Genomic DNA, 72,089 nt, shown 5'->3' with positions numbered 1-72,089 from the left:
GTTGTACACAGACATGTTTTCATTTCTAACATCATTCACAATTTTTCAGTGAATTCAAATAGTGCATACCTTTCAGATAAATATATTTCAGGAAGGCCAGATACACTAGGCACAGATTTAACTTTCAGTACACAAAGCTTATCATAAACTACAGCACAACACTTAATACGGTATTGATAGCAAAGTCAGATAACCATAGCATTGCTGGAAAGGCAGTATGTTGTAGAGAATTTGATAGCAACACAGTGTTTGGGAGGAAAAAGTATTAACAAGTGTTCAGTCACTGAGACTAAATGAAAAGGAGAACAGAGTAATGGTTTGAGATAGGCAAGCCTCAAGAACATCCAGTATTTCATTTCTTAGAGAAGCCTCACGAAAATGTAGGTGTTTATCTGGAGGTTTTCCCTATCTTTTGTGGTCATCTCTTTCCCCTCCATTCCACACCTACCTTTCTCCCTCCTGCCCACACCGAGATTCTTTTACTTTTTTCCCAATCCCATGCATTTTTGCTCACATCAAGTGAAACTGTGATCCTTTTATGCTCATTCAGCACTAGCTGAAACATGATTTAGAAACAAAACAACAGTCTTGATTCACCCACAGACTGTGCTGGCAGAAAACCTTCCCAGAGATGGCTCACAATCAGGCAAGGAACCCACAAACTCTGCTTCACTGAGGCCCTAGAGCTGTCATTACTGTTCCCAAATCAGAAGCACTGATTAAGCGGGAGGCCAGAGCATTTCCTATATATTTTTTGTTATTTCCTCTATCATCCAGGGAAACAAAATGGCATCTTAGAGACGCTGAGCTTTGTTGTAGCCCTATAGTTGTGTGAATGCAGGCTTTCAAAGCGACACTCTGAATGCTTCATTGCCAGTATCTCTGTGTTAATGGTTCACATTGGTAACATTTATCAACCATGTGCTTTCTTTCTGAAGGAATGCTACAGGCTAGCCAGACTGTCTGAAGATTTACTCATATCCTGCTTATTATAATAATTCCAATAAATACTGTGAGCACAAAATATATGATAAATATTTATATAATTAAAAAAAATGAAGTTCATAGATGTTGGGAAATGTGATATGGGAAAATATCAATATAGCAAAATTGTTCAGCATTTCACTTTTCTAAAATGAGAGAGTTCCTGAAACACCTACCTTGTTTAGTGTAAGATTTATTTTTACTTCATAAATTCTAATCAGATGTGATCAATCATGTAACAGATACAACAGATGTAAAGAAGTTAAAAACAAGTTGTAGGATGGGGTGGACTCAATTTAATTTGACTCTAATGCTTCATAAATAATTTGAATAGGAAATATGTTTTGTGGCCAAATTCTTCCCTCACGTGAGTGTCCCTGATTTCAGAGGGAGTCCTCATATGTATGTGAAGGCAAAATTGGGCCTTCAATTAAGTATTAATTATTAGAAATGGGTCTGAACACACAATAGTTGGTCCAGTCTTTGGTGGGAAAGGTGGAATATGAATCCAGATTTGAATATTTAACTTCTATTATGGGCTAAATAAATATGCAGGAGTTCAGAGATCTGTTCACTCTTGATCTGAATGATACTGATATCTTATTTTGCCAATATAGTGAGTAGAGAGTGTACCAAACACAGAGCAGAGGCCTGCCCCAACCAGCATACCAATGCCAAACAAGCCAGCACTCATAAGAATTAATTTAGACATAATGTTTCAGGCTATAGGTGGATTTTGGACTCTTTTGATGGAAGAAGTTGGAGTTTGATATACAACAGCAGCTGGGAATGAAAGGGAGAAGTTAGAGAATGTAGATGGATTGTAACAAGCAGGTAAGGTGTAGGGGGAAATGAGTGAAGAGATGTATGCAACAGTCAAGCTACAAAGAACATTAAAGTGGAGGAATAGTCCCCTGAATTTAATATAGAAGAGAAGAAATTAATTTTATTATTCAAGTAGGACAGGAGACAAAGTGACAGGAAAGGAAGATCATATTGCAGTCCTGCTGTAGATGGAGTAGAGGGATCAGAGAGGACAATGGAACTATGTTGAGAGTAAATCACTAGGGTGAGAAAGGGCTCCATAATCTGGCTATAAACCAGCAGTCATTTTATCTTTTTGGAGGGTTTTTTTTAATCGATTTACCAACTTTACCCACTAAATCAAATCTAATAATGCAAGTTCAGGCTATTCACTGAGACTTATCAGTATTTCTCACTTGAACAAGTGGAAATAGATTTTAAATGCAAGGAAATACTGCCTCTGTATCTCTGTCAGAACAAGTAGAGTCACTTTTTAAATGCCTTCATACTTTGGAATAGAATCATTTGTCAGTAAAGAATATAATCTGGCTCTTCATAGTAGGTACTATGCTATCCTTTATGCTGTGAATCACCTGCATGTTAGAAGCTCCATCAGAAACAAACAAAAAGAAATAGGAGATGAATACACAGTGCAAATATATTACTAGATTCATTGAAAGTGTTTTGACCCAGTCCTGACTTCACACTGGTTTTACACGGGTGTCTTCATTGATGGTGTGAAGATCAGAGGAGCTGGGATGCTTTTATGCATCATACTATACATGATCTCAGCCAAAAGGCCGAGAAGCCTACTTTCACTATGGGTCTTCTAGCCTGGTTGTTAGCACAATTTTGATGCCACCAGAAGAGTTAGAGTTAGTAGGCTTAATTTAGAGGACCAAGACTTGTAGAGGAGAATCTCAACTTTCATTTAAAAACCATCTGACTTGTGAAGTGAGCCTTGAAAAGATGAATCGATGCAAACTAATCACTTGGGTTGAGAGTTTGTCCCTGATTTTACCCCTATGTGCCCCAAATTGCCAACTGGTGGAGCTGAGCCATCTCAGCTGTTGAGCAGCCAGAGTGACTTCTGGCCATAAGGAGCAGCAGCTCAGTAGTGTGAGAAGCAACAATTAACCAATCCTAGCTCGACACTGACACCCTACATGGGCCAATGTTTTCAAACTGGGTGCCTAATGTTAGGTATGTAGCTCTAGATAGCCAGGCCAGGCCCTGGGATCAACCCTCCCATTTCCCCGAAGTTGTGGAGCTGCACTGCAGAGGCTACTTCAGCCAAACAGCTATAACAGCTGACCGAAGGCATTGCCTATCGGCTGTAGGAGATGAAGTGATCTCTACAGCACTTGTCCATGCCCATCCCCACAGTGCCCACTGCATTGCTCCTCCCTTGCATTTTCAGCCAGTGAAGAGCAACTATGTGACAAGTGGGATGTCTTTTCCCAGACAATCCCTCATCTGTTATAATGAAAAGAAGGAGTATAGTTAAGATTTTTTGGGAAAGTAAAAATCTACAAGAAAATGGAACATTCTCACTTAAGGTTCTATGGTCAGAATATCATGTACATTTTGAATGTGATGCCAATGTTCACCCTTTGCTACTAATTCGTGACTAAGTTTACCCTTCCACAAAATATCATACCTGTTATAGAAAACACCTGATCATTCAACTAGTATTTCCCAAAATCTTCCTGCCTCATGGTGAGTCCCCAAAATAAATATTGAACCAGTATAATTATAAATAATTTCAGTGTGTCAGTTCTGCTCACACTAACATTTCATGCAGGATTCCTCTTCTGACAAGACTTTTATGGTTCCAAATGTGGTCATTCTGCGTTAATACTGAACTTCATCCTACCAGAAGTACCTTGCAATGGATCGATGGATCTATTACAGCTTATCTTCCTTATTAGTAAAATGATAGGCAGCAATCCCAGCTAAATTCAAACCAGAGAATGTTGGCATAAGTGTGTTTGGCTGTCAGAAACTTTTAATAAAGCAATTCAGGTTTATTTAGATCTGGGAGATGGTTCTCCCCTTCCCCCCCTCCACACACACAGAGTATTCGGTATCTACTTCCACAATTAACTTTAAGTATATTATGAATGCAACATTGCTTACATTGAATGTGTATGGTATTCAGGGATGATTCTTCTATTACTAACGTTTAATAGCAAATAATAAATGATGATTATTATGCAATATCAAGAGCTGGACTCTAAATTGTTACTGGTTTGTCAATCTCCTTGACAGCACTGGGGGGAATGAAAGCATTTGCAAGCATGTACGCTAGTATTTGTCTTCTTTGACTTCTTCTCCCTCCTGAGACATGCTGTGAGGTTAAAGACACGGCCTTGTGAACAGAAACAGATTAAACTTCAGAACTAAAAGGTCATTATAAATAAACTTTTTATTTCCCTTGTGGTGGTATGTTGTAAATAAAGCTCAATGAAACAGCTGCATTTGCACTAGCCTTGATCTAAAAAGGATGAATAGCTTGAAAGTTTAAGGCCAAACGAGACCATTAGATCAAGTCTGACCTCATGTATGTCACAGGCCATTACATTTCACCCTGTTACCCCTGTGTTGGGCTAATAACTTGTCCCACAACCCTGGTAGAGCTCCCCAGCTGGACATTTAGCAGGCTGCAGTGTTTGGGTTCGACCACACTGTGCCCATATGCTCTTAAGCTACCCTTAGTTTGAGTAGGATGCAGCAGCCACTGTCCCTTTCCTTGTCTTAGCACACTCCCTGGGCATAGGCTGTCTTTCACCTTCTCATGAAAAAGGGACCCTGCAGTTCAGCTGCCCTACCCCCCCCCAGGACCAATAATGAACACCTTAGACTCCCAAGTAGCTTAAGAACACTCTTTTCCAGAGCACCAAACTATGCACTCTGGGTTTACAGTTCACCTCTTCAGGGACTGTGATGGTGAAAACAAACAGTTGCACAGTCTTTGTCTGTGAAAAGTCTTTATAGTCTTTGTAAAAGGTTCCAAAATCCAATCACTCTTTGCTTTAGCTAGCACAAGAAATACATCTAGAGAAACAATAACACAACTATATGTTTTCCCTGTCTTAGTTTCCTCACTGTTCTATAACTTTTTGGGGCTTAGGTCCAAGTCCTCTAAGGAGGACAGGATCCCCGCTCCTTCACATGGCTTCTCCCACAAGTCATGGAATCTCGCTCTCTCTCCTGTAAAGCCAGTTTCCTTATTCCACAGCTGGTCCTGTAGTCTGCAACAAAATGCATGCCTCTCTCTCCTTCCCAAGCTTCCTATACCTGTAAATTTGAGTTCCCCTGAGCCCCGAGGCTTTTAATTCTTTGTTCTCCTATGTGGGGATATTCCAATCTCCAAACCTCAGTCCCTTCAGACAAACTTGATCAGACTGGTTTCCCTAGGCTTCAAACATTCCAATGTGCTCCCACTTGAATAAGAGCCAAAAAGGCTTAATAACCTTCATTTTTTTCCTAGTCTGGGAGACATGTGACACACACCTGACAGCAAGTAATAAGATTCCACAGACACTGAGGCATTCAATGATACAGAAATTTTATAACATCAATCAGAATTCATAAATTGTACATAGATTCTCAAATCAGCACACGTTTGACTATAAGCATATCTTCTAGAAAGGCATCTGAAGACCCCAAGAGAAGACTCCATCACTTCCCTTGGTAGCTTGTTCCAATGGTTAATCACCAGAGCTGGTCATTGGAAAATATCAATTTACCAAAACTGAAACTGTTCATAGGAAAGGATCAGTTTCGATGAATCTTCCAATTAAAAAAATGAAGTGTTTCAAAGTTGTCTGTGTTCAACTTTGCCTTTTCCAAATCTAAAGTTTCACTTTTTGGTTTGAAACCAAGTTTCTTTCAAAAAAAATAGTTAATTTATACTAAAATATCTTTTTTAAAAGGTCAAAATAGAAACCAAACATTTCAAATACATCAAAACAAAATATTTTGATTGACCAATCCATTTTATTTTTCAGATTATTAGTACATGAAAAATCCATCTTGAAACGTTTAATCCCAATTCAGGATGGGAAACATTTTTGAAATCTCAAACGAGAAATGTTTCTTGCCCAGCTCTATTAATCACTCATGTAAGAAATTGCATCTTATTTCCAATTTAAATTTATCTGGCATTAGCTTCCAACCATTGGTTCTTGTGGTTTCTTTCTCTACTAGAGTAAGTAACCAGTGTTTTCTCCTCTTAAAGGTACTTATACACTAATCAAGTTGCCTTTCAATCTTTTCGATAAGCTAAACAGAAGGAGCTAAATCTCTCACTGTAAGCCATGTTCTCCACCCCTCAAATCTCTTCCAATATTCTATTGAAAATGCAGTATCAGTCTTACCAATGCTGAATGGAGAAGTAAAAATCACTTCCTTATTCCTAACTCCCCAGTTTATACATCCAACAATCACATTAACCTTTTTTTGCCACAGCATCAAACTTGGATCTTGTGTTGAGCTGCTTGTCCAATATGAGCCCTAAATCCTTCTCAGAGTCACTGCTTTCCTTGATACAATCTCCCACTCCGTATGTATGGCCTGCATTCCTTGTTCCTAGAGGTATAACTTTTCATTTTGCTGTGGTAAAGTGAACCACATCACTTTGTATAACTACCCTGTCATAATTATTTATCATGCCCCAAATCTTTATGTCATTCACAATTTTTTAGTAGCAGTAATTTTATATTTACTACCAAATCATTGTGAAAAGGTTTAAAAGCATTGGGGCTAGTACTGATCCCTGCAGAACCCCATTAGAACCCAACCATTAAATGATGATTCCCCACTAACAACTACTGTTTTGAGATCTGTCTGTTAGCTAGTTCTTAATCCATTCAACATTTATTTATTGCTATTCCATAAGGCTAATTTTTAATCAGACAACCATGCAGTTTTAAGTCAAATAGACTGGAAAGTACTTTTTCATCCTCATGTGATAAATCATCCTGCTTCTTTCCAGATGTAGAACAGAAATACTATTTATTGAATACTTCTGCCTTTTTTGCATCATCATTCACAATTTAACCACCTCCTCTAGTAATAGGCCTATACCATTGTAAGGATTCTTTTTGTTCCTAATATACTTAAACTCCTTCTTACTGTCGTTAGCCCTGCCAGACATGGATTTTTCCCTGATGTCTTTAGCTTTCCTTTTCACTTTTCTACACTTCATAACTTCTAGTTTATATTGATTGCCTTCTATTTCCCCATTTTTCTCCATGAATTATATATAACTTTCCTTATTTCTAAAGTCATCTTGAACTTCATCTTGAACCAGGATGGGCTTTTAGCCAAAGTTGTCCCATTTCTTGAATGTGGAATCATATCTGTTTGGCCATTTTATAAACTCTTCTGAAAGAATTCTCAAAAGAATTAAAAAAAAATTAAAAACACAAGTTAGAATTTTGTACATATCCTTACCTCCAAGCATTAAATCAGTTAGAGGAGGACAAATAGCTTTCAGTTTTGTTAAGTTATAGAAAGCAGACGTTAACTTTTATAAAATTCTTCCAGTACACTATTATTCAATTATATAGCTATTCTCAATTGATCCAGTTGTAAATCTGCACTTTCCTCACTATAAACAGAGAGAGGCAATGGCTTTTTAAAAGGTATTATAATGTACTCTGCATTAACATTTCTGGAGAAATTATAAGAATTATGAAGACCTGAAACTCTTAAAGATACTCTGCATTACAAATGGAATTAGGTTTGTAAAGTGGGTTTCTTATACCTTTATGAGTGAATTATTCAATATGTACTTCATTAGAACTATCAATATAATTTTAATTAAGAACATTGTAAAAGTTATTAACAGTAAAATTGATTGCACCCCCAATACATTATGTGGAATGTTGTTGAATACATTGGCTAACATAGATACTGAAGAGATCACTGGTAAAATTATCTTACCTAGCTAATATAGTGGCAATAGTTTTCCCCTCATTTAAACTAGGATAAATCATGAGTAACTCTAGAAGTTGAACTAGCCACCACAGTACATAGAACAGAGAATGCTGTCCTATAGCTATTTAGTGAGCAAAGATAGTAAAACTCATGAAATTACACAAACTTTAGAGGAGGGGGGAAAGGTATTTAAAAAACCAAAATAGACAACTCATGTTATCACCAGTGCTAATGTATTTGTTCTTAGAACTTCACCTGCTAGTTCTAAGGAAATGCTCCCTGGCTGTCCCCTACTGAGATGTCTGTCCTCCTCTTTATACAATTTCCTGTTAACGTGGTAGGTTAATCTGATGCAGCTGACAGTTCCAAGGCCCAGATATTAATAGCTGGTGGTAACCAACATGTAGATTCCAGATGCATATTTGTCCATGTATGATGCCCAGAACAATAAGGAGAATCATAAAGGAGGGAACATTCCAGACAGCATCTTAAAGGAACAGACCACCCTGTCACATAATTAAACACATATGTTACAGCTTATTAAAAAACATTTATTACCTATGACAAGGGTAATACCAACATAGAATGATGTATTTATGTGTTAAATGATAATGAGATTATTGCTAATATAGTGAAAAGATGGCATTTAAAATCATATCATTATTTCATTCTATAGAAAGAAACCAGGGTCATATATTAAGTTTATTGCATCATTGTAAATTTAAGCTCCTTTCCATGTGTAAGACATTTGATTTTGGTGCTTCCCTCTTCCCACCCTTAGCTGAGTGTGTCTGAGGAGATTTCAGCTATTGTGGGTGATGTATGCAGGAAGAAGGGAAACAAAAAATCAGCCCCTTTCTGAGGCTTGGGGGAGAAGTAGATAACCCAACAGCAGAGAAAGTGTGCTATGGCCCAGCCCCGGATAGGGAGGACAGCATCGACCTGTCAGACTAGGGACTGATCATTTATTGAGCTGTTTTGATCTAGCTTTGATCAGGTGTCAATGTCTCAATGTGCTACAGCTACATCTCTGATTGCAGTGTAGACATACCCCCAGTGGATGGACTACACCGTTCCTTGTAAGCAATTATGAATGAAATAAATACATGAAGGCTGCAAGAGGTAAGAAAAAGACAATGGAAGAAAGCAAGGAGAGGAGCTCAAATGAAGCTCTACCAGGGGTGGGCAAACTTTTTGGCCCGAGGACCACATCTGGGTATGGAAATTGTATGGCGGGCCATGCATGCTCACAAAACTGGGAGTTGGGGTGTGGGAGGGGGTGAGGGCTCTGGCTCGGGGTGTGGGCTTTGGGGTTGGGCCAGAAATGAGGAGTTCAGGGTGTGGGAGGGTGCTCCAGGCTGGGACTGAGGGGTTCGAAGGGCGGGAGGGGGATCAGGGCTGGGGCACGGGAGAGGGTCAGGGGTGCAGGCTCCAGGGGGCACTTACCTCAAGCAGTGGAGGCACGGCCAAGCGGCTCTGCGTTTTGTACTGTTGGCAAGCGTCATGCCTGCAGCTCCCATTGGCTGTGGTTCCTGGCCAAAGGGTGCTGCGGGGGCAGCGTGCAGAGCCCACTGGCTGCCCCATGCGTAGGAGCTGGAGGACAGATATGCCGCTGCTTCAGGGAGCCACGCAGAGTGGGGCAAGCCCCAGACCCTGATCCCCAGCTGGCGCACCGGAGCGGGGCAAGCCCCGGACTCCGCTCCCCAGCAGGAGCTCGAGGGCCAGATTAAAACGTCTGGAGGGCCGGATGTGGGCCCCAGGCCACAGTTTGCCCACCCCTGGGCTATACTCTGTGCTAAATTACTAAACTACACAGTAATTCAGCAATGTGGGTAGGAAATAAAATCTGAAGTGTGATCTTAGTTGGAGGGATATGCTTGGAGTAAAGCTGAAGGAGACCTAGGATAGACTGCAGAATGGGCATGAGCTTGCAATTAAAAAGAAATGTCCCAAATAAAGTTCTCTGGGTAATAACATGGATTAACGTTGTAACAATTTCTTAGTTATAGGGGGTGAAATTCACCTCTGTGCAGAGGGTGAGCCCAAGACCTATGTACCACTTAAGTCCCACTTGAGCTTTCAAAATAGGTGTGCTGCCCCTCTGCACAAGGGTGATTTCCATGCTATCCGAATTGGTTTTTTTACTAAAGTTTCAGTCAAGGTCTTTAATTGTACATTGGATTGTGGGCTTCTCTACATAGCACAGTAAAGCACATTAGAAGACTGTGGTTTGTAAAGTGTTCTATTGTGCTGCACTCTAACTAGCCCATATAGACCCTGATGGCATGAACTAAAGGGTACTTAGTTTGAGTTAACATAGTTCATGCTAGTGGGCATATAGTGCCTATGTTAACATGAATCAGGTACCTTTTAGTTACGTGGAGCAGTTAGGACACAACATGTTGGAGCACTTTACAAATCACACCCCTTGAATGAGTTTTATACTTGTAGGTAAGCAGGGCCACCCAGAAGATTCAGGGGGCATGGGGCAAAGCAATTTCAGGGGCCCCTTCCATAAAAAAAAAGTTGCAATACTATAGAATACTATATTCTAGGGGGGCCCCTGTGGGGCCTGGGGCAAATTGCCCCACTTGCCCCCCCACCCGCCCCCCCCCCCCCCCCAGCCCCCCCCCCCCCGGGCGGCCCTGTAGGTAAACCCTTACTGTGATTATTGTGGGCATCAAGTGATGGCATTCAGCAAAAGTTTAAATTCGCTTCTCCAAAAGTTGGCTAGGTCCTGCTCCCTAAATAATGTAAAATATGTTAATGACAATTTAAATAAATATTATAAGTATTAAATATTGTGATCATCTTTCATTTTGAAAAATTGAAATATGAAAAAAACCAGCACATGTATAATGGGTCCGGCAGCTTTTCAAAAGACTAGCATTCAACGTGTTTACTTAAATGATATAAACTGGCTTATTGATAGAAACATAGCAATACATATAAATATATCTTGAAGTGTAATAATCTGAACTTCAAGAAAAAATAAAAGAGCTTTAGAAAAGGTATCTACATCAGTTGATTTTATGGAAAATGTCACCTTACAGTCATGCTGATTTAAAATTATTTTATATATTCAAGTAACCAGTTTCAAAAATAGCTTTACTATCACCCAGTGCTAGGGACATCACCTGGTAATTAATGATGATTGAGTCTCTAAATACTTTTCTGAATTAAGACTTCTAAAATGATAGTTTTTTCCAGTCAAGAAATAATCACAACCAAGTATATTTATAGCTTAACATGGAAATGTTATGATATTTGTATTTTGAATAGTCTTAAATTATTTTATTAAGTAAAATGGTAAGTTTAGTTTCAATTAGAACATTAATAGTATGAAAAATATTTCTCCACTATTTCTCCATAGTATGAACTAATAATTCTTACATAGTTGTGCAGCTTTCTGCAGTTCTAAATAGAAATTTAAGCTAACAACAAATACTGATTTTGTGTTATAAGCTCTTTAGAAAAAGTAAGGAGATCTATCAACTCCATTCCATCATGCAGTTATAAATGATATAACAACTTAATGGGGTTAATATACAGAAATCTTTTAGGGTCACTAGCTATCATTTACACCGCTTTATGGATTGTGGTAAGAGCTTCTATTTTTGCCAAGGAATGCAAGGCCAGAACGTTTTATAACAGTCTGCATTCATTGGTAATATTATTAGAGTTAATATCATCCCTGGTATGTGCTTATTAAGTTCATTGCTTTGAGTGGCACCTTGACATTTATAGCCTCTGGATGCCAGCTGGATGAGGTTATGAGCCTGAGCCAACAGTTCATATCAACATTATTTTCTGTATCCAAAAAGCAAGCCTCCAGCAGTCAAACACTGGGATGCATTTTCTTCTCTCCTGAACAAAACAGTTGAAGAAAATTAATTTTGCCTGCATTACAGTCTTCAGAGCGATAAAGTCAATGGAATGTTAAGAAGCTTAGTAAATAAGTCATTTGGTGATCCTGCTATCAGCTCAAAAAAAGGAGACTTCAAAGATGTATTGCTAGACTATGGCTACATGATATCTTTAGTCATTTTAACACAGTAATCTGACAGCTATAGTCTGCTCACTATGGTAAGGAATAAGTCAAAGAATTACAAAGACAGTGCATTAAACTATACAGTACTAAGTTATGTGTAGCCACATACAACCCTCTCTTAATTTGTCACTGGTGATCTCCATTTGCATAAATGATTCTAACTGTTGAAGGCCAAACAATTTCAAAGGGTTATTTATTCATTGGGCACTTATTAATGATTATAGCCTGTTTGAAAGTTGTCATATAGTCTGTGTCAAATTTCAGGCATATCGTTGTAAACCCAGGCAGCCTTTTACAATCCTTGGCCATGTATAATTTGTTATAAAGGCAGATATGAGTTTTCAGAAATGACATGGAAGGTGTCAGTTGTTTGCAAAAAATATTCTCTCATCATTTGGTTAGCTGTAACTAAATGTAAATCTTCAAAGGTATTTAAATCATTTTCAATCTACCCAGGCTCTTTGGTATTTTCTCCACCATAATGCAAATTAAGTAAAGTGGACTTAAATAACATGACAGCAAACTGTTCAGAGTTCACACATGCTCTTCATGGTAACTTGATTCTGCAGAGATTTAATGGTCCCTATGAGACTGATTATGGTGGAGAAACACATACATATATGTAATGTGTCCTCTGTATAGATAGTGCACTATCTACATCCTCCACACTTCCGATGTTCGCTTGTTGATTTCTTCCCTCCTGCCTCAAGGTACTTTTTATCCTTATTTTGGGGAATTAAGGTATTAAGCACTACAGGATATTTTGATAGCACTTAAAACACAATGATTTTTGCTTTGTGTATTGAATATCAGCCGTGTGTGTGTGTGTATGTGTGTGTGTGTGAACTTTTATTAATTTGTTTGGAGGAATGAGAGAAAACTAATTATATCCACAAAGGCTGCTACCATCTAACAAGCCTCCGTGAGGTTCTTAAGGGATTATGCTCACACATACTAATTAGTACATGTCCTGGAAAGCACTATATCTGGTTATGACTGAATGCATAGTCAAATTTATTATTTAGGCCTTAATTCTAATATTTACACATTGTTAGGGCAGTTTACTCCAATTAAAGTCACATATAGGGAAAGACAAAGTAGTGATCATGCAAATATTTCTACTAGAACTGGACCCAATCACTCAGCCTTTTTCTTGAGATCTGTTGATGATAAGGATGCAGAATCATTTTGAAGCAATCTATCCAAAAGGTCATCTTCCCACTCCTATAATTCTATACAAGTCGCCTCGCCCCTGGAGCCTTTCACACTGTCAAATTCAAACATCTTACCTTAAAGGCCTTATAAAATCTTGACCCTCACAAATTTTTGATCCTCCCCCTATCATTTTACCATTTTGTCAATAGACAGGAAGGGAAGGGGAGATGAGGGAAAGAGGGAGAAATGTTAAGTTATGGGTTTTGTCAAAAAGAAATTAAACCCACATTTTTTGCTAAAATTTCAGTTTTGAAAAATGGCTACTTTTCATCAACAAATATTTTGGTTTGAAAAATTTCAACCAGATCTAGCTCTTCCTTTAGATCCTCCTTTATATTTCCTCTTGAAACCATTGCCCTCCCCTGCCCCCATTAACATAGGCCTCCCTTCTTACCAGAATCAAATCCTACGAGATACTGCAGCCATTCAGAATCTCAAACCACTTCAGTTTCCTGCTCTTTGCAATATACTTTTTACAGTATACTGTATACTCTATTAGTCTAAATAAAACAATGTAAATAGGAAAAGGTTACGTTCAAAGTATTATTACATTTTATTCAAATCAGTTACATTCCTCTATCCTTCTTAGTCAGGCTTATTTTTTGTAAGGTGTTCTGTTATGGTTTGAAAAATAACTATAAGAAATGGAGCACATATTTCATATCAGCTTCCACTCTGCCTTTTGTGTAATTTCTGTTTAATTTACTGACTAAAAATACTCCCTGTGCTGCAGAGTCAATAAATCCATATTCTATTCTGCTTCATGCATCACAATGAACAGAAAAACTGGCTGATAAGGGCCAAATTCTCTCCAAAAAGGATTAGGATATGGCCTCTAAACATTGGCATTATTCCATAACTTGTTTCATAAAAAATCTGACAACTCCAAGAGTGTCTGACTGCTCTAAGAGTGTCAGTTTTTATCGCAAATCAAATGTGCCATTACTGGGTTCGATGACTATTGTTATGATATAGGATATGTTACTGAATATATGTAGCTTCTAAATGTCTAAAATTCATTGATTAGGATTCCTGTTTAACTAAGGTGTTTATTATGCAGAAAGAATGGTTTGCCTCCAAATGGAATTAATTCACCATGTGAAGCAGAAATAAATATATCCCCCCCTGCCCCCGACTGCTTTATGGTAGCTATTCTTTTCCTGGCTTTTGAAGTTTATTTCACATTAGAAGCATATGCTAGAAGAATGACTAACACAAAAGGCAATGTGCAGGAATTTCCTTTCCCCGATAAAGATACTGGGCCGAATTCATCCCTGGTATAACTGCTGGAGTCAGTGCAGACATGCATTTGGCTTGTTGTATTTAGCAAACAAGGGAAGATTGTTTTTTAAGTACAGATGGCTGGTGCAAGCAAGTCTTCTCAAATTGGCCTAGAAAAATAAAACCAAAACAGCAGCTCAGGTTTAATGTGGTGGTCAAGTTCAATTTTAACCCAATTATAGCTAACCTCCAAGCTTTTTGAAAACCCACTGGATTAGTGTGAGACAAATACAGTCTTAATAAGATGCGTAACTTGTAATCCCTATTATCCTTACTAACAGATGGGAGGAGGCGAGGGCCAGTCCTTTAAAAAGTCTTTTGAAACTAGCGTCTGTGTGGCATCAAATTAGGACATGGAAGGAACAGGAATTTCTGAATATACATTTGTGGGAATTGTATAGCCTAATTATTTTTACAGGCTGTATAGACTCAGCCCCTATAGTGAGAGTGAGAGGGACTAAAAACCCCTGTTACTGAGCAGAGATGCTTCAACAGGTACCTGCCTTTATTAAATGGATTACCAAGGAGCCAAACCATTTGAGAATTTGGCAGGTTCTGGCTTTTAGAGAGAAATGCCTAAAACTATCCAAAAACAAGAGCTTTTGAACAGCTCTCTTTTTTTGCGTCTCTGTCCATGTAAGTTTTTATAATGCACCCATCACCATGAGCACTTTGGAGAACTGGAAAGTAGATCCATTGATATCAGCAGGCAAGTGTGCTAGTGAAAATTCTTTTTACTCATTCAGGCTCAAAATAAACTGTTAGAAGCTTATTTTGCTCACTTGGAGCTCAACCCTGAGGTGTGCATGTTCAGTAAAGTAAAGGGGAAGATACCTTTATATTTCCCGTGATCCTTGGCCCATCAGGGGGCAAAATAGCTCACAGCACAAATATATGAGAGAGAACAACCCTCCTCCACACAATACACTGTGGCGTATGAAGCAGCCACTGAGCTATAAACCCAGAAACCATCAGATCTAACCTCAGCTCTTCCACTCAACTGCTGTTAATAATTTTCTACACTTCCTAACCCTTATTGATCATCCCCCGTAGAAGGCAATTATCATTCACCCATTTTACATACACAAAACCTGAGAGATTACAGCACTTCAGGCCTACCCTGGTCTTAGCCCTTTTGCCATATGCCTTTCAGAAGATGAGGCAAATTATGTGCTTGTGTAACTCCTGCTAACATAGCATAGTTCTTTCTCCAATTCTAGTAGACAGACCACATATAGTGATTTATAAATCTGCTACTGTATCCATGCTGATGGTCCTTTGGTATATCTGACAAAAGCTTACCTCTTTGCTCTACTCAGAGTTGTTTTTCCTGAACTACTTTACAGCCAAAGTCAGAGCATATGTCCATCTCATTTATCAAGCCTGGATCAAAGGCTTAAGCAATCATAGACCATCTGAAGGGAACCTTTGTCTTCTAGTACACAGGATCTTTAGGTAGAGACATTCCCTGTACTTGAAGTGTGATTTTGTTAGCCACTTCTGTTCTGTGTGAGTAGACCTAGTAAAACTATGGTCTGATGACCATTGATGAGAATATATTTATACAGCATTAAATTTAATATCGTATAGGGTAAATTTCACTGCTGGGCCAGCATAAGAGCTGCATGTCATTAATAAGCCCTGGTTTGAGAGTTGAAATGGTGACTGACCATTGTGTAGGCTATCTGCACAGGGGTGAATTTGATCCTCAAAGAGCCCATGAATGCTGCTCACAGAAAAAATGGTTCCATGACAAATAATAGATATGAACTTTCAAAAGATTTTCCATGATGTAATAAATTAAAATATCTGTTATTCAGAGTTGTTTGAAAAGTGAGCAACCTTTAACCCAAATTAATAATCATGATTATAAAAGGGATCAGGATAATAAAGTACAACCCAGGACTTTAACTTTGTTCTTATGAGCTAAATATTTTATATACCTCTATAAATCACTCAGAGGTTCACCTTGATTTGAATCAGCAGGTTATGTGAGTAGTACAGACATCAAGAAACAGGACATAGGCAGGAAAGATGAACAGTTCTATTTTGGCATTTTTGCAGAAGTCAATGGGAGATTTGTCACTAATTTATATCAGAGCAGGTTCTTGATGCCTAGACATTGAATGAGACACCCTCTTATTCATATATAAGTGAGCCCCCTTAAGAATTTATCATAATAGCCACCTAGAATACTTTTAAAATGATTTAAAATAAAAGCTGCCCTTTCATCTACTCTGTGAACCTTTTAGTTGTTTAAGAGACCATCTATTCTCACAGCCAGCAAATGTCAGTATACCACATTAATGTCATAAATAACATATGTTTTATATAAATATGACTCATGAAATAGCATGCAAGTCATCCCTTTCATATATACCAATGCAAACATATACATATACACTAAAAATGGCTCAGTCCCACATATATTAATTACACATGTCCTTTCCACATGGTTTCAAAATTAAAGGGCTATGACTCTTCAGCCAAATAAACTGAAGCACTCTTAGTGCTTTCTAAAGTGTTCTAGGTATATATGTTTTAGAGTAACCCTTTAACAAGCATAAAATGCTAGCCTTTCTGATGCATACTCCACAGAGTATTAAAGTACACCTCTACCTCAATATAACGTGACCCGATATACCACGAATTCGGATATAACATGGTAAAGCAGTGCTCTGGGGGTGGCGGGGCTGCACACTCCGGTGGATCAAAGCAAGTTCAATATAACGCGGTTTCACCTATAGCGCGGTAAGATTTTTTTGGCTCCCGAGGACAGCGTTATATCAAGGTAGAGGTGTATATGTGTTTTTAAAGATTTTCCTAGCAACTTAGAATCTTGGTATATAAAAATGGAAAAGGCATATTAAGTATTCCAGTCCATGTCCATCACTTCAAAAATTCAGAATGTATCCCTAGAGTACATTTTCTAGTGTGTTATCCACTCTAGTGCTAAATGTCTCAAGTGATGGGACTGCCAATACTTCCCTTGGAAGATTATTCTGTACTTTTATATATTTCACCATTCTAGGCTTTTTCCTAAGTGAACCCATGGCTGGTTTCTTTCTTTGTTAGCACTCATGTTGAGAGTATAGAATAAGTATTCTGTACTGCGTCTATGCCTAATACAGCATACACTTCCTGAGACAGTGGTATAGCTGTGCTGCTGGGTATGTTTGAGGCAAGAACTAAAGCTCTACCAACTCTCCACTCCCTCCTGAGCAGGGAGGGGACAACAGAGTTTTTGTCCACTCTCATGTTGCCAGGCCAGCAGTGATGCAGGTAGCCAGCACAAGAGTATGAGGGAGAGCTCTGCCTCAGTTTATGTCCCTGTGCTGATGATGTATAGCCCAGACCACAGTTCAGCCCAAGTGCAGCCTCTTATACAATTCCATATAGTGAACTTAAGTGTCTGAGTCTATGTGCACATTTTCAATGACTTTTGCATCATATTCTTTAATGCTTTTTTTTCAAAATGGTAATTTGCATATTTTACATTCTGGAAGACATCTTTTATCTTTTTATTTAACTCTAAATCTGGCAGGAGGCAGAGGGACTGCACAGCTCATTCCTCCATAAACTCATACTTAATTAGCATAAAGTCTCTGTCTGCCTGGGGGATAGGGCACAAGACAGAAAGATGAAAATCTTCTTGACTTCACATTACTCGGTTTTCTTTTTTTCTTGAAGCATGAAACATTTGCTCTTTATCTCTGATATTAGATAGGGAAATTAGCCAAGTCTCTGATCCTTTTCTACTTAGTGTGGGAATTCTGTAACGTAACTACAGAAATCAAGTTATTTCCCTCTTGCTATCCCTAGTACTCTCAGGCTCTCAGATTGTATGCTCCTGTTTGGTTTTCCTTTTTAAAATCAAATTACTTCTAATTTGTGTTGGAAGTACACTATGTTACTATTTTATTAAAGGTGTGTTGTTGTTTTTTTACATCTCTTCTTGAGCAATGTGGGATCCTCACTACATCTACATTGTTGATCTCTGCAGTCATTGCCTGAAATTTGTCTTCTAGAGATACAAGTTGGGTGAGGTAATATCTTTTATTGGATCAACTTCTGTCGGGGAAAAAAGACAAGATTTCAGGCTTACACAGAGCTCTCCTTCAGGTCTGGGAAAGGTACTCAGAGTGTCACAGCTAAATACAAGGTTGAGCAGATTACTTAATATAATTAGTTAACACATATTTCAAGGGACCATTCAAGGTGAAGCTGCCCATTAATACCTCTCATTTAGGCCTGAAAGACATCAGGGGACAAATCCTCAACTGGTATAAATTGTCATGACTCCATTAATGAAGGTGCTTATTTACAACAGGAATATGTAAGACCCTGAATAGCATAAAATAGAAAAATATTGAATAAAACGTTCAATGTCTCTCACTGACTAGTCCTAGTCTGGGGGAGTCATGTTTTAACACTCATACCCTATCTGAATCTGCTGAAGACTGTGGATTGAAAATATTCTCTGTTTTGGTGTTCATGCACTTTGACATCCTTAAATAGTCACCAAGCCTATCCTTTGCTATTGAAAGTGAGAATTTTGTTGAATGTGTGCCTCTTGTTGGTCTATGTTGTATGCCTGTGTTACAATAGGAATCAGCCTAAATGATCACAGTGGACCCTTCTGATCATAGAGTCTATGAATGAAAACAGTGTTTTCTTGATGGTGTCAGCAAAAGTTCTCAGGACCGGTTCTAAAGTATGGCCTCCACTACTGGAGCACCCACAGGGAAAAATGGTGAACTGAGGGCACAACACGCTGGGGGGAGGGAGCAGAACTGGGCGGGAAGAGGTGGAGCTGGGCCTTGGAGGAAGGGGTGGAATGGGACAGGGTCTGGGGCAGAGCTGGGGATCAAGCACCCCCTGGCACACTAGAAAGTTGGCGCCTGTGGCCTCCACATCACAAGGTAGGCTGCTCCCCATCTTTCTTTTTTAACTGAGAAGCCACCTTTGATGTAGCTACTGAAAACAGAATCATTTGTTGCAGATTGCAGTCATTTGTTGCCAAATCTGTGTGTGTATACATGTGTGTGCAATATATTGTGAAGGGTTGTAAATCCCACACTGGGGGCTAGTCTAGACTGGCAATGTTTTAATGTGGCTTGTGTAGTCGCAGCACAGAGCTGGGAGAGAGCTCTTCCAGCACTCTAAAAAAACTACCTCCGCAAGGGGCGTAACTACCAGCGCTGGGAGCACGGCTCCCAATGCTGGTGCACTGTCTACACTGGCACTTTACAGCACTGAAAATTGCTGCACTCAGGGGCGTGTTTTTTCACACCCCTGAACGAGAAAGTTGCAGCACTGTAAAGTGCCAGTGTAGAGGAGCCCTGGTACTCAGAGGATTAACAGCAGCCTGAGAACTCTGTTAATCCACCTGCTGGTATCTGGAGGGGTGTTAAGTAGGTTAATTAGCAGGTCCACTTGTAAATGATTAAGAAGGATGTAAAGACAATGGGGCCCAGAGTTGGGGGCAAAAAACCTGATGTAATGATTAAGGTTTCCTTAAAAGGATTGCAAAAGCTTAGAGAGGACAATTACGAAAAGTTACAGCAGCAGAGTTGGTTCCTGGGGTGGGTCTCAACATAGGGGTGAGACTCCAGGGAAGCAGCATAGGGGGTGTTGGTGTTCTGCTGAGGACCAGAGTATCAAGGCAGACTGGTGAAGAACTGAATTTCAAACCTAGGAAAGGTTTAAACAGTTTATAATTTTGGTCTGGGGAATTTGTTGGAGAATTCCAGGGAAGGATCATGTGAGGCATAGCCATGAAGGAACGGTGAAGTCTGAGACCTTGGGGAGTTTGAGGGGATTAGAGGTACACAGTGGGCCAAAGAAGGCCTGGTCCCTGGGCTGGGAGCCAAAGGAAAGGAGATCCTGTGTTCCTGTACAAACCACTAGAGACGGTGGTGTGTAGTCCTCTGATATAAGGGCATAAAAGAATGTCTAAAGCCCTGAGACAAGTGGGTGTAAGTTGAGGGGCCTCCTCATCAACCGCCTCCTGGCACTGGCCAAGATGGCTATCCATCCATCATACTAGAATGAAGAAGCTGGACGGGTGGGTTCTCTGTGGCTTACTTCTGTTCCCTTGTTCAATCACTTCTCTGGGCAGAGTTCCCCTGGGCATTGTCCACTGACTCCTTGGATGTCATTGAGAAGTGGTGTGGGCTGTCCAGTGTTCTTGCTCAGTGTTTCCTTCTTATTGACCTCACTTCCATTCCTGTTTTCTCCTTTGTTGTTCCCTGTAATCAAATGATGACTGGACTTAGTGGTTCCTCCCCTTAGTTGATGGAGAGGGACTTTATTTTGGGGTTGATTTAGGCTCACCTGTCCCAGTACTTCAAATAGTATACAAACCTGCTTCAGACCCCAAAGTAAGTCCATCTTGTGCACTGATGGAGGCACAAGTCCAGTGGAAAAAAACAGTATGTTACCATGTAATTACCATGACTGTTTCATAATACATATGCACAAGGAAGTGAATTACTGTTCCATAGGCAACCTTAATTCTGGCACTTCCTAACATTTGAGTGCTTGACTTTGCACCTTATTGTTCTCTTTTTGTGAGTTTTGTGAGTAATTCCTAGAATTTTAGAAAGCCACCTGAAAAAAAAAATCAGAAATTCCCTCATGTGGCATAATAATGACAATCATATGAGCAATCAGCAGGGGTGGAATCTTTAAATTCACTGCACAAACATCTGCCTCCTGAGCTAGTAGGTTGTCATTAGAGATGAGCAAAAAATTTGGACTGAAACTTGTTTATAGATAAAAAATACAGATTCAGTGACACCAAAATGTTTTACAATTTCATCTCAATTTTTCTGACTTGTTTTTAAACAATCCTTTTTTTATTTAAAAAAATATATTTTGATATTTTCAAAGTGAAATGTTTTGTCATGACTTCGTCTGGGTACCGAGTCCATGGCTGCACCCTCTCCTCCTTTTCTCCTTCCCAAAACAACTGCCCAGGATGTTGCCCCTGCCGTTTCCAGCCTGGATGATGCCGTGCTTGAAGCTACTGAGCCCACTGATCTGATGGCCAGTGCCAAGCAGCCAGGTTTAGGGCTCTCCAGCTCACCCCTTCCTGCAGAGTTCCTAGAACAACTCATGGGCACCGACCCAGTCAGTGTCCAACATGATGTCGAGGCTGTGGTGCCAAGCCCATCACTGCACTCAAGCCCAGTATCATTGAGAGTCTCCCCACACCTGCTCAATCAGTCCCTGTGTCTGGTGAAGTGCTGCTGTACCCTGGCAGTTCAGTCGCTGAGGCCCCAATCACTCTCCTAATCCCTCCCCTTCCACCTGCCATGTTCTTGCTGCCCATGAGGTTGTTGTCTTCCCTTTCTTGGTGGGGGGCAGCCCTTGGGAGGCGGTATGCATATTCCCCTTCCTTGTTCCAACAGGCACTACTGTACTCCCTCCACTGCTCGCTCCTGTGTCAGGGCTGAGGCACACAATGCTGTGCTGCACCAGGGTTCTGCTACCTTTGAGGAAAGGGAAGAAATGCTACTGCCCAAATGCCGCAGGACCACTGATGGGACCCAGAGGACAACTGGGAGTTCATGGGCTTGGTTGAATCTATGGAACTCTCAGCCCCCACCACACTAGAGATGAACTGCACCAGTTCGTGGCAGACATGCATGGCTCCAAGGGGAAGGTGCAGCTCGCTCTTCAGAGGTGGGTGGATTAAAATGCCCTGATGGGGGAAGGCAAAGGGACAGGAAACAGGACCCCACAGCCTACCAGCTAACCTGCAGCATCCATGATTCCCTGATCACCTTTGGGATTGACCATGGGTTGCCGTGTAGCTCCACAGAGGCAGATGGCACTCCTGGCCTGAGGATCCTCAACTTCCCCAATGAGACCAACCATCTTTGCCTCACTTAACACCAGAGGGTGAGTCTCTTCAGGTGCCAGGTACAGGTAGGTGGATATTCTGTGATCTTCCTGCAGTAGACTCACACCATTCTGGCTGCCAAAGCCAGCTGGCACCTAGAGTAATGGTGATGGGGTGTACTTCAGCCACCTTGCCATATTCTCAAGTGGGGTGGCTACCCACTTCTCCTGAACCTATGGCCCGAGGTGCTGGGGGTTACTGAGGTTTTGCCAGGATGCCTGCTTCACCTCTGGGTCTGTATGGAGGGCTGATTCTCAACTGGTTAACATTTATGCCCCAATATCAGGCCTGGAGAGGGTGTAGTTCTATCAGCAGGCATCCGCCTTCCTCGACTTGGATCCACACAAGTGCCTGGACCTGGGCAGGGATTTTAACACCATCGCAGACACATGGGACTGTCTGCAACTCCTCTTACAGTGTCTGGAACTGCAGAGTCCTCTTCATGGCTCAGCCCTGTGATTGTGTCACTATCCACATTTCCCCCTTCTGGATCAGTTTAGCTCCTAGTCCAGCCACTTCCCCAGTGGTGACTAGTCAACTGTCCTGCCACTTCCCCAGTAGCGAGTGGGGGGTCCCGGACCCCCCACTACTCTGGGTCCCATCCCAGGGACCTGGTGGATCATAGCTTCCTGCTGTGCCTCAAATTCCTCTCCCCAGTGCTGTGTCTCCCTGGGCCACTTCCCCCTGACTGTAGCACTTTCTTTGCCCTTCCTCAGGGCCTGCAACTACCCAGTCTCAGCAGCCAGCCAGGAGCCCCTCTTGCTCTCCTGGTCCCTGCCACCAATAGCTCTGTCCAAGGTGCCATGGGTCTCTTAAACTCCTTGAGCTCCAGGCATCTACGGACCACATCACCCAGAGACTCCTCAGCCATCTCCACCCATGGGACTTTCTCTGGGGGTGTGAAAGCAGGCCCAGAGGAAACCCCCCTTCATGTCTTGAGGAGATGCTGGCCCACAACCTATGCTTGATGTATTTTCCCCCTGCAACCAGTATCCAGCCCTCAGTGGTGCTGTCATTAGAGGGCTGGCCTGGTAGGTGGGTCAAGGGGCAAGGCTGATGGGATCTGGACTTGGTGGGGTGGAGATGGGGCAACAGAGGAAGGAGTGGTCTCCTCCTTAGATGGGCCCTCTCCCAGGCTCCCAAATGTCACACAAACCCCCCTCCTCTGCATACCCCACCCAATGGCTATCAGCAGCATGATCCATCCGCTCAGATGCGCATGATGGGGGCACTGTTCCCGACACCTGAACAGAATTGCCAGCTGTTGTTGGATAAGAAGGGGGAACTGGATGGGTACAGTTGCCAGGGGTGGTAGGGCCAACCCTCTTCTAGGTCTCGGGGGCACCCATCATCCCTCCTTCCTATGCTGAGGGATAGTCACTCTGGATATGTCCCGAAGTCCAGCTGAGGAACTTCTGAGCCTCCCCCCAGGAGTAGTGGACCTGGTACAAGGAGTCCTGATAGGGCACTAGAAAGGACCTCTCCAAGCTCCCGCTATCACGTATCACCATGGGCAGATTAATGGTGATTTGCTACAGCCCAGAGGGAGAGGTCTGATTGTGGAGACCAAGTCCCCTAAGGTGGACAGAGGAAGCAGAAGGGCAGCATTGTGGGGGAAGGGTGGGATGGAAGTGAGGACCACCTGCATACTCAGGTCCTCCAGGGCCTTGAGAGGGACAAAGAGCCCCCATGCCAAAGTACCTTTCTCCACTGCCTCCTGGGTGATGGCATCCAATGTCATGAAGAAGACAATCTTCCCGTACATCTTGGCAGCTGCCACAATGGCCAAGGGCCCCACCACCAGTGCCAATGCCCATACATAGGCTTCAACACGGGGCAAGGCAGCCACCAGAAGCAGACGCCATGCCTCCTGGTTAGGGTAGGAAAGAGGCCTCAGCTACTGTTGATGTTAGAAGGGGAGCCACCAGCAGCAGTCGTGGCAGCTTTGCATGGATGGGCCACATTAAATGTTGATGGGGCAGTGGGTGAGACCATTGAAACCTGGGTTTATGTTCTGGGAGATGAAGAGCAAGTGCCTTCAGAGCTGGTGGAAAGGATGGCAGGGGAAGGGGAAGCCTTGGTTCATGACATAGCCAAGGCAGTAGCAGTAGTTGCCATAGAAGGAGACTTCTGGTCAGGGTTCTTGCCCTTTTTCCTACCCTGGCCATTTTTACTAGCCAAGAGGCCTCCCTTGGTGGGGTAGGAGTTGTGGCAGCGGAGTCCCTGGCTGTGCCTGCTGCCACCACCCCAGTGGGGTACTGATGGTACCAACAGCAGTGGTGGTTGCTGAGATAGGGCAACAATGGTGACCAGGGTTACCCCTCCCTCAGTTTCTCCCTCACACACACATGAAGTGGAAGCATCATGTGTGGCCAAGTCGGGGTCTGCCATTGAGGACAGGTGACAGGAACAGCCACTGGAGTGGGGATAGAAATTATAAAGGGAGGAGTAAGGGTAGGGAAAATGGAGACTAACTGCTCCTCCTCATTAGCCTACATGGCAGAGGATGAGGGTGCAAACAGAAACTGGAGGTGATTAATGAAATAAAGAAACGAAGGTGGGTGCACAACAAGCAGTGCTGGGAGGGAGGAACCAGCTCCTCCTACTGCACTATGAGTGAGGGGCAGTGATAAGTGGTAGGGGGTGCAATGGTTAGGGGATGAAACAAAATGGGAGTGGGAATCACAAGCACTGGGAGTGAGCAGGTGCATGAGGCAAGTGGTCCAGGCAGGACAGGTGAGGCAGGTTTAAAACAGCAAATGATGGGTAGCTGTAGGCAAGGCTGGTAAGGAAATAAAGAGAGAAGTGGAGGGCCCAGGAGGGGAAAGGGAATCAGGTTGTAAACAATAATGAGGAAGCCCTTGGGGCAGCTGGGGCAGGAAGGGAACAATCAGCTAAGGAGGAGCAGGGAAGGCAGATAACAACTAGGGGGCAGCAAACTTCAAGGAAAAGGGGAATGTGAGACGGGGAAAACGGTGCAAGAGAGGATGGGGACTACCCAAAACTATGGGGGCTATTGGCCAGGTAGGGTGACAAGCAGGGGGCCCACCAGTCCAATGCAAACTGAGGGGGGAGGACGACTGTGGGGGGATGTGCACCTACATACACTTACACTAAGAGTCTCTGCTGCAACAGTCTTGGGGCAAATGAGTGGAGGCAGATTGGCAGGTAAGCAGGCCAGCAGATTATCAGCAGCAGGCGTAGGAGTGGTGGGGAGTGGATGGAAAGGGAGAGAGCTCCATGCCATTCCCCCATCACCAACACCACCAGCCTCCTCCTCATCATCAGCAGCAACAGAGACAGAAGTAATAGCAAGCCCCACCCATAGAGTCACAGGTGTGTAGGAATGAGGCAGGGTTTGCAGGCAAATGGTCACATGGTTAAGGCAGTTAAATGCTGCCCTGGAGAACTGGAGTCTATCTTTGCCTCTGCCACACAGTGCCTATGGGACAGTAGGCAAAACACTAAACCAACATTTCACAGAGGGTCACTAACTGTGTATTTTCAGGGTGCTTAATTGAGGCCTGACTGACAGAAGTGCTGACCTCTTACAATTGCTACTTAAGTTAATGGGAGCTTTGCTTTGACCATACAAAATGCTTTATAATACTAAGTACCCTGTAAAATCAGGTCTTAGGTATCTTAAATTAGGTATGTAAAATTAGTAGATACTTTTGCCCTTAATCTGTCCATGATTCAGTTTTCCATCTGTAAAATGTGGATAATACCCCCTAATTTCTCATGGGTGTTGTGAAAATAAATACATGTTTTGGAAGCACTCAGTCTATAATGATGAGTACCATAGAAAACCCCATAAGGACAATAAGAATTCTGTCTTCAGAGTAGGGTTTGAATAGTGTGTAGAAATAAGGCCTGCAGAGAAAACAAAATACTGAACAGCTGCTCATCAAGAGAACACAATCTATTCCGGTAACTGAATGAGGCAGGGGTCCTATGGAAAAATAGTTTTTAATTACATGACATATGGTACAATAAGGCATGGGGAGGCCAAATTAAGGTTGCACACGTAACCTTAATCTTGACATTTTCTAATTTCTGAGTTCTTGACTTAGTTTTTTGTGTGCATAATGCAGAATCACATCTCCAGCAATTCTTGATTTAGCCCATTGGAGCTATTACTAAAAATGGATGATGATGATTTGTATAGCACCGACAGTGGATTAGGTGCTTTAGAGACAGATATGTAGACAGCTCCCTAGTCTCATAAAATCATGTTAGAGAACATACAAGCTGTGGATGAAAGAGATGGAAAGAAATAGGGGATGGATATTTAGGCCTACACTGGGGCTTCAAATGCAGGACCTATGGGTAAATAAGCATAGATTTTGTGACAGTGAGGGGGTCTGCTAAACAAGAAAAGTAATTGACCTAGTGCAGTATATCATTTTGTTAGAAGTGTTTTTGTTTACTGGATCTTTTTTTTTTCTTTTTCTTTTTACTCTGGGGGTGATATTTGTTGTGAATCATAGTGGTGAGAAGAACTATCCATTTACATTCCAGCAAAAGCTTCAGTGCTACCATGAGACTGCCAGAAAATGTATCAATCTATTTATCAAGTACTTGCAGTTCCCATTTCAACTAGAATGTGTAAAAATAATAAACACTGAGCCCAGAAAGCTGTTTCCAGAACATTTTATTAAATAAAAAACTACCATAAAAATCTTTGCAAACCTGATTGCTGCTGTCAATTCTTGTTAGTATTGGTGTTATTTGTGCTAATGGTGAGGCTGCATACATATTAAATTAGGTTAAGTTAAGATGTACCTTCAAATAGAATCAGTACATAAATGCTTTTCACCTTTCCTTACCATTTGAAATATAGTTTAGAAATATAGTTCCCTTCTGTAAAACCAAATTTCTATAATAATATTCCATGAAGCTCAGGGCTGTCAGATTTAGAATATACTTTTGAAAACTTCTCTGTTTCACTCACCTTCATCAATGTCATGCTCTTCTTTTATACCTGTTTACTGGTCTGGCTTGTGAAATCCTTTGAGATAACTCCATGCATAAAAGGGTCCAAAAGAATCACATTATACTCCATACATCCAGACCTTGACTGGAAAATCATCAAATCTCTCAAATTCCTCTAGGCACATGGGTTACGGTAAAGTGGCTTAGTACTGTGTAAACATCAATCACAGACACAGGAAGTAAACACTCTTTTCCTCCTAATCCAGGTTTTTCTAATTCAGCAGAGAGCTGTTTACTAGGGGTAAACACTTCATTCAGCACATCCTTCAATTTTTCACATTTTGTTTTCAAAGTTCTTCACAACTTCCATTATTTAGAAAATTATGCCTGCTGATGTGGTTTAATTTCTTTATCAGCCCTAAGAAGATCAAAACATGGGTTTGTGCTGTTCAGTTGAGTCAACACAATCAAAATGTACACATGAGAAAGAAAATAGACTTGAAATGAAAGTTTACTCTATATTAGTGAATGTGAAAGCACTTTCTTTAATAAATCATCAAGAATTGAAACTTCTAAATATATACATTTAAAAAGACTCCTGGCCACCATAAAAAAAAAGTTAGGCTCTAAATTAAAAAGGTACCAAAGCTACCGAATCCAAAAGCATTTGAAGTTGGAGAGGATGTGAAATGGCTTCAAAGGTAGAAGTGGTGTATTGTCCCCTTCTGCCTAGCTGTTGGCCAAACTCTCACGAAAACAGATTGTGAGATTGAATCTGAACCCAAGCCCTACACATGATTTTGACTTAAATTTGAACATCTAACCCTAGTCTGATCCAGAACTGAACACTACATCCTCAACTATTCTCTGTTCAAAATAGAGGACGTCTGAATTATGCAGATGGTAAATCCTACTTCCAAAATGGATTTGAAAATTTAACACCATATGTTTAGAACTTGCTGGATTTAAGTAGGCATCTCTTTTAGAAATTTTTATAATTTAAGGATTTTTTTTTGTTTTATTTTGTTGTATTGTATTTATTTTCAATTATGTGTACAGGGATAGACTGAAAGTTGATTTAAGGGCAACATGTAACTGTGGGAACAGACCAGGTAGAGAACTGTGATTCCCAGTTTCATAATTGCTGCCTACATTATCCTTTTGTTTAAGGGCAGGAAGTAATTTGCTCCTGGTCTATACCAGTTACAAGTTACTTTCCTCGCCACACCAGCTCAGCTGTTAAATGATTTGGGGCAGGAAAGGGAAGTCAAGGCTTCAGCAAATCCCCGCTCCTGTCCAGGAAAGGGAGTAACAGTGTCATATAGACTCCTCTGCACCCATGTTGGGACTTGTCAGGTACATACCTCTTGGAAGGAGTTAAGGGGGCACATTATGCATCCTTTCTCCTTTGCCATATATCCATGTGCAAGGGAGAATCTTGTCCTTAAAGACCTACTGGCTGTTCACGGAGGACAATATGGAAAACCAAATGGCTGTTTCTGGTGAGTTCATCTCCTCTTTCTGCTTAATCTGCTTATTTCTCTCCTAAAGAACTTTATTTCCCTCCTCCCCGCCTCCCCCCCGATGCCTTTATTACCTCTACCACTATTAATGTGTTGTCACAAACAGAAGATTATACTTACAGGTCAGAATAAAAGAACAAGAGGAGATAAAATCTAAAGCAATAAAAATCCAATCTCCAGGTAAATATCCATAGCAGTAATATATACACACACATACATGCTGAATTGTTTCTAAATCAAATGATTTTTCAACATTTTTCATGATGTGACTGTTATTCTTTAATCCTGTAAACTATCGATATTTTCAAGAAGCCTGCTCTAAACCATTCGAAAAATATTCATTCATATTCTTTTAGGAAGGATATATTAGCAGTTCATGAAAACCTTAAAACAATATCCATTTAACTAACAGGCAATAATCACAGCATCAATAGGAAAAAACAGCTGGAACAATTGGAAGAAATGCACAAAATATAGAAGTAAACAGATGTTTAAAGAACACAATATGGAATTTAAAATAGGGCAAATATTAACTTTAGATTTCATTGTTCAGAAGGCTGATGCAGTTCAGACATGAGACCTGTCTAAACACAAAATAGTTCGGAAGCCAAATGATCCTGCAATTAAACACATACTTAACCGATTTATCCCACTGAAGGCAACTTGCTAACCACTTGTGTGTTTAAATTAAGTATGTGCTTAAATGCTCTGTTGGAGGGGACATCCTGAGGAACATCATCTTGCAGGTTCAAGCCCATGAGGCATTATGAACTCTGGTCTACTTTGTGCTAGAATAAGCACTGCCAGCTGTACAAAAGTGATAATTCTGGGTTCTCCTCTATACGTTACTGAGTGTCCACTGAAGTAAGTGGCAATAGAAGGAGTTCATCACCCTCCTGGAGAAGGTCCGGATCAGACCCGTAACACCACAGTTATGGCCTACAGTCTTATCACCTCAGTCTGTGATCTTATCGTGTTTTGCAAGGTTGGGCATAGGAAGCAGTTGGCTGGAAAAACAACAAGGAAATACCAGGTTATACTGGTGATTCAGAATCTAGCAGTCTTCTTTTTCAGTAGTAATGAACCAATGCTCCAACACATTAGTAGGGATTGCTGAAGATGATGTCTTTCAGTTAAGATATAAAATCAAGATCTTGACCATTTGTAGTGCTTAAAGATCTCAAAGCACTTTTCACATGAAGTGATGTGTTAATCCGAGCATACTGACCAAATTCCTCTTACATTTTCATTTGATATTCTCATATATATTCTGCTTTATATTTTTATTTTTTCATTAAATGCTTTTCTTTCTATCCTTCTGATTCCTTTTTTCACAGTTATTCTTAAATGGAATATGAACACATTCCACCCTAGATGTGGGTTTATCTTAGTAGTGTCAGCATCTTATAAGTGTGAAAGGTAATTCTATATAGAATGAAGTGATGCAGTTTGTAAAACGCCATGGGAGCATTTGGGCCGAAAGGTTCTTTGTAAGCAGAGCTTACTACTGTTATTGACATTGTAACTTACAAATGTGCATTCCTCTGGAGGTGTTATTTCCTGGTATGGTATAAAAAAAACATGGCAACTGCCATCAGTCAGGAGTAACTAACACCACATGATTCATTTAAGGTCTCCCTTTCAAGTAGATTTTACACCATTTAGCTTATTACTAATCTTAATATGAAAAGAAAAGAGCAGTTAAAATTATTTAGAAAAACAAAGCTAACAAAATAATTTAATAAAAACAATATTCCTTACAAATAAATAAAATAAAATCTAGCATAAATAAACTAGAAACATAATTGAAGGAAAATGGAGATTAAATCATAATAAAACATGCAATAAGGAGAAAATTACAAATGGAAAAATGCAACTAGCCTTGATTTTAATTGGGGCAAAAAACAAAGACAAATGGAACAGACACATATGTAATATGCTGAAAAAATCTTTTCAACAAAAACATCTTACATTATTCTATTTATGTATTCATTCATAGCATAAGCTTTAAAGAACTGTGTAGAGTTCTTATTTACAAAATAATTTGGATACAGCTGGGCAAAATTGGAAAATTTCACACTCACTTGAAATACATGGGTCTGAAATTTCCAAATGGAACCAGTTTTGGTGACTGAGTCACGTCGGTCAGCTATTTCGTGGCACAGTGCAATGAAACCTTAAAGTTCAGCTATGTCCCCAAAAAGACTGAAAGACTATGATGATAGGTCCTCAATTACTATGATGATGGGCAGCATATAAGATCCTAGGTACTGTAGGTAGATAGAATATGTAAAGATACATATTCTATCTACCTACACCTTTTTTACTGTTTCATAGATCTGACCTCTGTGTGTATTCATAGCTGCACTTTAATGACAAACATAAATGTTTACTCCTGTTAGCAGTGCCAAGCCAACACAGCTATATAAAATTATAGTAAATTCTTTTTTATGCATCTTTCATACATCTTCAGCAGAATTGTCAGTTAAGAGCTCCAGACTGCCTTCTGCAGTATTGTTTCCCAACCCAGCCCTGTGGGATTTGGGAGCATAAATTAATTCACCTCTGCCAGGACTCGCTTTCAAAATGGCCCCAGTGCCCAGTGAATCCCAGTCCACCAAAAGACGCTTGCAAGGCAGTGGACAGAGGGGAAGCCCATAAAAGTGTGATTCTTGAGGAGACACCAGGCTTCTGCACTTATGGCCCTGGGGTCCACTAGATACTCTGAGATCTGCAAATTTCAAAGGAAGTTTCCACAAGGCCAGGCAGGCATAACCCCAACCTCCTGCTCCCTACCACTGATGTCAGGGACAACAACCTGATCCTTTCTTTCTCATACTGCTGCTTCTATGCCATCTTTCTGTGTTGTCTCTGATTCATGGAATGAGACCGCTCCCCAGACCCAGAATTCTTGGGCTCTCCCTCTCTCCTCCTTCAAATCCCTTCTAATGATTCATTCTTCCACGATGCCCACAAGACATGAGGTAACAATAATAAAATCGATTTTAGAAAATCACTCCAAATGATCATTTCATCTGCAGTCCCACTGTGTCCTGTCTTTTAGACTGTAAATTCTTGAAGGAGGGATTCGGCTATTTTTTCTCGCTTGTATAGTGCGAAGGAGATCAGTGTTTAATAAATAGCAATAAGCTGTGGGTGATGCAGGCACAGAGCGACAGTTAGTGTAACTGTAAGTAGATTTAATTTAGGCCTGGGAATCTTCTGATGCAAGGAGAAGTCTACCTTGGATAGTGGCTCATCCCCTTCAGCCCTCTCCCTCACAGACTTAAACCTGTTGAGCTTGAACCTGATAGAACACCCACTGGGTTGCATCTATGGAGCTAGAGGAAGAAGGAAATGATACATTAGAAGTAGCATTCTCCCCCTCTTCTGAGCCCCCTTTCACTGCTTCCAGAACTGTGGGGGGGAAGAGGGGGTGATGAAGGTCTCTCCATCTCTCTTTCTCTCTCTGTGGCTGAAATGTTCAACAGTAACTAGGATATTTACAAATACAACTTCCATTATGTTATTTAAGAATGATGAATAAAATCCACGGAAAAGGCACATCTATCTATCTGTATATCCATGGATACTTTTCCATGGATACTTTATTTATCATTCTTTGAATCCTCCTGACAAAATGTTTTTGTCCAAATTAAAGCATGTGCTTTCCTTAAACTCTTAAAGGGCACTTGTCACAGAATCTGAGCTGTAAAGGAATGTGTGATATGACTTGCCAAAAGGCTGGATCACATGGCGAAAGAGAATCCTCCCAAAATGCTTCTCTTAAAGGGTTTAGCTACAGCACCCTAAGGGAAAATAAAGCACAACAAAGCAAATAGAGAGTTGTTTTTACCAGTAAAGACGATGAAAAAAATGTTTGTAATAATGTGAAAGGTCTGTGCCTACCATGTCAAATCCAAATAAATCACAGCAATAGAGGTGTAAATGTACTCTGTATGTTAAGATACAGTGTTCAGAATAGTATTTCTACACTGAGTGCAGCAATGCTTTCAATGAGCACTAGATTTAACTTTAATGGGTACTTTGTGTGTGGGGGGGTGCATAGGATAGGACAGGAGAGAATGGTACCATTTTCCACGGAAATCACTACAAAGATAAGTTTATGCAATGCTGCCAATTCAAATTAATCCCCACATTTAAGTTTTGTCAAAATATTTTTTTAGAATACTTAAGCCCAATGGAAATAACTGACTTTTTAAATTCTAGTTGAAACAGTGGTTTTAAACATTTAAATACTCCACTGCAGTGTTTGCAACTCTAATGTTACAGCTGTAAGAACCTGAAAGGGGAGAATCATATCAAAATAGAGGGACTGTTTCATAGAATATCAGGGAAGGGACTTCAGGAGGTCATCTAGTCCAACCCCCTGCTCAAAGCAGAACCAATCCCCAACTAAATCATCCCAGCCAGGGCTTTGTCAAGCCTGACCTTAAAAACCTCTAAGGAAGGAGATTCCACCACCGCCCTAAGTAACCCATTCCAGTGCTTCACCACCCTCCTAGTGAAAACGTTTTTCCTAATATCCAACCTAAATCTCCCCCACAGCAACTTGAGACCATTACTCCTTGTTCTGTCATTTGCCACAACTGAGAACAACTGAGCTCCATCCTCTCTGGAACCCCTTTCAGGTAGTTGAAAGCAGCTATCAAATCTCCCCCCTCATTCTTCTCTTCTGCAGACTAAACAAGCCCAGTTCCCTCAGCCAATCCTCATAAGTCATGTGCTCCAGCCTCCTAATCATTTTTGTTGCCCTCCGCTGGACTACTTCCAATTTTTCCATATCCTTCTTGTAGTGTGGGGCCCAAAACTGGACACAGTACTCCAGATGAGGCCTCACCAATATTGAATAGAGGGGAATGATCACATCCCTCGATCTGCTGGCAATGCCCCTACTTATACAACCCAAAATGCCGTTAGCCTTCTTGGCAACAAGGGCACACTGTCGACTCATATCCAGCTACTCATCCACTATAACCTCTAGGTCCTTTTCTGCAGAACTGTTGCCTAGCCATTCGGTCCCTAGTCTGTAGCAGTGCATGGGATTCTTCCGTCCTAAGTGCAGGATTCTGCACTTGTCCTTGTTGAACCTCGTCAGATTTCTTTTGGCCTAATCCTCTAATTTGTCTAGGTCCCTCTGTATGCTATCCCTACCCTCCAGTGCATCTACCACTCCTCCCAGTTTAGTGTCATCTGCAAACATGCTGAGAGTGCAGTCAGACCATCCTCCAAATCATTAATGAAGATAACGAACAAAACCGGCCCCAGGACTGACCCTTGGGGCACTCCGCTTGATACCGGCTGCCAACTAGACATGGAGCCATTGATCACTACCCATTGAGCCCGACGATCTAGCCAGCTTTCTATCCACCTTATAGTCCATTCATCCAGTCCATACTTCTTTAACTTGCTGGCTCTCCTCAGAAGTACTGGGTCCTCACTTCAGGGAGGAGGAAGGAAACTGAGTGCATTTTGGTAACCACCCTGCCACAGTTTAGAGTAGACTCCAAACCTCATCCTAACACAAAAATTGGTCCGCAGATTTCCACGTTGTTTCTGCTTTGTACACCCCAGATGCTAAAGTAAAGGGGAGCAGGGAGGAGCACAGCTGACCCTCTGCCTCAGAAAATGTTGTTTAATCCAAATTCAAATTTACACCACGAAAATGTTGATTTCAATGACATTTTTTGATTTCTCGATTAGGAGGATGGAAAGGAAAAATGTTCTTTTAAGTTGACATTTTAAAACTATATATCTTGTTTCAAAATGTTACTTTGACATGAAAAATGGAATTTCAACACTAAAATCGTTGTTTGATAAAAATGTCTACATTTTAGTTCAACATTTCCAATTTCAAACTTGTCAGAATTTTTCATAACATGATTTTTTTTCAATATTTCAACTTTCTGTCTGATTTGGAATGGAAACTAATTTCAGAATATTAAATTTTTCATGGGACAAAAATGCTGTTTCCTTACTAGTTCTACTAAAATAGATTAGATAGCTCACTGAACTATATTCCTCTAAGAGTATGTCTATACTACAATCCAAACTGTGATTGCAGCTTGGGTAGACATGCCCACTCTAGCATTACCCATGTTAACATGACTAAAATTAACAGTGTAGATGCAGTGGCACAGGCTTCAACATGGTCTGAACAAGAATGCTGGAGACCTGGCTACATACTCACATTGCTAGCCCATGCTAGCCCATACAAGGTAAAGCTAGCATGGGTATGTCTACCTGAGCTATTTACCAGGGGTTGTAGTGGATTCTCCATCACTGGGATTTTTTAAATCAAGATTGGATGGTTTTCTAAAAGATGTGCTCTAGGAATTATTTGGGAGAAGACCTATCACCTGTGTTACACAGGAGGTCTGATTAGATGATAACAATGATCCCTTCTGGCCTTGGAATCTATGACCTGCAATTACATTTTGGATTTCAGTGTACACATATCCTTAGTGTTCAATCCAGATTAGGATCCAATTCCTAGATACTGTACTCTATTGTATTTATGAAAAATTACTCACTCAAATTTATCTAGCTATTCTAGCTGCCATTTTTAAACATTTTGCTCTAGTCTCCTTTTATGTTTTTTTTCCCCCTGAATTCTTGAACTGTGTTTGGCTTTGCTGTCCTAGTAAAGTATTAGTCACAAAACTGCAAGTTGCTGGTAATTTTATATTAATCTGATTTTTCATGTAAGGTGTGGGCTGTAGTTTGGTTGGATGTTTGGTTTTTAATAAGCCAAAGGAATATTTCATTGCTCAACAGACATTTCTCTTTTTAATCAGGCTCAGTATGACTACAGTTACTGAATATTTGACATATGTTAATGTATATTATTCTAACTTAATGAAAGTCAATAGATTATGTAATTAAAGTTCTTTATTCCAGGACCCTTTTGATGTGGGTCTACAGTGATTTTCTTCATGTTGCCTTGCTAATGAGCTACCTCACAGCCTGTCTCATGATATTACCTTTTGAAGGTAAATAGGAAATTGAGTCTGCATATAGATTCAGCTGCCTTCTGACAAACATCATTCTTTCTGCTACATTAAGGAACTCATTTAAAAAAAAACTTTTAAAAAGGACAGCTTAAGTGGATACATGCAGCGATGAGTTCTCAAATCGCTGCTGTCTGATAACATCAAGTCTAGCATGAAGTGTGGAGGCAAGGGGCATTCATTTGCTGTGTGCTTGTTCAGACCTGGGGCCACCCCTGATGAAAAGGTGCCATGTCATGTGGTGCCTTGGTAATGGGGCTATTACAGACAAGGCACCAAGCTGAGTTCAAGGAACTCCTTCATCTTACTGATTGCACTTACAATCTGGAGGGAATGCATTCTTCCAACAATAAACAACTAAATACGTTTCTATAGTACCTTTCACATAAGGTCATCCCAGGGCATTTTATGATGAAACACAATGCAGAGATGCAGAAGTGCTCTAGCAAGGTAAAAAAAAATGGGAAAACAAAGTTCAGATTTTTTTAAGTCTATTGTGTCAGCAATGAAAACTTGCCTCTGAGGGAATTTCAAATTGCTGTGGAAGAGATATGCAAATTAAAAGTAAGTGTCCAATAGCACTTTAATTTATATTATGGAAAACTACAGAAAGTCTCAATCTGTGGCAAGGCTAATGTAGGGACACACATTACAAATCATGATCAGCCTTGTAAGTTATAGACAATTTTAAATGTTAATAAATGTTTGACAAGAAGTATCAATGTAACTCCCAAAACACTAACATGACAAACTGAGGCTGCTCAGTATGGCTTAAAATTCTATCAACAGCCCTTTGTACAAGTTGGAACTTAGGCAGCATTTTATGAGAGAGAGGTAAAGTAAAGCTTTTCAGTAGTCTAACCTGGAAGTCCAAAACCCACAGAATATAGTTATCAGCTTCAATCTGTGAAAGCCCAAGTTGAATTCTGTTATACGAATTCTCATGCAGATGAGAAAATGAAGTTTCAGTGACAGACCTGAAGTAAAAGTCAAAAGACAAAGCAGTATCCATGGTGGCCTTGACATGTTTAGTGGTTAAAAAGAATCAGATTGCTATTCTTGATTAAAAGGCAGAAAGGACTTAAACAAATAAAGTGTATGAATTTAAAGGGAAACTTGATGGACTTCATTTAGCCCAGCAATCTAAACATTTAATGTAATGAAGCATATGTTACCAAGAATTGTCCATAACATCCATATGAATTCCCATATTTAAATTAAAATTGTGTTTGTTTAGGTAGTTATACATTGACATTTGTGATATTAAGAGTGCAAGACTTATGGAAGAGGACACAAACTGGTTTCAAACCTGCCTAAAACTTGCTTAACAACCTGAAGAAAAGCTTTAATACTTGAAATATATACTGAACTGCTTCTATGATTATTAAACTAGAATTAAAGCAGAAGGTAGACTTTTCCTTACAGTCTGTGACATGGGCTGTCTTGCTGTTAGTCTCACAAATGACATCCCGCCAGATGGTTATCACCAGCCAAAGACTGATAAATGCTGATTTGCAATTAAAATTGGTTTTCAAATATATTTTGTACCACCTGTTACTATAGCCTTCATGGTCTGCAGCAATTCTAGGGGAGCTGCTGTTTTAAAACGTTATGCAGCTTGTTGCTGTGTGTATTTTTTGAGCTGGTGTAGTAAGCATGGAGGTTGTATGAATCACTAATTTATCAAAATTTTTAAAAAAATTTTGTTGAACCGAAAACGTTAAACAAAATTGTTTTGCATCAAACGAAGCATTTTGTTCAACCCAGCACATTTCATTTAGCTTTCAAGGTTTTTTACCTTTAACATAAAACAAAACAACAACAACAATAATATGCCACTCCCTAGGGGTACCCAGGGTTGTGTAGCACCTCACCACTATATGTTCTTAGCGTGAAGTAGTCTTGTCTGTGACTGCCGTGGATCAGTTCCCTGACACCACCAGCTCCTAATAACACAAGCCTTACCTTCCAGGCGTCCACAGGCCTTGCTCTCTCTGTACAGGTAGCAATAAGCACACACCAATCCCCAAACACTCGGCACATTCCCTGCAGTGTCCAGTCCCTGAGCCACTGAACACTCACAGAGTTATCAAGCCTGCTCTTCCCAAAGGAACAGTACACACCAGTTTGTAATATTCAACCCGGAGCCATCACTTTACTTAACACAACTGCACTTAGATATACTGATAGTGAAAACGAGAATACTTTTATTATCAAACAATAGAGATTCAAGTCCTAGTGAGTAAGAATATTGGAAACAAATGCTAAAATATAAAAGAAATTCATTACACACTTTCTAGAAACTAAATCTAACAGGATAATCTCCTGTCTAAAGGAGCTTATCTCACTCGACAATCTCTCCAGCATTTTCAACAGTCTGGTTGAGACTACATTTTCATGAAGCAAAAGCACTGTCTTTTTACGTCCTCAGTGACAGGTGCCTGGGTGTCTTCACTGTCCCCCCAGATATATTCAAGCAAACCTTTAATGTACACTTCCATATAGGGTCCTATTCTCCCCCCCACACACACACACATACACATACCTCTCCCTGACTTTCTCTTCCTGAAGTTGTCACAATACTTCATTTGCATTATGTTCCAACTTATGATAGGAGGCACATTGTGAATGAGACAATAGTCATATTACATGTGTGATGGAGTGGGGATATCTATAATATTGGTATGAAGTCTAGGTATGCTTCAGTTTTCCTCTGTGCATTCTATTGTTACTCAGTGGGTGCGAAAGGGTTAATATTGTCTTGGCCAGGATGGACTATGGTGTGACAGCATAACTTCTTTCTCTCTGTGCTAACCTAAGGGCTTTCAGTATGCCAGGTGACAAATAAATTTCTAACTTGTTTAAAACGGCTGTCTTTGTTGCTGCAAATACTGAGAAGTTTGCACCCTGAAGGAGTACAGTTATAAACCTCCCTCAGGAGTCCGGCTTTGGTGGATTCTCTGCAGGGAGCCCGGAAAGAAACAGGGATTGCTGGTGCTGAAGGCCCAGTTTCAGAGTCTTGGAAGCAGAGGGCCTGCCTCTGGTGGAACTGTGTGGGTCCTTGGAGCCCAGCACATTAAAGGGGTCAGTCCCAAGGAACTGGTTACAGGCTCAGGACATAGACCAAAGCCTGTGCATCTGTGACAATTTCAGACTAGTGATAGGATACCCATTGTGAATGACACAACACTCAATTTCCATTTCAATAGATAGATGGATAAACATTTCTTGTTTGACAGGAAACCTGTTTTTCACTTTTGCTGGTGACCAACCCTCCCAGTATTTCTACATAACTTCTTACACAACATCCTTACATGTGTTTTGCAATGATATTGATGACCAGTGTGACACCGGCTTTTATTTGAGATGTCACTTGACATTTTTCTGTGAACTACACCAGACTCAGGAGATTCATTATAACCTTATGCACCTCCTTGTCAATTGGCATTAAGATGCTCTTTGGCCATAAATAATAATAAACTGAAGCTAAATTTTAAATGAATTGAGAAGTCAACATGTTTCATATTGAAAATGTCAAAATGAAGCATTTCTACTACGTTGGAATTTATTTTGTTTTGGTTTTTTTTTGTTTGAAACTATTCAGCGTGTTATTTCGGTCAACCCAAATCTGCTCAATAAGTATGTAGAGCTAATGCTTTTGAACTGATGTAGTAAGAAGAGTTGTTGAGTTGTGTTCAGTTAACTTTATTAGGAGAAAATATTGTATGTCAAGCTGCCTGCACCTGAGAAATTTGTTTTATTTTCAATTTCAGTTGAAAGTGAGAATATTAGCGGTTTGGTTGGATCTCTTAATAAGTAACGGGTAAACCTCATAAGATTTAGAGTAGCATTTTCAAAAGTGGTCCACATTAGGTTAGCACTGCTTCCACTTAAATCAGTAATACAACTTCCAGTGACTCTAAGGAAAACAGAATTAGATTAACATTGGGCGCTTCTGAAAAATCCACTCTTGCACTTTTAGTTCATAAGTTTGAATATTTATCCAAAGCCTATTGAGACCATTTGCACATCTTTGATCTACAATATTAAGCTGAATATAGCACATGAGCAGGGTCTATTGTGAAACTTCCTTGACTTCTTGTTCCCAGTCAAGCAGAAAATACCACAAAAGCAACCACATTCTGTTCATGCAATTCTTTAGACTATATTTTGTGCTTGTTCTCATCAAGAATTGTTTACAGGTCAATGTGACCCTTCTGTCATATTTTACCTGCTTTGGCTCAGCAAGGCTTTTACAAGCCCAGCAAAACTTTAAAAAAATCCCAAAATTATAGGCTTGAACATAACTTGTTATAACAATGATTAATTTTGGTCAGGGGGTAAAAGCCTTAGAATTTAAGTTGCCTTCTGTGAAGGTGCAAAAGGAGAATGCATAGAAAGGCTCCCTTATATACCCTTCCTTCTTCTATATTATGGCCCTATATGTTTGATATGCTGGTTTGTGTATTTTGCCTCCTACTCTAGTCCTTATTTTCCCGCAAAGCTTTGATTTTCCAATTTTTGCCATTAGGATCTAATTGTAAACACGAATGTACATTTTTTATTCTCTTTGCGAGAAAACACACCCTCTTCCTTACTCTAACAGAAGGTAAATGAATATTTATTGGATCCTACATAGCAGTATAAATATCTCTTTTGGGAATTTTTATCTGCACATTCATTATAAAAATGATTAACCATTTAATGGCTGCTGAAGGTGTAAGGCACACTAGACAGACTTTAAGGGCAGAGGGACCATCATGATCATCAAGTCTGACCTCCTGCACATTGCAGACCACAGAACCTCACCCACCCACTCCTATAATAGACCCATAACTTCTGACTGAGTTACTGAAGTCCTCAAATCATTATTTAAAGACTTCAAGTTACAGAGATTCCACCACTTACATTAGTTTAAAGCTTCAAGTGACCCATGTCCCATGCTGCAGAGGAAGGTGGATCCCCCTTCCAAATATGGCAGTCAGTTGGACCCAGAGTATTTCAGCAAGACCCAACAGCCAGATACCTGGGAGAGAATTCTCTGTAGTAACTCAGTGTCCCATCACCAGCAAAAACATCAGGCAAAACATGTCACTAGTGGTGCCTGAATAATTAGTTATATAATGATCATATTCCATGGCCATTGCCATGGAAAATCAGATCATCACAGGAATGTCACAATGAATAGTGCATCAAAGTAATTTTTTAAATCTTACTTTATGACCAAAAACTATCTCAAATGGCATTTGCAAAGGGACCTTTCAAAAAAAATTATATCTTAAAAAATTAATAGTATAATAAAAGAATATGTTTATTAATATGATAGTTGCCTAATTAACATCACTCTTGTGACTTCTAACAGAAATGTGAGTTCTAGTAAAATATCTCATTTGCATTTTGCATACCTAACAAAAGCAGATTACTTTGTTTAAATTATAGTTAATTTCATTGTAGTGATGTTATATATTAGAAATTAATTACCCTATTTCTTCTTCTGTAATGGCCTCATTACATTTGCTTTTTTGTGCCTCATTTTTTTCTTACTGAAAGTAATGTGTGTGCAGGAGTGAGATCATTAATTTTGTATATGCTTTTTTGTTTCTGCCTATTACTTCAGATGAAACACACTGATTAGTTTGATGACACATAAAAAACACCTTCATTACAGACAGTGATTATCTGTGAATAAAAAGAGGTTGCTTGCAATAGCCCTGGTAAGCTACAAAAGAAGGAATGTTTTAATATCCCTGCATGTTTTTACAGAAAAATATACACTATAGGTGGAATATACCTATTAGGTCATCTGGTCCATATTCCTACTGGTGCAGACTTCCCCTCTGTGGTATATTTTCAAGTGTTCATTATTAATTAATATTATTGTTGTTGTTATTACAATTATTTTTATTATTGTAGTGCCTAGGAGCTTTGCTCAGGAAGTAGGACACCATTGTGATAGGCACTGTAGAAACATAGAACCAAATATCTTCTCCCCCCAAAAATTTGCAATCTCAGTATAAGACAGATGGAGACAGACAGACAATGGAGTGCAAATAAAAAATTGAGAGACAATATTGTCAATATGATGAGCAGTAGGCTCAGCACACCACTGTCCTAACACACATCACATCACATGAGAGTTTTCAGTGGGTTTTGAAGGAGAATAATGATTTAGCTTTGGTGATGTTTAGAGGGAGCTTCTCCCACCAATCAGGGCCAGCATTAGAGAAAGTATGAAGTTGTTTGCTTGAAAATTTAAAAAGTGGGCAATGGAGGTTGTCATCATCCATTGGCCAGTCAGAACAAGGAGTCATTATTTCAATAGCAAGTAAGAGATGATAGATAGAGTGGGGATAGGTTGGGTAGGATTTTGAAAGTGAAGATTAGTAGCCTATGTTTTATGTGGCAGAGAAGCGGGAGACACTGGAGGGATGCAAAAAGAGGGATGACATGGTCAAAGTGATGGGCTAGGAAAAAGATCTTTGCAGCAGCTTTTCTAAATGGATATGATTGGGGCAAGGCTGCATTTGTCAAGGGTAGAGAAAAAAAAAATAATAATGGAGATATCCCATCTCCTAGAACTGGAAGGGACCTTGAAAGGTCATCGAGTCCAGCCCCCTGCCTTCACTAGCAGGACCAAGTATTGATTTTGCCCCAGATCCCCAAGTGGCCCCCTCAAGGATTGAACTCACAACCCTGGGTTTAGCAGGCCAATGCTCAAACCACTGAGCTATCCCTCCCCCCATAAGAATGTTGCAGTAACCAAGGTGTGATATGATGACTCTCTATGACTCTCTAAAATATGACTCTCTAAAGATCTCCAGCACATGTTCCAAAGACTAACAACATTTTTGTGTTTATGAAACTGAATGTTGCCCTTTAATACATGAAATAAAATGTAGTCATAGTGATATCTGGAAAGGCAGCAGCATCTTCAAGACGAACAGATGACCAACCATCATAAGCTCAGTGCAAGCACTATCAGTTCTTTCATAATAATTAGAGATGGTTGAATTTTTAACGTTTGAAGGTTCTTGACAAAAATTGAACTATTTTTTTTAAATATATTTCTTTAAAATTTTCTATTTTTACCAAAACACACACATTCATTTTTGTGGCTTTCGTGTTTTCCTATTTCCCCCTCCTCCTCCTCCTTTTCCATTTTACCCCTCTTTTGCACTGAAAAGAGAAGAGAGGAGGAAAAAAGGAGGAGAAAGGAGAAAACAAACAAACCACAAACCTGTTTCTGTCTTGTTTTTGTTTTTTTCAAACATTGTCATTGAAATTAAAAAGAATTTAAAAAATTCACAAAACTTGCTTATCACTTTTCAATCAGCTCTAATAATAAATTAATATTTATTTATGATATACCAATGATCCTAATATATTTACTGTCTGTTTTTTGTTAAGTTCTGTTAAAGTGTTATCACATGATGAAGCCCTGCTAATAACCCTCTAATACAATTGGATTTGCTTTAGGATTCTTCATAAAACATATTCAACATTGTTCTAAGTGTAAAGCATATATCTATATATTTCTTGTTGACAATCTCTAAAATGTAAAATCATAAACCGGCAACCTTTTATTTTCTGCTGGGGTAGAGAGGCAGGATTTGGCAGCTTAGCTCAATGACATGTACTGCAATAAATAATTTTTAAAAAAATCTTGAACTGTTTTAGTGTGGATGATCACAGTCCAGTGCACTTTATTTAAAACTCCTATTTTGAGGATTTATTCTTACTATGAAGTTAAGGAAAGCAGTTTTGGGGGAGCTGACTCACCAGTTGATCTAAAAATCAAAAACATATTGTTAACACAAAAAATACAAGCATACATGCAGACTGCATGGTCACCAGCTAGCTTCAGGTATCTCATTCTGGCTAGTTGGCTTTCCCATGACTAGAGCCTTTGGAGGTACACTTGATCTGTGGAGTTGGATCTTTCATAGGTCACTTGCAGCTATTCATTCACAGCGGTTACACTTCATCATAAAATCTTACTAGAAAAAACATTTCCAGTTGGTTTGCATATCAAGTCTCAATGGATTAAAATCAGTCTACATGACCATTTACAAAAGAATAATGATGCACTATTGTTTCTATGTTGAAAGGAAGTCCAGAGATGGACACTGCAAGCCTGTTTTTCCATAATGGGTGAAATACTGCTCGGCTACTCTATTATAAATTGAAACTTCACTTGATTTCTTCCAGATTTACAATAACAGAGCAAAATTTGGCATAACATCTTTTGTTAAAGATCTGGCAATAGTATAAACACCACATTAATAAAGCCTTCAGAGATACTAAAGCAGAAAGTGCTGTATATGTCAGTGAAACCAAGATATAATACAAATCAATACCTGAAAAAGGTAAGAAAGATGAGCTGGAAATAATTAAATTCAATTTGGAATTTGCACATTAATACTTCAAGGGGAAAATATTCAGATGCACCGACATTTAATAGAAGGGAATATTTGGAAAGAAGTAATACTGAATGAAATGTAGGGACAATAGAGTAAAGGCAAATAAATATGGTTTTGTGATGTAACATGGTGGAAATAAAGCTAACATTGCAATACAAAAACTCTGATAAACATAATACACAGAGGCATTAAACCATGGAGCACTAAGGTAACAGTCCCATTCTATCTAGCACTAGATATTACAACTGTGATATTGTATATATTCTGGGAACCTCAACAGCAGAAACTTGTCAAGAAATTGGAGAATATGATTAAGTGACCAGAAGGCTTGATTTATGAGTTTTAGTTTAGCTAAACAGACATAGAATGCATATACTGGTATGAATATCTTATAAATACCTCAGAACATTCATAAATCTTATAAGACTAGTGTGAGGGAATAAAGATTGCAGGCCACATTCTGTGACTTTCACTCATATAGGTACTACCTTATCCCACAATCCTATTAAAGTCAGTGGGACCACTCTCCACATAAGGTACTACTCAGTGTGAGTAAATGGGACAGACTCTGTCATTAAAATGAGATAGAGATTCTTTAAAATTATCTAGTAAAATATAAATGGGAGTAACACAAAAAACATGAACAAAGCTGGGTACCAGAAAAAAATTCCTAACACTCAGGCCTAACAATCTATGGGACATTTCCTAAGTGCTGTAGCGTAAACGCTGTAACTTAAATTATTTAAAACTAGATTGGAAGTAAACAATCCCCCTCCCCTCAGCTCACCTTCTTTTCCCCGCCTACAACCTTTTCTTCCTTCTGCTCTGTCACAAACATATATGTTTCTCATTTAATCTTCTTGGCTAACCCCTCCACCTGCCCCACTGATCTTATGCCAATGCATCTCCTGATCCCTCTCATGCCCTTCACCTCTAGCTCGTCTAAGTGCCACATCAAGTAGCCCTGGGTTACATACTTCCCCTAGATGAGGAAGTCCATCCTGAGCTTCTGAGACTTCCCAGATGAGCCCCCCCTTGTAATGCCCGCAGACCCCGGTCGTTGTCTGCTGGGATCAAACCTGGGAAGTCTCTGAAGCTTGGGATACTCTTCCTCAGCTAGGGGAATTATGTAACCCAGGCCAGCTTGGTGTGGTACTCCATCTCCTCTAGTTGCACTTAGACCAGCTAGAGTTTGATGAGCTTGCTACAACCTCAGCTAAGAGACGCGTGTCTTTTAGCTCATGTAGTAGAGGCTCATGCATTAAGCTCCAGAAGTCCCAGGTTTGATCCCAGCCACTGACAACTGAAGTCTGTTGGTGTTACAAGTGAGGGCATGCCTGAGATATCAACTGGGAAGTTCAATTTTTAACCTTTGGGTTGACTAGAGTTTACTTCATTGCCCTTCTTGAATGCCTAAAAAAACCCAACTCACATAGAAAAGCACCTGGAGACTCAGAATTCAGTCTCTAAGAATTTCAGCAAGGGTTGCACAGGTAACCTATCCACATTCAAGTCCCAAAAGAACAAAAGGAATGAACTTAATTCTTACGCACCAACTTTATAAAATCTTATGATAAAGAAACATAATAAACAATAAGAATTACAACTTAATTTCTGTAAAAAGCAACAGAGGGTCCTGTGGCACCTTTGAGTAAAAAGCAACAGAGGGTCCTGTGGCACCTCAAAGGTGCCACAGGACCCACTGTTGCTTTTTACAGATTCAGACTAACACGGCTACCCCTCTGAAACTTAATTTCTACAACAGCATGGCTACCCTATAATCCACATACATGATCTTCACAGTTATACATAAACATAAATAAAGAAAATAAACTATATCTAAACAGGTCAATCTCCATAGAAACACACTGAGAAGAAACTCAGAGTTCCCAAAAGCTTAGGTTGAGTTCACCTGAATCTCAGTTTGAGTCTTTGATCCCCAAATCTATACAGTCTGCTGAGTCAAAAGCAATATCTTTCCTCTCCCTGCTTGTAGAAATTTTCATCTGGAATCCATGCAGACTCTTCCTCCTCCTCTGCTGAAATCCCTCAGTTAGCTCATCAGCTAACTAATTAACCAACCACTACAGTTAAGTATATAGATTAAAAAAAAATCTGTTACAGGAAAAATACAAAATTGAGAATAGCAAAATAAATGACTCTTTCCCCATTATCACATTTAAATAAAAGAAAAGTTGGTGAATCATAATAGTGGAACAATTTAACTAAAACAGTTTGACTAAAATCAAACAACGTTCAAAGTATATAATTAAAATACATATTTTTTCCCTTTCTAGAATTAACACTGCCAGTCCTTCCCTGTTGAAGGGTTAACAATATCATTAACCTGCTGCAAAATGATTCAGAGTTAGGGAAAACAGCCTGCTTTCTGCTCCTGGGCTCAGCTTCTTCCAATCCACACAGTGCACATGACCCTTTTAATCCTGGTGCGATTCTGTGCCACTATGCACACGAAGAATTAATGTGCCCTGCAGATTTCTTTGCTTCTCCACAGAAAAATGACTTTCTGATGGGGAAGCAAAGGGAAGCCACAAGAGCAGGCAAATGCTCTCCACAGCAGCACGGACACATCGTTTCTGGCACCTGGAGCAGCCAGTGGAGAGGTAAATCACTGGGAGGGGCTGGGGATACACCAGCTGGTGCTGGATCAGACCCACCAAGGGCCAGGCTGGATCAGACCCACCCCCATCTGCCAAATCCTTGTGTATCCAGCCCCCCCAATATGCAGCCCCCCCAACAAGCCAAATCCCCCATACCTGAACCCCCCACTGACCCCCCCATACCCAAACCTCCACCCCGCCAAGCCTTACCCACTTCATTAGAGCCTCTCTGCACCTGGACCCCACCCGGCCCTCCCCTGCCCCACCTGGGGCTGGAGACGCCCCAAATGGTGCCTCCTTCCCTGCATCAGTTTCAGCTGGTAGTCCTGACTGGCTTGGGGATGTGGAAAGAGTGCACTTCCCCTGCATGGAGCAGCTGGGACCAGGTCAGACCCACCTCTAGAAACCTCCCTCGGCTCCACATCCTCCCCACCACTTCCTGTCCCCATCGCACCTCAGCTGCAGGGGGAAGGGTCACTGTATGGATAGCTGCTACCCATCTGTCCAATCCCCGTGCATTCAGACTTTCCCATACCCAGACCTCCCTCCCCCTCCGCTAAGCCTCACCCATACTGCACCAGAACCCACCACTGAACTCTCTGAACCCAACAGCCCCCTGAGCCCTCCCTGCTGAGTCCCACCCCTCTGAATCTGGAACCCCACTGAGCCCCAAACCCCTGAATCCAGACTCCTGACCCCTGCACCCTGACAACCCCCCCACAGAGCCTCGCCCCCTGCATCTGGACCCCTGCTCTGAGACCACCACCCCTTCTGAGCCTCCCCGCATCCCAATAAGCCCTGGCCCCTATGCACCCGGACAATCCTGACAAGCCCCCTGCACCCAGACCCCCTCACTGAGACCAACCAGCTGCACCCAGACCCCCACCCTACCAAATGGAGCTGGGACTCTGAAGACACTCCTCGCCTGGGGCACCATTTGGTCTAGGGCTGGCCCTGGGAAGGGGGGACTTAAACTACTACTTTTTAAAGTTATAATTCAAAAATAGTCAAGTATATTATTTGTATTACTTTCATACTGAAACCTCTGAACATCCAGTTTTAGCCTAGTGCACATTTTTACAGCTGAATGTGAAGTTGGGACTGTTGGAAATGAGATTTTATTATGGAAATATTGGCGCAGCTTTAGCTAGGTTGGCACATACTACACACAGTAATATGCTTTAAAACTCTATATGGAGACCAACAGCCTAAAGAGAAACTGTAGCAAACCCCATAGGAGAGAAACACAAAAGTTCCCAAAGAAATTCATGTAAGACCTGATCCAGTTGCCATTGGTATAACTCTCATCCACTTAAATAGTGCAGGCTCAAGACCACTCTGTGTATGTTTAGAAATAAGATACAAACAGAAATCCAGAAAGTAGGAAGAGATCAAAGCTCTGTAGATACCCAACAAATGACTCACCCATGTAGGCAAGGAACTAAGTGATCAGAAAAATAAAATGGAGCTGTATTGTGTATAGTCATAAATATTAAGATGTCAAAACCACAGTGTTGGTTTAATAGCAAGAATGGGGGAACACAGAATGTTTTTTTAATGAAAAGGATTCGTTGTCACTCAAAATTGATCCGTTCTATGCAAAAAAAACCAAAAATAATATTTTTCATAAGATTATACCACTTCTTCCAAAACACAAAATTGTATCCAAATGCATGGACCTCACATTTTGAAGGTTTAAAATTTAATTGGAAATATTTCACAGAGTATCCTTGTCCTTTTATAATCCTCCTCCTATTTCCCCAAATTCTTTAAGCTTCAAGAGATGACACTGTAGACTAGGCAAAGGAAGGTGGCAATTCTGCAACTGTATAAATGTTTGTGCTTGTGCAGAGACCCTCTGGGATCACTGGAGCCTCACAGACGTTCAGGGGTATGTGCTAGCAATTCAGCTTGCCAAATTGGAGCCAAAGGGCCAACTCCGCAGCTGGTCAAAATTGATGTAGCGCCACTTAGTTCATTGGTGCTATGCTGATTTTTACCCACTGAGGTCCTAGCCCTATACGTGTCTGAAATGTTCATATGCTAAAATATTTACCTTAGTAGAGTAAGTGAAAGAAAATATCTGTGCTTAATTTCAGATCTATAAAATCTATTTTAGAATGTATAAATATATGAAATATCCTTGTTCTTAAAATAAGGTCACTTTTCAGAACTTATTTAAAAAACGGTTGCCACTTGAAATATCTTATAATTTGTTTAACCAGTAGTCTTACTGTATGGCTAGGTCTACACTACCCGCCTGAATCGGCGGGTAGAAATCGACCTCTCGGAGATCGATTTATCGCGTCCGAACGGGACGCGACAATCGATCCCCGAATCGACGCTCTTACTCCACCAGTGGAGGTTGGAGTAAGCGCCATCGACAGGAAGCCGCAGAGGTCGATTTTGCCGCCGTCCCTACAGCGGGGTAAGTCGGCTGTGATACGTCGAATTCAGCTACGCTATTCGCGTAGCTGAATTTGCGTATCTTAAATTGACCTCCCCTCCCCCCGTAGTGAAGACCTGCCCTGTTTATTTATTCCATATTTTAAAGTGTCTGTATAATGAGGACACGAAATAGATATTATCTGGAATGGCCTCAGTTCTGAAAGCAGGGGATTCCTATAAGTATCTTGCAAATTCTTTTTCTTTTCTTTCAGAAATATTTGTCCATGTCCTTTGAACTAGTGTTTGTAAAACTGAATAAAAAATCATGGGAAAGTATTGACAGAAAAACTGAGGCTTATGATTATCTGAGAGTTCTTAATAAGAATACTACAAACTGTATGAACTTGTTGTTACGGCTGCAGTGCAGTGAGATTGTAAAACCAAGATCTGAGTTCTAGAACTTTAACTTTGACCTTAAAGTTGACAGAAAATGGATTTATGATCCACTTGCTAAACAGCACCAATGTAGATGTGTAGACAGTTGACTGTTTTCTTAACAAAAATTCTGCCTTGGATGATTTCCAAGTTACCAAAAAAATATATATGATTAATGCAAATGGGTAGGGTGGCAAATGTAGGTATTAAGGTTGCCTTATCTGTTGATTGTGTATTAATTATGTTTATTATTTAAGAATTTCCATTATAAACTCTGAGGTTTGTCACATCCCACTAATTTGGGGTGCCCCACTTTCCATAGGCTAACTCATTAGTTCCTCTTATGCTCATTAACATTTACATTACTCAGTCATCATGACAACTTATGGTTAGCACACTGAAACCCTATGTCTGCAAAATCCCTAAAAATACTCTAACTAGCTTTATCTGGTACATTGCAGCATATATTTTCTAAATATCAGCAGTTTTAACACACATGTCATACAGCATTCTATTTTATGATGTCTTGTGATATCAGGTTACCACTATCTTATGATGCCTCATGATTTAGGATTATTTACTGGATAGTTGCTTATGTCAAATCTTTCTTTGGGCCTGAGACCTTCTTTGGCTAAGCTGAATATTTAATAGGTCTTGAGGTTGGTAAGCTCATTGCATTACTGCCTTAATTTATACCTATTCTTCACTTAGCAAATACTTATATCTATAGGCCACATGGATCCTTATTTCTCCTTTGAATCACCAGGAGAGAGGGACACATACTTAAAGGTCCAGTGGAGAATGGAGAAAACATATTAAACAAGCATATGTGAAAACAGTCTGCCTGCGACTAAGGAAAAGGATCTGAAGCAGATTTTTATAAATCTTCTTATATCATTAGCCAACAAGTTCTATTGAATTTGGATATATATGTTCATATATATATTTGGTGAGAAGCTGCATTTATGCTCAGCCAAAAGCTACATAAGTCCTAGACCTGGTAGGCAGTGAAGATAGAGAGACCAGATTTTCCAAGCCAACCAAGTAGGATGCTTATTTTAGCCTGGCAGGATTTCAGAACTGACACTATATCAATATGTGAACAAAGCTAAGCAATCTGGTAAGAGTCAAACTCCCATATTTTGGGGTATTTTCCGTTGAAAAGTTCACTGGCAACAAACCCAGCAGCATGAAAGGACATGAATGTCATGATATTAGCACAATTTATGAATAAATCAAAAGGGCTACTTTAAATATAAAAAGTTTGTTTATATGATTTTACTAAAGTTCCCTGTATGCACAAAATTACCTGATCATTTTATTCCTAATTTACTCTGTCCTTGGGTAAATTCTGGAGGGGACAATGGGTTTCTAACTACAGGCCTAAGCCTTGGAGTTTGAATCATAGGATGAATTGGAATATTGGAAGCTTGAGCTTCTCTCAAATGTGTGTATTCATCCTTTTCTCTCTAGATATGTTGGGACAAGTCCTAACCAGGTATAAATGAATGTAGCTCTATAGACTTCAAAGAACTAGGCCTATTGCTCAATTAGTATGCTTTGACAAGTTTCGAGCATTCCTATACATGGGACACCTTGGTAACGTAGGATAAGGATAGTCAAGTATTAAGAGGAACTAGGCACCCAACTCCCATTAATTTTTAATCCAATCCATCATGTACAAAATTGTGATACCTGCACTTTCTTGCAAAGCCATGAAATAAAAGCATCTAACCAAAACAAGCAAGCAAAAGAAATGCATGGGCTAGCCTAGCCAAGCAAGTTTGAATCCATCTAGCACTTCAGAGTGGGCTAGTAAACTGAGTACATATCCAGGGTCCATGCTGGAGTTGTAGTATGCACACTGTGCTGTTTTCACTGTTATTGTTACCCACACTAGCTGGATTCAAACTAGCTTGCCTAGACTAGCCCATGCATATTTTTTGCTCTATTGACATACCCTAAAACTTAGTGGATGATATTTACACTGTATACTGTATTTATAACACAGGTTTGATGGTGCTACCCCTTTGGTAAATTGAGTACGATTTGTATTGATCATGCACCATTGACAGCCTTATATGAATTCTGCCCACTAAGCCAGCAGACATACTTCAAGAATCTCAAACTTCTGAGAACGTTTCACATTGTTATAATATTATTTTTTAAATTACCAGCCAGCAACAATTTTTCTTCCTTACTCTAAATGGAACATTGTGATGCTGACAGAGCAGGTGCCAACTCATGCCAAGGCCCTGAGCTTCACTGAACACTGACAAATGCATAACTGGAAACCATTTTGGCTAACCTGTGGGTTAGTATAATTAAAACAGATATTAGTGTTATAAGAATGTATTTAGTGTTTAGACTTTGTAAAATGCCTGTAGGATGCTGCATGTATTAATTACAACAATTATATCCCATGGTATAAAGTTATCTTCAGTATTTGTATTGTAAACCTCTATAATTGTGTAATTCACCAAACAGGAAAAGAAGCATTAATTAAGGTAAAGTTCTTGTCCTGCACACAAGATGGTCCATTAAAGGCAAATGAGGCATTGTGTAGAATCAAAGTACAAAGACCTTGTTGATTGTATTCCTTATTCCATCCATGAAGGAGAGACCTACACATGAATTCATCCCATCATCTTCCCGCAGCCCCCATTGGCCTGGAGCGGCGAACCGCGGCCAGTGCGAGCCGCGATCGGCTGAACCTGCGGATGCAGCAGGTAAACAAACCAGCCCGGCCCTGGCTGGCCGCGGGCCAAAGGTTGCCGATCCCTGTTATAGAAGCTTATATTTTTTTTAAACTAAGACTGTAACTCATTTGTGTGTGTATGTTTCCTGTTTTAACTTTGTAAATTACTCATTTCTTTTCTTAGTTAATACATCTTTAGTTAGTTTGTGACAAGATTGGCTACAGGCATGCTCCTTGGTTTGAGAGCTGAGTACAACTGACCTAGTGTAAGTGACTGGCCCTTTGGGACTGGGAGTCACTTGAATATTGTTGTGATTTTTGGTGTAAAGTGACTATCTATCACATAGTCTAATTTGTGTGGGTGGCAAGATAGACAGGAATGTCCAAGGGGATTTTCTGTGACTCCACAGTAAGATTGTTATAGTGCTTTAGGAGTTCACACTTTTTACTGGGTTGGTGAAATCTTATTATAGAACATACAACCGATTTGGAATGTCTGCCCTGCTTTTTGACAGTCTTCCCTGAGGTTGGCACTCACCATCATGAGCCACTCCAGACAGTATAACAAACATCTCCCATCAAATTCCACTTGTCTGAGTTGTGAGATGGGATATTCAGTCCTGGGCCAGTGACAGGTTTCATGTCCAATGTTTTGTCAACTACCATGACAAAAAAATGAGTGTTTCATGCTATAGGGGATTCTTGTTAACTAGCCTCATCAGACAACAAAAGTTTTAAATCTTAATATTAAACATTAGGGTTTATATATGAGCTGGTATAGATGATTTATAGTAGTTTCTAAAAGTACTCTCTGTACAAATACTTGTATTTTTATATTTATTATATTTTTCTATTTCTCTCAGATTCGTACAGTTGGATTCTAAAGAAGCACACATTCTAAAGAATACCAATGTAGGTACTGAATTTTTGGGTTACATTTAAACTGGCATATTTAAGTCCTTGTTAAAATTAATCTGCCACTGCATAATTTTTGTGTCTCTGTGGGTATATAATTTATGTATTATGTAAGGCTTCTATCACTCATAGCAACTAAGGATAAACAACTATTCAAGGTAGCATTAATCATGCCAAAAACACTCTGTACTTACCACCTCCCTCCATATATAATATAATCTGTGTAACTATATAATTGTATGTGTTTATATATAATATAGAGACCGTGAAGTGTGACTGACATATGTATAGGGAAGGCCCACTGCTACTTAATGGGTTTTGAATAGTATAGTATCCCTGACAGTATAACCTGGATAGTAATAATAAAGCACCTTGTTGAGTTTCTTATATTTCACTCAGTTTGAAATGTGCTTTTTGGAGTTGCAGTTAAATGGTACAGATGTTCTTTGAATGAAATAATTATTTTGTTGATGGAACCCAGCATGATGTGATTGAAAGAAATACACACACAAAAAGAGACATTAGCTGCTATTCACAGTTAATGGATGAGACTTCTTTAGCACTATTAGGCTATATTTCATCATGAAAAGAATTATTTTAGAGGCAAAAGAAGAGTCAGCAATTAAAATATAGCTTAGATTACAGATCAGGTATAATTAGACTCAGCATAATTACTTTAAAATTCTTTTTGGTTTCCATCCGTTTGTAGCAATTTTTTTCATTTAATTTAGACAGGATTTTATTATTTTTAAAAAATGTTGATTTTACCAGAAACAGACACTAGTTCTGATAATTAAAAGCCAAACTGAAAGCTCTACTTTATTTTTCAACAACAGTATCATGAGTGTTTTTGTTAAAGAAGTCTTTAAGACTCAAACAATACTTTTTAATATTAATTATTTTTAGTTATGATTGTGATAGTGGAAATGAATGCTAGGAAATATTGCAGACATTCTTGAATATCCTTTATTTTAATCCTGAATGGAATGAAATAAGGCTTATCCAAAGTTCAAGAGTCAGTTTATGTCTTGAAACATTACTTGGCTACACTTGCGAGTTACAGTGCTGTAAAGCCTCCCCCAGCGATGTAACTCACTCCCCGTCCACACTGGCAGGGCATTTACAGCGCTGTATCTCCCTGAGTACACCGCTGCAGGTACTCCACCTCCCCGAGAGGAATAACAGCTGCAGCGGAGTGGCTACGACTCACGGGTGTGAGTGTAAACGCTTGCAGCGCTGTACTAATCACCTTGTCAAGTGGCCAATCCTCTCCATTGTTGTGACCGGCTGCAGGAATGCAGAAGTGCCAGTTTCAAAGCCTGTACCACAGAGAAAAGCAAACAGTTTGCAGCTTGCTTTGAGTGAGTAAATGAATGAGCAGGGGGCCGGGAGTTCGGAACTTGCAAAATAGAGAGCTGACATGCTCCAAAAAGCACTCCCCCCCCCCACACACACACACACACTGCCTGTCACAATCCACCCCACCGCACCCCCGTTTTGAAAAGCACGTTTCAGCCACATGAATGCTGGCATAGCTGCCCATAATGCACCGCTCCCAACACAGCTGCAAATGTTGCAAGTGTGGCCACGCCACTGCGCTGGAAGCTGTCAGTATGGACAGACTGCAGCGCTTTTCCCTACTCAGCTGTACGAAGACAGGTTTACCTCACAGCGCTGTACAGCTGCAAGTGTAGCCAAGGCCTGAGTGTGCTAGTTGGGAAACATTTGGGTGCTTCAGAATGAATGAACACATGACTCTCTAGGGGTTGACAGTTACCACTGCAGAATCAGTAACTATACCTCCCATCCTAATACCAACAAAAATCCCATTGAATGACATGGCACCATTTCCAAACTTTTTGGAGTTTGATCATTCCGCCTTTATTTGGGCAAAATCCTCATTAAAGTTGGGATCAGATCCTTTATTCACAGTTCCAGATGCTGTTCTCATTTTGTTGGCATCAGTGGAATTTACACCACTGTGAATAAGAGCAGAATCTGGTGTTAAGCATCTGGCCTGTGATATCTCAGAATCCAGTAATCCAGTGCTTGATTTGATTCTCTCTTTTACCAAGTTTCAGGAGTTGTACATTGAACTTTGTCAAATAAATACATGTGAATCATTTCATGGAGCATATAAAAACTAATGGACATTACATTAATTTTTCATAACAATATATTTTTGGCAAAGAGAAATTCAGAGCTACAAAGATCAAAAACAAAAACCCAATCCTACAAGGAGATGAGCAGCCTCACATGGTGGTGAGCGACCTGATTCCTACCAAAGTCAATAAGCACTGACTAAACTCAATATCCTGTGGGCAGGGTTGGGTGCAAATCAGATTTTTCATTTAACAGGGAAATCCACAATTTTGAATATTCAAAATATAAAAAAACTGAACAACAAAATTTTATATTATATAATATGATATTAAAAATGAAAGAAAGGGCATGTCTTGTGACAAGTTATGGCAAACCAGGGTGTGAATCAAGTGGTATCAAGCAGAGTGCTCCAGGGGTTGGTCCTGAGGCCAGTTTTGTTCAACATCTTCATTAATGAACTGGATAATGGGATGGATTGCACCCTCAGCAAGTTCGCGGATGACACTAAGCTGGGGGGAGAGGTAGATATGCTGGTAGGCAGGGATAGAGTCCAGAGTGGCCTAGACAAATTGGAGAATTGGGCCAAAAGAAATTGATGAGGTTCAACAAGGACAAGTGCAGAGTCCTGCACTTAGGACGGAAGAATCCCATGCACTGCTACAGGTTGCGGAGTGACTGGCTAAGCGGCTGTTCTGCAGCAAAGGACCTGGGCATTACAGTGGACGAGAAGCTGGATATGAATCAACAGTGTGCCCTTGTTGCCAAGAAGGCTAACTGCATATTGGGCTGCATTAGTAGGAGCATTGGGAAGTGATTATTCCCCTCTATTCTGCACTGATGAGGCCACATCTGGAGTATTGCGTCCAGTTTTGGGCCCCCAGTTACAGAAAAGATGTGGACAAATTGGAGAGAGTCCAGCGGAAGACAACACAAATTATTAGCGGAGTGGGGCACATGAGTTATGAGGAGATGCTGAGGGAATTGAGCTTATTTAGTCTGCAGAAGAGAAGAGTGAGGGGGGATTTGAGAGGCTTGACGAGCCCTGGCTGGAATGATTTAGTTGGGGTTGGTCCTGCTTTGAGCAGGGAGTTGGACTAGATGACCTTCTGATGTCTCTTCCAACCCTAATCCTCTATGATTCTATGAATCCAAGATTTTCATTTTCCGTAGCAATATCTACTGTGTGGCAAGCTGGAGTGCTATAGATTTACACCCTGGCTTGCTGCACAGTAACTTGACATGCAGACTAGCTTCAAAAGATATTTCAGAATGGAAAATCAAAATGTTCCATTCCAAAAAGGGCAAAATGGAACATTTCAACCTTATATGTTTTTTCAATTTTTCTTTTGAATTGTTGTTGTCAAAATCAATATATTTTCACAAAATATATTGCATTCTGAAACCTTCTGCCTAAAAACTTCTGACAAGCTCTCCTTGCAGGAGTAGGCTCTAAAAGAATACTGAAATAGATATCATTGTAGAGAGTGTATATTTATTTGTAGAATGTATCTTTTGATTTTTCCCAGGTAAGTGAATTGCTACTTTGCAGTCTGAGTGTGAACAGCGCTGATTATGAGAGTAAGAGGTATCTGGTGGGAAATATATGAAACCAAGCAGAACATTCCTCTTGACCATTTGTCCTTGTATCCAATGTGATGGACTTGTTTCATTTGGCTGGTCGAAACTGAATTTTGGCCTTGTTAAAAATAAATGGAAACATGGTTTTTAAAAGATCATTTTAAAAACAAATTGCATGAATCCATTGTGCTTGTTTCACATGAATGTGAAAAACTTTTGTAAATTATAAAGATTAGGGGTGGGAAAACAAGAACAACTTCAAAATGAGTTGTTCATTCCATGTACTTCCATTAAAGGATTGTTTTCTAAAAATATACTAGCAGCTCCATTTACTTCAGTGGAGCCAGGAGAGCTTACACTAGTTGAAAATTTGCCTCCTAGGTCCCTATCCTGTAATTTTTCCACATGGGCAGACCTCTGTGCCTGTATGGAGCCCAACTGAAGTCAAAGGGGCTCTGTGCAGGCACAGATGTTCACCCACACAGAACAACTTGCAGGATGAGGTCCATATTGCCACAATTCTAGCTTTATTATAACATACTGCACATCCACTCACAGTCAATTAACTGTTGTAATTTGTTATTCAATATTAATTTTTCTAAAGCATGGAGTGCATCCAATTTATGACATCACAGACTACAGGCTGATTTCTTATACTCTAAAAGATGCTATTAATAATGGTTGAAATGATACTATCAAGATACAGTACCTGGTTTGGTTACTGCTGGAATGCAGTTGGTTTATTTCTCATGGAATTACTGAAACATTTATGTGCAGAATGTTTACATAAATGAAAATTAAATAGCCAACAGTGATTGCCATAATGAAGCTATAAATACCATTAAATGCATTCCAGTAGCATTTATTTATTTATTTATTTTAAAGGAAACTGCATTCATTTTGCTCAGAGCAGACATTTGGAAAGTTAAAGTGTAAAGAACACACATACGTGAGAATAAATTCAGAACCATAATTGGAAATAAAGTTTTGGTTACAGCTGGAGTTTCCCAGCTTTCTACATAAGAAACTAAGTTACTAAGAAAGTGACATCATTTGTGACACTGCAGTTAAGGAAGCTCTGCATAAACTAGAGCCCAGCAGGATCTGCTGCCATAATAGCAGGAGCAGTGGGAGTGGGATTAAAGAATTGTCCTGCTCAGGGCTCTACCATAAACTTGTTTCCATCTTCATTTAACAATCATAAGGAGAAATGTAAATTTTAATATAAAATAAAATCTTCATTTCTTTAATCATAATGTTAGTTATATAATTATTAAAGAGTATTACACTATCTTTTAAACTCCTCTACTATCTGACATATGAAGCTTCTAATATTAGCTGAGTCATGTGGGTTTAATAAGATGGCTATGGCCACTTAGAAATTGTGACTTAAAAACATGGGGCCAGGTCCTCCAGTGCATTAGGGCTGTTTTTCACTCCCTCTGCTGGAACAAAGCTCCCCTAAAGTCAGCTAACCTGTCACAGGAATGTCACTCCAGTGTAGGGCCAATTGGATGTGCTGGGCTACATATGGGGCTCTCTAGGGAGAAAGGATATGGCTTAAGCACCCCAGTGATTCTTGGCTGACACAATTGCCCCTTGGAGCTGTTATCAGCATGGGGAGTAGCAGGGGTGCAGGATCAAAGGAATGCAAAGGTGACTTTCCAGACACATGCACTGACTGCACCAGGAGCCCCCCACCTGTATCCTAGAGTCTAAACCACTGTTGTGAAATTATAGGGCCTTAAAGTAAAGCCCTGGATTCCAGCACCCCCACATTTTCAGGTAAATTCAAATCCAGATCAGGACTTCATGGCTAGCCCTCTTCTACAATGAACTCTACTAAAATCCCAGATACACACACCCTAAATTGGGAAAATTTGGATCCAACTCTGGATCTAAAGTTTGCTACGCATGTGACAAACTTTCTCTGAAATACACATGTTGAGGCGGGGATGTCAGTTTCTGTGGGTCCAGTTGTGCCAACTCTAATATTCAATTTTACTCACAGTAATAGTCCTTATGTAGTCAATGGGGCTACTTAAGTGAAAAAGGCTGCAGGATCAGACCCAGAACATAAACGTTCTGACTGCTAAGCTCAGCAGGGAGGACATCATTTTCCTTTGAACACAATATTAACTGTTTTCCTTTTTTCTCAATCACATAATAAGGTTGCTGTATCAGACACAATGTACCCAGTCTTTTAAGTGCTGTTCGTGAGCGAAGGGCAGACACATGAGCTCGCTACAGAGCAGGAATGCTTTACAGTACAATTCCAAATACTGGAGAACCTCTTCAATGCGCCTAATGAGAGTACTATGTTAAAAAGAGAATCAACAAGATGTACGTGTAGTTGTTTTCCTTAACACACTGAACACTTCTCTCTAATTACATTTCCTAACATCAATAAACAGCTGTGTGGTTAGCATTTATTTATCTAACTTTTCCATATGAAATCTTTGTCTGGCCTTGACCCTGGCTTCACCTTGGAGCAGGATTTTCTTAAGCAAAATAAAAATGATAAGATAATACTCATCTTTGCCTGACAACATCAGCAAAGCCAACAAAATGCATTCATCTTTATTGTAATGGCAGCCGCAAAAACAATGCATATTTATGTTTCCTATGTATGACAATAGGCCCCCAATAAAATGTTTTTTGCCTGAATCCAGCTCTAGCAAGGACAAAAATTATGTGAACTACAGTCATATGTTTAACATGGAAGAGTGAAGGAAATACATATTCACTTTCCTATTAATGTTAAAAAAGAGCTCGAGCTTTGTTTATCATTGTAGGTCAATCAACTAACGAGAACATTTAAGCTCCTTATGCAGTATGTGCTATTATAATTTGCTCATGCCCAGTGTTGTTCCCGAGCCTCAAAAGTATACATGTGACTTTGAAGTCTTCATGGAATCATGCCTCAGACATCATAGGGTTTACATGCCTATGCACTGATTTCAGAAAGATGACTCAGAATGTATTGTCATTGAGGCTTCCTCCTGTTGTTACCATCTATCGCCTCTCCTCACCCAGCTTCTAATTGCATGAGCAGCTCCTCTGAGTTGGCCTAATTGCCCAAGCCAGTCTTTAAACTCTCTGGTTATAGCATACCAAATAGTCATTATTCCAATGAGAGAGCAGTGTCTATGGTCTCTCATGTAAAGTACATGAAAATTCCAATTATGTGGTTTGTCTCTAACCAGAACCCAATTTCTACAAAAAAGTTTTGATGAGTCTTTCTAATTATTAGGGCGAGAGGGGGACATGTTATAGTTTCTTTTTACTTAGATTAACGGGAGGGAACTGATAACTGTGGGTAAATAGTGACTTCTCTGTCCATTTGTGAAGAAACTTAAGAATAAGTAAGAGATTTAAAGAGCCACCTGCCCAAAGAGTTTTCTCTTTCTGTTTTTTGTAAAGTGGTAGCTTGCAAAGGAGGGATCCACACTTTTGTATAACTGTTCCACTGCTCACACTCTATACTGCAAAACACTTTCACAGATATGTAGTGGTTCTTTAGAGAGTTTTTCTTTTTTCTTCTGTCCACTGTCATCAAAAGGTAGGGAGTACTTGGCAAGAAAGGGCCTCCAACATCTCCTGACATTATACCTTTCAGTTTCCATCTTTGAACGGACACACACACACAGGCACAGTCCACCAAAAAGACAGGCATCAACTATAAATTCCTTCTCTATCTCAGGTCTACCATAAAGTCTTACCTCACTTACCAAGAAAAATAATATATAAAGATCCTATCTCTGTGACTTCCTCTGGATGGAAAAGACAGAAAGCACAACAGAAACACCCCGACACCAATATATTTGGGGCTGGGAAGCCACAATCCCGATATGAGGCCAAGCTCTCTCCTGGATTAGGACCTGGCTAAGAGAAAACAAAGAGAGGGATAAATGGTCAGTTTCAGTACAGTAAGGGTTGGCAATGGTGTGGCACTCTAAACTTCCATTTTAGGACCTCTGTTTAACACATTAATTAATGATTGGAGAAAAGAGTAAACAGTGTTATAGCAAAATTTGCAGATGTCACAAAATCATGTTAGTTTATTTAGACTAGAGAAGACTGAGGCACTTCAGAGAGACCTAACAAAACTAATTAATTAGCAGATTAAATTCAGCATTGACAAATACAAGGTAGGATGAAGAAACTTCCTTATAGGTAGGTTCCATAATTCCCATATAGATACAGTTTTTAGAGGAGATCAAGCTATATCAATGACTCGAATGACAGAAATACACTAACTACAAACAACTTTATGTCTCCTTCTCATCAAATGAAAATAACAACATCTCCCACTGCCTAGTTAAGATTAACACCAGGATGAGATGCACGTAACTGAAGCTAAATCTAGACAAGACAGAAATTATGATGTTGAGAAGTCAGATGAATTGGAAAATCTAGCTAAAACCAAAACCTCCTGCTCTGTTGACAGTGTTTGTTCTCCTATCATCAAACAATTGAGAAGAAATTGGCCTATGATAGTCTATCATAGGCCACTTGATTAGACCTTATGTGGTGTAGGGAGCAAGACGGGTACCCAGAAATCACCTACTACAGGACAGGCCCAACAAGGACAATAACAGAACACCACTGGCCATCACATACAGCCTCCAGCTAAAACCTCTCCAGCGCATTATCCACGATCTACCACCTATCCTGGAAAATGATCCCTCACTCTCACAGACCCTGGGAGGCAGGCCAGTCCTCGCTTACAGACAACCCCCAAACCTGAAGCAAATACTCACCAGCAACTACATACCACACCACAGAAACACCAACCCAGGAACCAATCCCTGTAGCAAACCACATTGCCTACTCTGTCCCCATATCTACTCTGGCGACACAATCAGAGGACCCAACCACATCAGCCACACCATCAAGGGCTCATTCACCTGCACATCCACTAATGTTATATATGCCATCATGTGCCAGCAATTCCCCTCTGCCATGTACATTGGCCAAACCGGACAGCCTCGCCGCAAAAGAATAAATGGACACAAATCGGACATCAGGAATGGTAACATACATAAGCCAGTAAGTGAACACTTCAATCTCCCTGGTCATTCTATTACAGATTTAAAAGTCACTATCATTGAACAAAAAAACTTCAGAAACAGACTTCCAAGAGAAACAGCAGAACTAAAATTCATTTGCAAATTCAACACCATTAATCTGGGCTTGAATAGGGACTGGGAGTGGCTGGCTCATTACAGAAGCAGCTTTTCCTCTCCCGGAATTGACATTCCTCATCTATTATTGGGAGTGGACTACATCCACCCTGATTGAATTGGCCCTGTCAACACTGGTTCTCCACTTGCGAAGTAACTCCCTGCTCTCCATTTGTCAGTATATAATGCCTGCATCTGTAACTTTCACTCTATGCATCCGAAGAAGTGAGGTTTTTACCCACGAAAGCTTATGCCCAAATAAATCTGTTAGTCTTTAAGGTGCCACCAGACTCCTTGTTGTTTCTCGGGGAAACCTGATACTTTTAGAACCCCTCTCCTTTCTATGTCTGCCAACTAGAGACAGATTCTGGAGACAGATTCCTCAAAGACAGGCCGAAGATCCTAATTATCCTATCACAGGAAATTGTTGGCCTCAATGAAGTCAACAGGAGAGGAGAGCACATAGCAACTCAGAATCAGGTTCTAAACTATGGCAAGTTGGTTTCTTCTGTCAGAGTTTAGGACCACTAAGTACACCAGTCTATTTAAGGTCTTCATTGTGTTTTCTCTACTGTCCCTTTATGGTGTATAAATATTGCCTCAAAAGATTTTTTATTTTATTTTATTTTACAATGGGGCAACAATGGTTCTGGTTGCCTTTCATCTTAGAAATATCTCAAGCCTATAAAGACTTGACTTCTCTGTTTTTGAAAGAAGATTCTCTGGATTAAAATGTTGAGGTCTAGCATATGTCCTTAAATTCTTTGCTGGATTGTGGCAAAAAAGAATAAAGGGCACTAACATAATATTTTATTTATTCATTTTATTTATTCATTTAATACAAGTTAAAATAATATTTATTCTGATCAAATGAACAGATTTTCCTGGTTTTAAGTCAAAGTCAATCTGGTCTAATAGCCAAATTTGCTGTGATTTACTGCAATTGTATTTTTTGTTCATCAAAGTTGCAAGAATTTATACAACTTACAAAAATCGAACTGTTATGTATAGGTAAGGAGAGAAGAAAAAGTTAAAAATAACTTATTGTTTTGCAATCTATTAGCTGTGAAATCACTTGAACTTTTTTATTTTCTCAGTTTTTGTTCATTGTTAGTTTAGAACTTTTTTGCATCCCAGAGTGAGTATTTATGGACCCTGAAAACAGAAATACTGACATAAGCTAATTATTAGTGACATGAAGAACCCTAGCATAATTATGAAATAAAAATAATTGGGGTCACCTATTATTCTAAAGTAATTTAATTATTTTTTTCTATTAAGAGACCTGTTTGATAGCATGAGACTAGCATTACAAGTCCAGATAGATAAAACTATTCAGTGGTATTTCTTTGCATTTGCATTCAAATCCTGAGTGTGTATCATCCCCATTTGTTATTGGAAACCAAAATAAGTGAAAGGGCACTAAAAATTTCTTAAGTAACAAAGGGACTTTTGAAGATTAACCACATTAGTTTCAGTAGATCTTTAATCCTCTGAAACTGATAAACTGAAAATGCCATTAGGCCTTTAGCCAAAAAGCAGCTTGGTTTTTAATATGTGTTGCATCTGAATCATCAAACTTGGCAAACAAGCCTCTTGCAATAAGATCACCATTTGATAATAAATACAAATAATCTTTAATTCCAAAGTAACAAACAAAAATTGGGCTGTCATAAGTGTAATAAAACAGAAAAATTATGAATACCTTGTCAGTAGCTTGCCTGGAATTTAAATGTTGATTGTTTTAAAATACAGAGCTGATGAACCAAATTCTGCTCTTAAATGTATTAATGGCACTCCTGCACTGTAGATGATAAAGGATGCCATTTGAACAACTGAGAACAAAACTTAGCCCTATGTGTGTAACTTCACTTTTCTAGTTTCTTTTTCTTTTCCTTTTTATTTTTAACATGATCTGTTGTTGTAACCCTTAGAGTACAACGGTAAATTGGCTGGATTCAAAAACAGATTAAATAACCCAAAACCTACATTATCAAGGAAAACAGAGTTAATAGTGATGAAAATGTGATGCCACTTTGAAAATTCTAACTGAAGTCACTATGTTCAACATGCTACAGATGACTGAGCTGCCAGCATAATAGGAAGCAGAAAAAAAATGTAAAATCAGGTAAGACGTTGCGAAAACACTTTTTTTCATTTGCAGAATAATAAATGTGTGGTGTCGCCACAGGGCAAAGTTGTGAAGACAAAAACACTAGGGTCATTCAAGAAATGATTGGGTATGTCCTGGGAAAATAATGTACTAGGGTGGGATGAGCCTCAGTGGGCTGAATGGCCTTTTTCATTCTCAATATGCATGGATCACAGCTGTCGCACTGCAAGGTATGTTAAAAAGAAGAGACTATGTGCTGATAGCTCAGAGAGCTATTCATCTGAAACCTGGCCCCATATGTATCAAGCTGAAGAGCCTCTGTTACTTGACACCCACTAAGCTTAATTGTCATTCAGGCTGTCTGAGTGCTTTATTATTAAGCCCATCTTTTCCTTTTACCAGAGGCGAAATACTATGACATTGGAAAAGTGAGGTGCAATCCAACAGAAGATTGGATATCTTTAGGGCTAGATTGTAGCATTTAGTTACAAGCTCTAAGTAGGGGACTGTACAGTGGCCTAACTTTCCACAGGGCCACTCCTTGTTCACAAGGTGTACACAATTTATACTAGCCATTAGCCGAACACTTCCATTCACCCTCTTTCAGGTGATTTGCTTGCTGGGAGGAGAAGGTGAAGAACAGGCTTTGCTCACTGGAATGGCTGTTAGGATCAGCTCTTCAACAGGTATGTAAGATGGTGGGGTTGTACAAGAAGCCTGCAACCTACTTGTGCAGTCTCTGCAAGGCCTACAACAAGATCTTGCCCTACCCACACACCCACAGAATACTTTAAAAACAACAGCTACTAGTGCGGTTCTTCTGGAAGGAGCAGGATCAGAATCTGGGGAGCTCACACATTAAATCCATACTCCCTGAGTACAGCAAACATATGTGCCAGCAAAGCTATCTGATGCTATTGTGGCTACTTGATGAGTGAGAGTACTGAATTTATAACTGGAGCTGGCGGTGAAAAATTGATGAAATCATACTGCACCGGAATATACACTTTCCTTAACATTAAAATGCTGCATAAAAGTGGCTCAATTTTGCTAAGTGTTCATTTGGGAAGAAACCAGACAAAATGTTCTGACTATTGAAAGTCCCATTTCACCATTGTCAGAATAAAACATTCCAATGTTTTGTGCTAAATTACTTTTTTATTTCACATTTTTAACATTTTGTATTATAATATAAATTATAATAGACTACAACATTTTAAAAATCAAAATAAAAATGAAATGATTTTGTCAAAATGAAACATTTTGATGAACCTGAAACAACATTTTCCTTATTGAAGAATTTCAAAATTTTAGGTTTTTATTCCTATTTGGAACAAAGCCAAATTTTGAAATTTCAAAATCCTTTGTGAAATAGAATTTCTATCTTCTGTACAACTCTGCTTACAACTATATAAATCCAACAGCCATCTGACCAATCACACCCAAAAAACAGAGGTGAGCAGAAAATGTTTGGGCTAATGCAAGGCAGCAGCTGTTTAATATTCCTCACATTCCATGGGTGATTTCTGTCCCCACCCATTTTGCTTGAGGTGGGTGCTGGGGACTATATTTGCCCCTACAGCATACCAATAAGCATAAGAACATAAGAACATAAGAAAGGCCGTACCGGGTCAGACCAAAGGTCCATCTAGCCCAGTATCCTGTCTACCGACAGTGGCCAATGCCAGGAGCCCCAGAGGGAGTAAACCTAACAGGCAATGATCAAGTGACCTCTCTCCTGCCATCCATCTCCATCCTCTGACAGATAGAGGCTAGGGACACCATTCCTTACCCGTCCTGGCTAATAGCCATTAATGGACTTAACCACCATGAATTTATCCAGTTCTCTTTTAAATTCTGTTATAGTCCTAGCCTTCACAACCTTCTCAGGTAAGGAGTTCCACAAGTTGACTGTGCGCTGCGTGAAGAAGAACTTCCTTTTATTTGTTTTAAACCTGCTGCCTATTAATTTCATTTGATGACCCCTAGTTCTTGTATTATGGGAATAAGTAAATAACTTTTCCTTATCCACTTTCTCCACATCACTCATGATTTTATATACCTCTATCATATCCCCCCTTAGTCTCCTCTTTTCCAAGATGAAGAGTCCTAGCCTCTTTAATCTCTCCTCATATGGGACCCGTTCCAAACCCTTAATCATTTTAGTTGCCCTTTTCTGAACCTTTTCTAGTGCCAGTATATCTTTTTTGAGATGAGGAGACCACATCTGAACGCAGTATTCGAGGTGAGGGCGTACCATCGATTTATATAAGGGCAATAATATATTCTCAGTCTTATTCTCTATCCCCTTTTTAATGATTCCTAACATCCTGTTTGCTTTTTTGACCGCCTCTGCACACAGCGTGGACATTTTCAGAGAACTATCCACGATGACACCAAGATCTTTTTCCTGACTTGTTGTAGCTAAATTAGCCCCCATCATATTGTATGTATAGTTGGGGTTATTTTTTCCAATGTGCATTACTTTACATTTATCCACATTAAATTTCATTTGCCATTTTGTTGCCCAATCACTTAGTTTTGTGAGATCTTTTTGAAGTTCTTCACAGTCTGCTTTGGACTTAACTATCTTTAGCAGTTTAGTATCATCTGCAAACTTTGCCACCTCACTGTTTATCCCTTTGGTATACCCTACCTTTGGTTTTGTTTGGAGGGAGAGTAATTTTGGGGAGAGATGGCAAGGTGGTGGCAGAGATGTGGATGTGGTGCCTCTGGTGTGCCTCAATTGGCAAAACAGAGGTCGCTTCTGCCACACTTAGTAAATCATAACTTTTTTTAAGCAGGGAGTCAGAGTACTTATTGAGACCCAACAGGAACTACAGGGTCTACCCGCTGAAGATAACCACTTTCCCCTGAATCACGGTACACCTGACATGCTACCAAATTCTGTATCAAAATAAAAGATTAATTGTTCTGATGTTCTACAGCATTGTGTCAACGGCATTAGAGGCAATGGTTACACAGAACTGAACAAAGATGGGGGACAGACAAATACTTTTTTTTAAACTTTAAACTTGTAAGATATGTCATATTGATAATATTGAGAGCTGGCTTTCTCTCTTTCCCTTTTTTATATGCAGAACATGAAGGCACTGGAAGTGAAAGGACCACATGTTGCCCTGTCACTGAGTCTTTGTTCTAGGACTGCCTTGAATAGAGATAATATAGTTATTAATTCTTCAGCCCATACAATCCTTGGTCACTGGTGACATTCTTGTGCTGAAACTACAAGGAAGGTGCCACTTTTGACAGTGATGTTTTGTTGATGTGCATCTCGGTCTTCTAAGAAAACTGAGAATATCATTGGCCCTTGAAGATGTGGTATCTGTTTTCCCATTGTCCTGCTGAGAGAGGAACTTATTTGAGAGTTATCTGTCTGAGACTCAGTCCAGATAAGATGAAAGTGATGCTGGTTTGCTTTCTCCTGCAACTGCAGGTGGTTTACTGTCCTTAATGAAGAAGGCCTAAATGTAGGGGCAAGTTTAGAACTCTAATTCGTCCTGGCGACCCAGGTAGCTCTGGTGGTCAGAAATGTCTTTTCTTTATCTGTAACAATGGTGCAGATTATGTGGCAGCCAAATTGCTTAGTGAGGTTGGCTGTAGGGAGTATATTATACCATTGCCCGACAAACTGTGAGGGATTCCTTTTTGCTTCTGGATGCCAGTCAGGATATTGATATTGATATTTTAAGCCCTAGCTGGTTTGAAGTCTAGTTATAATACCTAAGATACCACTTGTTTTCCCAGCACCATGGCAACTGAAAAGCTGATTCTGTCTTGATAGAGGTTCCAAGGATTTCAATATCTAGGGGATGGTGACAAGACCATTTAAGTAGAGGCCCCCTTGACTCTGGAATACACTTTACCAGTTGGCCCAACAGAACCTGAATTTGTTAAACATAAGAGTACAATGTAAAACTCATGTTTTCAGGCAGAGGGGGGTTTTGTAAGGAGAGAGAGGAAGTTATGGGATGTGTTGAAGGAATGGGAGGTATCAGTTTGGGGTACATCATCATACATTTCGATAGCATTAGGCTAAGTGTTTATAGTTTTGAATGCTCATCTCAGTCTAAACTCCAATTCTTTGGAGATCTGTCCACCACTAATTACTACTACTACTACTTAGTTTATAAATAGAATTCTGAAGTAGAGGTCTTTTCCTTTTGGTGTCCTGACTGGTAGTTTGATAGCTTGCTCAATAATGCAGTTGTTAGCGCTCTAGAGGAATGTTTTGGAAATACTGATATTACAAACTCACCATACATGTTTTCATAATGTTTTTTTACATATAATTGGCTGGTACTACTTTTTCTTGCTATTGATATGGGTACCTGTTTGAACCTGACTGAATCTATCTGGATCTAACTGAACTAATCATAAGAGGGTTCAACTTCTTTACATTTCTGACTTAATTAAACTGTGCAGCCTTGGATCTTTGAGGACTGTATCATATGAACAAAGAAATCTTCAATTTATCTGGTATGGTCTATGTAATAGATGTTTTCTGTTTAACATTTTTATTTTAAGTATCAGAGGGGTAGCTGTGTTAGTCTGAATCTGTAAAAAGCAACAGAGGGTCCTGTGGCACCTTTAAGACTAACAGAAGTATTGGGAGCATAAGCTTTCGGGGGTAAGAACCTCACTTCTTCAGATGCAAGACTTCAGACTTGCATCTGAAGAAGTGAGGTTCTTAACCACGAAAGCTTATGCTCCCAATACTTCTGTTAGTCTTAAAGGTGCCACAGGACTCTCTGTTGATTTTTATTTTAATTCCATTTTATTCAAAGCTTTGGGGGTTATATTTTGCTCTGGTTGAGCAGAAAGCACACCTGCTCAGTTAATGATATATTTGGCCTGCTATTTGCTTTTCAAATTGAATTCAGATTTTTGGCTTAGCTAGGTAGCCTGGACTGTAGAGCAAACAGTTTTCTCATACAATGCAAAACTGTCTAACTTTTTTCATAGTTTTATGAAAAAGCAAAAATATTTCTCATCTGCAGAATATTTTTATTTGCAGCTTTTTTTTGGAGACCACCCTCATCCCAATCCTCAAAACCACCCAAATTTAATTAGAGCTCTAAATGGCCCACACCTTATAGGCTCTAGATTATTTACATTAAAAATACTTTTAAGGGAGCCTTGGATCAGTCTCCCTCATCACTTCTCGCTTCAACTCCCTTGGGGTTTTGTAATGATACTTATGTCGGGGACAGGTCAGTCATCTATCTACTCATGTTCCATACAGATACTACTCCTGAGGGCATTCTGAACCAAAAAATTACAAATTCTGCACACAATATTTTAAAATTCTGCAAAATTCTGCACATTTTATTTGTCAAATAAATGTGGAGGCTCCAGCATGGCACTGGGGAGCACAGACCGCTGGCTGCACAGAGGTGGGAGGTCACTGTGCAGCTCACCCCTTCCCCCTTCCTCCGGACACAGACTCAGTGATGAGGCTGCACCCAACTCTGACACAGTGCAAGGACTGAGCCTGCCCCAGAAACACCCCAGGGTCCTGCACCTCCTTGCCAGGTCACCAGGTTTGGGCAGGCAAGTTCAGCAAGGCAGGATCCGGGCTTAGTGTGGGGGAATCCAGGTGTGGGTTGTGAGGGTTCTGTGTGTGGCATTCTGGGTGTGAGTGGCTCAGTGGAGAATCTGGATGCACAGGGGCTTGTTAGGGGGTTCTGGGTACAACAGTAATGGGACTCTGTAGGGGGGTCCAGGTGAAGGTGGTTGGGGCTCAGCAAGGGGGGGCCTGCATGTGGGAAGGAATAGAATTCAGCAGGGGGGTCTGGGTGTGGGAGGGTCAGTAGGGGGTCCAGATGCTGGGGGGTGGGGCTAAGTGGGGTGGGGATCCAGGTGCAGCTGGTTGGGACTTGATGGGGTGGCGATCTGTGTGTGGGTTGCTCATTGGGATGGTCCAGGTGCAGGGGGAGTGGGGCTTATCGGAGGGTGGGGGTGTTCTTAATGCAGGGGGTTGAGGCTCAGCGGGAGGGTCTGAGCATGAGGAGATCTGGATGCACAGAGGTTAGGCGGATGGGGGAGCAGGAGCAGCTCCCTGTACAGGGATCCCTCCTCCTGCAGCTGAGGAGCGATGTGTGCAGCAGGCTGGGACGGGGAAAATTTGCAGAGCTTCCTGCAGCTGGGGGAGAAATCTGGGGGTGGGTCTGACCCGGCCCTGGATGTTATGCAGGGAAAGAGGAAGTCCTGTCCTCCCCAACCCAGCCGGGACTAGCAGCTGAGCCTGGCGCAGGGTAGAAGCCACCAGCCGAGTCTTCCCCAGTCCCGCCCCTGCCCCACAGTGATTTACGTCTCTGCCGGCTGCTCTGGCACCTGAAACATACTATTGGGGAGGGTTGCATGACTACTCTTGTGGCTTCCCTTTGCTTCCATGTCAGAAAGTCATTTTTCTGCAGAGAAGCAAAGAAATCTGCAGAGGACATAAATTCTGTGCATGCGCAGTGGTGCAGAATTACTCTCAGGAGTAAGATACCCATGTCATATAACCCTCAGTATTCCCTAAAACACACAGAAATGCCATAACCTTAGCACTGTAGAACTGTTGATTTAGTCTAGGGATCAGCAAACCAGCTTGGCTAACAGAAAAAATGCTTCTACCCAAACTGACATCAAAATGAATGAACATTTTTAAGGCTCAAAGTCTGATTAATATTTTTCCTTGCTACTTTTCATTTTCATGCATCTCAGAATGTCCTGGTTCCTTGAAGGACCAGGAATATACTGTTGAAGAAACATGAAAATGTCTGTTATTGAAGTATAACTGGTTCGACTAGAAATCTCCTGAGAAAGTCATGTCATGTTTGATTTCCAGTCTAGTTTTGCAAACTAAATAGATTTGGAGAGTTTGAATAAATGTTGAATAAACATAAAAACTTATGAGTGATAATCCAAGCTGACTACAACAAATTACTCTTTTTAAAATCCAACTATAATTAATTCTGTCTGGGAGCTATGTAGAGCTCCTATTTAAGTTTTAAACTCCATAGGGCTGGTGCTTTTAGTATCTAACCTATCAGATAGCTCTATGGCACTGGAATAATAAATAAGAATAATAAAGCCATTAGTGCTGCCACCAGTCAGATTTTTACCCAAATAGAATCATATAAATGTAGGGCTGGAAGGGACAGGTTAAAGGTAATATTTGTCAGATATTTTGAATAAATAAAAAATTAAATTAAAAAATTTAGAAATGTATGTATCCCTCAGTGCCACCACTTATATTCCATTTATTCTTCAGATTTTCTGAAGACTTAAAAACAGACTTCTTTGTTCTTGTGATAAGGGTATACCTGGCCCCTTCAAGGCTCCTTGATGGAGGCCCCACAGCTCTACTACAGCACACCCAAGAAGCAGAGCACCAAAGGTGGGTCTTCCAGGTCTTCCTAGAGAGGCCTCATAAGAAGCAGCCAACCAGAGCCCAGCAGGCTCAGTTAAAAGGAGCTGCAGGGGTTTAGCAGGTCAGTTCTTGGCTGAATCTGAGGGGTGAGGAATCGTGCTCTGCTCCGGCCATTGGAGCCTGAGAGATAACCAGAAGTTGAGCTCTGGATGCATTCTGCTTTCTGCAAGGAGAGCGTGGACCCGAGAACAGGAACCCTAAGGTGATGAGTGAAAAGACAATGACCTGGTGGGAAGAAGACCAGGAAGAATAATAGCAGCTAATCGAAGGAATTAAAGGGAAGAATATGTGTCTGTTGTTCATAGGGTCCCCGGATTGGGCCTCAGAGTAGTGTCCAGTCCTGGATTCCCCTGCTGACCACTGGGGAAGTGGCCTAAGCCCTGATAAGAGGATAAAGCTTGTTTAGAAGCCCAAGCAATGGACTGGAATTTAGAGGGCTCAGATGCTGGGGACTAAAGATGCTGGTGAGGCAGACAGACTTTCCGGTGAACAATTGGTTTTACCCCCATCCT

General features: G+C 40.2%; 1 long non-coding RNA gene across 1 annotated transcript; it reads left to right on the top strand.

Annotated features, from left to right (window-relative positions):
* Window positions 1-12,342: 12,342 nt before the first annotated feature.
* Window positions 12,343-64,804, top strand: LOC101943800 (uncharacterized). Its single transcript, XR_254833.4, has 5 exons — window positions 12,343-12,495; window positions 52,161-52,272; window positions 53,105-53,153; window positions 63,958-64,151; window positions 64,744-64,804. It is a non-coding gene; the product is annotated as an uncharacterized LOC101943800 (long non-coding RNA).
* Window positions 64,805-72,089: the final 7,285 nt, after the last annotated feature.

Source organism: Chrysemys picta, chromosome 5, assembly GCF_011386835.1.
Source record: "Chrysemys picta bellii isolate R12L10 chromosome 5, ASM1138683v2, whole genome shotgun sequence".
NCBI lineage: Eukaryota > Metazoa > Chordata > Testudines > Emydidae > Chrysemys > Chrysemys picta.
The sequence above is the reverse complement of the archived record's forward strand: the minus strand, read 5'-3'. Positions and strand labels throughout refer to the sequence as shown.